This window comes from Centroberyx gerrardi, chromosome 23, assembly GCF_048128805.1.
Source record: "Centroberyx gerrardi isolate f3 chromosome 23, fCenGer3.hap1.cur.20231027, whole genome shotgun sequence".
Lineage (NCBI taxonomy): Eukaryota > Metazoa > Chordata > Actinopteri > Beryciformes > Berycidae > Centroberyx > Centroberyx gerrardi.
The window spans coordinates 2059178-2129761 of record NC_136019.1 but is presented as its reverse complement, the minus strand read 5'-3'; the positions used below and the strand labels follow the sequence as shown (position 1 = coordinate 2129761).

At 40.5% G+C, this 70584-nt stretch overlaps 5 protein-coding genes and 1 long non-coding RNA gene across 9 annotated transcripts; 3 read left to right on the top strand and 3 right to left on the bottom strand.

Moving 5' to 3' along the window:
• Positions 1-11470: 11470 nt before the first annotated feature.
• On the top strand, positions 11471-17822 carry LOC139922550 (Fc receptor-like protein 5). Its single transcript, XM_071913063.2, has 5 exons — positions 11471-11596; positions 13337-13600; positions 14669-14932; positions 16402-16545; positions 17449-17822. The coding sequence occupies exons 1-5, from the start codon at positions 11566-11568 to the stop codon at positions 17496-17498; spliced, it is 753 nt and encodes a 250-aa protein (XP_071769164.2). The 5' UTR covers positions 11471-11565; the 3' UTR covers positions 17499-17822.
• Positions 17823-24645: 6823 nt separating this feature from the next.
• LOC144543524 (uncharacterized) lies at positions 24646-26778 on the bottom strand. Its single transcript, XR_013507957.1, has 3 exons — positions 26660-26778; positions 25021-25285; positions 24646-24772 (listed from the first exon to the last, which is right to left on the bottom strand). It is a non-coding gene; the product is annotated as an uncharacterized LOC144543524 (long non-coding RNA).
• Positions 26779-27976: 1198 nt separating this feature from the next.
• Positions 27977-33540, bottom strand: LOC144537887 (low affinity immunoglobulin gamma Fc region receptor III-like). Its single transcript, XM_078281792.1, has 6 exons — positions 33474-33540; positions 32213-32342; positions 30630-30920; positions 29784-30029; positions 29404-29520; positions 27977-28032 (listed from the first exon to the last, which is right to left on the bottom strand). Exons 2-6 carry the CDS (start codon positions 32241-32243, stop codon positions 27977-27979), a joined length of 741 nt encoding a protein of 246 aa, XP_078137918.1. The 5' UTR covers positions 32244-32342; positions 33474-33540.
• Positions 33541-35412: 1872 nt separating this feature from the next.
• Positions 35413-40790, top strand: LOC144543522 (myelin-oligodendrocyte glycoprotein-like). 2 transcript variants are annotated; one of them, XM_078291585.1, is made up of 5 exons: positions 35413-35589; positions 36949-37308; positions 37715-37804; positions 38082-38209; positions 38810-40790. In XM_078291585.1, the coding sequence occupies exons 1-5, from the start codon at positions 35490-35492 to the stop codon at positions 38948-38950; spliced, it is 819 nt and encodes a 272-aa protein (XP_078147711.1). In that variant the 5' UTR covers positions 35413-35489; the 3' UTR covers positions 38951-40790. The 2 variants fall into 2 exon arrangements, with proteins under 2 accessions (XP_078147711.1, XP_078147712.1); XM_078291586.1 differs by having other exon boundaries at positions 38659-38947.
• Positions 40791-41782: 992 nt separating this feature from the next.
• On the bottom strand, positions 41783-45790 carry LOC139922548 (Fc receptor-like protein 5). 3 transcript variants are annotated; one of them, XM_078291588.1, is made up of 5 exons: positions 45754-45790; positions 45185-45442; positions 43767-44009; positions 42204-42353; positions 41783-41961 (listed from the first exon to the last, which is right to left on the bottom strand). In XM_078291588.1, the coding sequence occupies exons 1-5, from the start codon at positions 45782-45784 to the stop codon at positions 41903-41905; spliced, it is 741 nt and encodes a 246-aa protein (XP_078147714.1). In that variant the 5' UTR covers positions 45785-45790; the 3' UTR covers positions 41783-41902. The 3 variants fall into 3 exon arrangements, with proteins under 3 accessions (XP_078147714.1, XP_078147715.1, XP_078147716.1); XM_078291589.1 differs by having other exon boundaries at positions 42204-42335; XM_078291590.1 differs by lacking the exon at positions 41783-41961 and having other exon boundaries at positions 42137-42353.
• A 5605-nt stretch (positions 45791-51395) lies between these two features.
• LOC139922547 (butyrophilin-like protein 2) lies at positions 51396-55567 on the top strand. Its single transcript, XM_078281791.1, has 4 exons — positions 51396-51528; positions 51985-52335; positions 54423-54773; positions 55515-55567. Exons 1-4 carry the CDS (start codon positions 51396-51398, stop codon positions 55565-55567), a joined length of 888 nt encoding a protein of 295 aa, XP_078137917.1.
• Positions 55568-70584: the final 15017 nt, after the last annotated feature.

The following is a 70584-nucleotide window of genomic DNA, read 5'->3' as shown; positions in this document are numbered from 1 at the left end:
TTTTATAGTGTAACATGTAAGCAAAATAAGCACAGAATTTAAAAATGCCAATGCCAAAGATGTTACTCATTATTATTCTGAAATGTCTATTGTTTTCTGGACCCACCTGCATCTGTGAAGCAGGGAGATACACTATTTTGACTTTATCTATTCACAATAAAGACATACAAAATCAACATATTATATGATCTCTTTACGTCACCAAAATTACATTAGGGAGGCTTGTTATGTCTCTCCAACATGCTGCTTTCTGTCCTATGCTCTGGTTTGTTTCCTTGTGTTTTATTTTGCTGCATAGTACCATCAAATTGTTTGGTGATTAAATATTGATCAGTTAGATCTAGGTAGGCTTCATCTCTGTAAAGTCCTCTGAGACATGCTTGTGATAAAAGGCTATATTGATAAGCCTGACTTGATTTAAGAGGCCTTTATTAAATGGCTGGTCGACCTTGAAACAATAAACTCCAACATGTTTCAGCAGGGCGTGAAAGATACTGCCATAACATTCAACGATCTAAACAGACTCTGGTAACTAGGAAGTGGCAATATAGTGATGGACCAGTTAGGGAGAAACTTCAGTCCATCAAACAAAACATGCAACACAGAAAATCCATAGAGGAAAAAAAACAAAACAATCTGGATTATTTAGTATCAAATAAAACTCTCAAATAAAACCCAAAGTGAGACAAAAAACATTTCACATTATAAGAATGGTTTCACATCAAAGTCCCCATTAACAGCTGGGTATTGAGAGGGCTTCAGTTAAAAAAAAAAGAAACATACATTTATTTGATGTTATTTTCAGTTATTTCAATATTCTACTAGGTAAATACTACTAAATAACTAATAAAATCAGCTTAGTCTGCGATATTTTGACTTATGGTTAGTGTTTGTCCGTATCCATCACTTAAATTTGAAGAGGAATCTTTTTCTAACTGCCAAAATAACAATTTTGCATTATGTTTGTTACTAAAGTTTTTATTAATAATAAAATTTAAATTTAATTTTTGACTTACACCAAACTCAGGACTCAACTTAAAGGACTTTGATACATTATGCTAGTGCTTCTCAATCTTTTTCATGTCAAGGACTCTAATTTAGTCCACATTAGAGCCACAGACCCCCATTTGATGAGATTTTGTCTCTCAGACCCAAATCTGAAAATATTTTTATTGTCAGATTTGATTTTGTCCAGAATCCCATGACTGTCTGTATTGCAGGTAGAGAGATAACAGAGAAACTATGATCAAAATAATCAGTCTTCTACATTCTCTAGTTGTGTTAACTTCTTGTAAATGAAATAATGCTGAAGTTTAACAATTCATCAATTTGCTGGGGACCCCCTGGAACCCCCTCAAGGACCCCTGGTGGTCCCGGGACCCCACGTTGAGAACCACTGCATTATAAGACTATAAACGAGCTTGACTGAATAAACAATTTAGTCGGCATTAACTGATGAACTTGATGAAGTGCATTGATAAGAAGGAAAATGGTCATAACTCAATGACCATAAATCCAATCATCATAAAGTCTGCCATATATGTAAAATACACCATAGGAAACATATTTCATAACCAACCCATAGGTGGTGCCACAAATCCCCAAAAGCTGTACCTCCTAATCCAGCCAACACATTTCTATACAATTTGGTACACATGATCTGTGGTCAGCTAATATTCAAAATGTCAATGATATGGGATTTTAAACCATTTGAATAATCTGAAAAACAGTTTTCCTAAGGCTTTGTCAATTATCAACCCACTGACACCAAAAATGATACACATTTACACAAAGACATACAGTATAATATCAATTAATCTTTATTTATATAGCACGTTTTGTGCTACCAAATAGTATGCACTTCACATTAAATTCAATAAAATTACAATAAAATACAATTAAGAGTGCATAAAAATAAAGATTAAAACAATTAAAAATACATTTAAAACAAAATACACAAAACTTTAGTGCAAGCAATAAAATAAAGTGCAAGAAAGTTACAGGAGGAAATAAGATAAAAAGAATCCTTTGCTGCATGTCATCCCCCTCTCTAACCTGTCTTTCCTGTCAATTCAATTCAATTCAATTCAATTCAATTCAATTCAATTCAATTCAATTCAAGGTGCTTTATTGGCATGACAGTTCACAAACAAACAATATTGCCAAAGCATGTAACAATCCTGTCTCTCTCTACTGTGCCTGTTCAAATAATAATAAAAATAATAATATCAGTTCTAAGAAAAAGCAAGGCTAAACAAGCACGTCTTAAACTTGCGTTTAAAGATGTCTAGTGTTTGAGCTTCCCTGAGACCCAAAGGGAGGCCGATCCAGAGCCAGAGGAGCTGGAAGCTGCCTCCCAGAAGTGTTTGTCCTGCAGAAAGGTAAAAACTAAAACTAAAAAGAGAGGAACCAGTGGATCTGAAGGTTCTACTAGGGACAGATTTAGTCAGCAGATTCTAACCAGGAGCGAGTCGGATAAGGAGCTGGATTTAACATACCTTTGTACATTTTAGGGGAGCAGTAGAGTCAATGGTAGCCTTCAGCTTCGAGTATAAGTTAGTAGTAATTTTTCAGCAACTTCAGAGTCAAGATAACGTTTTTAACGTTTTAAATTTAAAAAGTGCATTGCAATTACAGCAAAAAATACAAAAAATGGCGATGAAAAGATCAAGAGTATGTCCATGTTTATCGGCGGACTGTTTATAGAAAACATGTTTTATAAAATCCATAGAGTTTAAAAGATTAATAAAAATCAGCTGCTTTGGAGTCTGTACTGTTATCCAGGTGCAGGTTAAAATCCCCTGTGGTAATAATCCTATCGTAGTTCCAGTGAATAACTGAAAGCACATCTATCATTTAAAAATGAAGGGGCTGTATATTAGATAAATAACAGGCAACACTCAAAAACCTTCATTATGTACATGAATTACCTTGTATTGCATACAAGGACCAGGGCATGTTCAAGAGACATAAAAAAAAAAAGAACAGGAGAGGGTTGACTGGCACATACCTTTAAAACAGCCCCAGACATAGAAATTAATTAGATTAGATAGACTTTCCTGTCCCAAAGGAAATTTGTCTTAGACACAACAGCTGTATAAAATACACATAAATACACATCATCTTCTGCAATTGCACTTTCCAGCACATATAAAAACATAACTACTTCATACATACATGCCTATACGCATACTTCATACATTCATAAATTGGCATTTCTTGGGACTGGTTGTTGTTTAGAGCTTTGATGGACAGGGGGACAGGAGGAGGGCTTTTACCTGAGTCTACATTGAGGGACCCTGAACCGTCTGCCTGAGGGGAGGAGCTGTACTCAGACTGGAGGATATGGGCAGGGTCTGAGATGATTTTCTGTGCCTGGCTGATTATGGTGTTTTCACAGATAGCCTGAAGGTTGGGATGCTGTATTCTCTCTACTACCGCATCGTAAAAGATCGGCAGCACGCTCTGATTCACACCAAAGACCCTGAGCCTGCGCAGCAAACGTAGTTGCTGTTGGACCCTGGTTTAGACTCTGTCCAACTGTCCTCCAGTTACGTTAGAACTCCACTACCAGCGATTTTTTTTTTAGCTTGGACGCAGCCATCGGACGCAATGCGAGCAGTGGAGCATCTTTCAGTGCTGGTAAAGGAATCATTCCGTTAGGCTATTGTCTATGTGAACGCCCAGGTACCTGTATGAGCTTACCTGAGCTATAGTCATGGATAACAACTGGTGAGTGGTCGCCTATGGATCAAACACCATCTCCTCTGTTTTCTTGGCGGGTTGGCGTTGAGGAGGAGATGGTGGTCATCACACCACTGTACAAAGCTTTGGATTGTGGATTTATACCGAGGGACATCTGAGTCGTTGGATATGACACCTAGGATGGCTGTATCATCTGGGAATTTCACTATATAGTTGTTCTTAGTGCTAGTGAATAACGGTGAATAATACGGGTGAGCTGACACATCACTGGAGGGTGCCAGTGCTTAAGATAAAATAAGATAGAACTTTATTGATCCCCTTGGAGAAATTCAGGTGCCGCAGCAGCAACTGACAGACAATGCCGAAGAAGTAAAGTATGTCAATTGTGATGGGCTCGGACAGGGTCCTGTTCACTCTGACCTGTTGGGTGCGGTTAGTGAGGAAGGAGTGCTACCACTTGATGGTGAAGGGGTAGACCTATGGTGACCGGTGTTACTTGGAGTGGAAGTGCTCCGCTCCTCGCCCCCCTCTGTTGCTCCGGTCCTCAGACTGTCCAGCTCATAGCTGTTCGCCCCAATCTCCTCTTCTTGCCGCCTGTTGCTCCTAACTGTTGAAAAAAAGTGGTGTACTAGTGAGGAGGTGGGTATAGCACAAACACGTCTCAGTATATTTTGTTAATACAGTAAATGGGATGATATGGGGTTAAATGTCAATAAAAAGTTGAGGAGCAGAAATTTGTGACTTACTATATCTGTACACCACAATGCCAATGCCAATGACAATGCCAACGCCAATGGCAATGCCAACGGCAATGCCAATGACAATGCCAATGCCAAAGGCAATGCCAATGCCAGTGATAACATGTATGCCAATGCCACTGTTTTTACCACCTGAAAGCAAATAAGCAAGATGTTTAGGTTGGGCTCAAGGTGCTGCTCTGTAGGTTTGTTTCCAAGATAACATGTTTAATAAATGTTGCGAGTGTGCAATGAAATAAAATGACATGAAATGGGTCGGTAAAGAATCTGTACTTACCAGGTTCATCCTTCCTGTTGCCTTGGTCGTCTTTTACATTTGCAGGGTCTGTTTAAAATGACAGAGAAAAGTGTTCAAGTACTCAGGTTCCTACACATGCAGAAATAATGCTGCTGTTGACTCTGGAAAATGTGGAAATGCAGCATCTGAACCACAAATTATGAGCTTCACTGTGCTTACCAACAGTCAGGTTAATGTAACCATTCTTGACCCCACCGGGCAGTCCTCGAACAGAGCATCTGTATCTTCCTGCATCAGACTGATTTACGTTTGACAGTTTCAGCGAAAGGTGTCCTCTGCTCAGTTGTTCATGGCAGACAGATGTTCTTCCTCTGTACTGCTTTATCTGAGCATCAAGATAGTCCTTTCCATATCGACAAACGTGGACAATGCTTTTTATGCTACCTCTGCTCCACTCCACTCTCTCATTACTCGCGTTGAACGGGGAATTCAAGTGACACTGCAGAGTGACGTTATCACCGACTACTGCCACTTCTGTCAGAGGTGAACAAATCACCTGTAGCTCTCCTGCAGAAACAAATATTACATTTAGACCAGATTTTCACAGCCTCCATCTAGTCATCTGTAAGATGCTTTTTAAACATTTAAATACTTTCTCAGTTTCCTGGTTTGTGTTTTTATGTTTAGATGTTTATGTTTATCGGTTTACCAGGAGACAACAGCTAAGCCTTTGCTGGTTCAAGTCCCCAAAGAGACTCAATTAAGGGAAAATTATACTTCTGCATCAAATTGCTGTTATAGCAACAGTAGGTGCTTATGGCAGTTTTCACTATCGGCAGAAGGTGTCTTTGCTATCTGCGGACATCAACTGGATCTTGCATTGCCCTATGTGTAGTTACATTTTTGGAGAGGTGCACATAAGCTACGGCGGCAGGCTCTGCGGGGTACGCTGTTGCTATGGCAGCAATTTGACGCAGAAGCATAATTTGGCCTTTATTCTCTAATGACAAGGAAAAATATTGCTACTCATTTTAGATGCAGCCTGTGAAGTTAGGCATATTAAATGATTTGCTCACAAAATGTACCACATAACTTACATACAGCGCAAGGGTCTAACCACACTATTGCCTGCAGTTTGCAATTATATAAGGTTGGTTCACCTTTCTGGTTGAGAAAAATATTACTTACTATCACAGTATTACTGTTTACTCCCCACATGTTAATACACAGGTTAAAAGCTAGAATGGCCAGGCACCATGAATTAATTTTTAAGAAATATTTCAGTTTACAAAATGTCCCTTCATTACTTTTCAGTGAGTTTCTGTATAAATCAGTGTTGCTAGACTTTCGAAATAAACAGAGGAAACAGATAAAAGTAGTTTTAATTATATTTACCCCTCCACCTGACAGCTTGTTGGTCTTCTTTTACAGAGCCACAAAACCCACTGGCCTTTCTAATACACTGTAATAAAGCCCGAGTAGTTTTACCTTACGGCTTTTAAGTTTCTTATCTGGCAGTTTTCTGTGGTTTCTAAAATAATATGATCATATCAAACTAATTCGAAAGACTACCTGGACTACGAGTATTTACATGTTAAAAGTGACGGCTCACAAATTAAAATCACCTTCTAATCTATTCGCCATGTTCCTTGTTCCACTGAACTGAAACACTTCCGCAAACTGTGTAAGGTTCTAGAAACGTCCATCAAGCATGAAACGACGCCATACGTCGACAAGGCATAAACCAACAGTTAACAAACGGTTTCAATCGTGTCAATGTATAAGTAAGCCCTTTATGATACTAATAATTTTTACATAATATAGCCTAGTGTAGGCCTACCTCTGTCGTCCATTGCAGTGTGAACAGGCAGCAAAACGAACAGTCCCACGACCAGGATCATTGTCAAGTCAGTTCACTGTATATCCTAAATTATGCTTAAGTTTTCGCCAACCTACTGCGTAGGCGGTGATTTGCTTTTTAAAATGATTAAAAAAAGACCAGAGATGCCTGGGCGTACTAGGTTTTCATGTTATCCGTGCGAAAAAAAGAAACACGTGTTTTCCCGTAAGGAGGTTCAGGTCGGCATACTATGAAGCGAAGTAACTTCAGGGTCCACGGCGCTCCTCGTACGTTGTTTAATGAATCCAGGCTAATGTTTATAATATCAATTAGCCATTATTTTGCTAACCCGGACCATCCGGCTACTTCGGCTACTCTGACGCAATGTCAGACTTCATGAACCCATCTCGCGCTTCCGTTTTCAAACGGAACGCTGAAGCCAGGATCAGCGATCATATGATTGGCTGGTTTGGTTTAAAGAGACAGTACCTTTTGGCTGAAAATCGATTTACCAAGCCCTTCATTCTGTGTCCAGTCTCCAAACGGATGCTCCGTGGTCGCTCAAACTTGCACCCTTCCTCCCAGACCTTAGTATCCTGTACGTGGTACCATCAAATTTGCATCAAAGTGCAAGTCCCCCCCCCCCCCCCCCCCCCCCCCACACACACACACACACACACGTGCAGCCCTTCAGAATTAAAGTCCCTCAGCGATATAAATACGAAAACCCACCAGCAGATGGGGCGTTTCTCACCAAGGCTGGGATGCAGGAAAGTCACCTACAGCCTGACATGGATATAGTTAAGATATCCAAGCCACTTATCTAGTATGGAGTCATTAAATGTTTTTCTTAAATAAAGGAGGAATCTGCCAATGGGGAGAAATATCTTCATGTTTTTCTCTGTTGGAGTTACTAGGTTTTTCACACAACAACAGTGATATAGCCTAGTGTTTTGAAAAGTAACACAAATGTTTGTTGTCCTAAACTAGACATTATGGATTTGTTGAAAATGACACATCCGTTTTAAGAGGATATCAGACACTCCATTTTGTTTGAATGCTGACTGACTGGAATAAAGATGGAGTCGATCCACAGCATGTAATTTTCATTAATTCATTCAGTGTCTTTACCTGCTTATTCCTGTATATATAGTCAGGGTCACAGGGAACTAAAGTTCAAGTTTAAGTTTGTTTATTTACATAGCCCTTTATCACAAGCATGTCTCAGAGGACTTTACAGAGAAAGTGTCTAGCTAGATCTAACTAATCAACAATCTAACAATCAATGGTGAACAAAATTATATAGGGCAAGCATAGCGAAAAACACAAGGTAGGCAAGAGCAGATTTTAGCAAGACAAACAATCTACCTATTCTACATAGCCTAACCTACCCGGCACCCCCAGCCTTAGACCCTAATGCACACGAGGAAAAACTCCCAAGAGAAACCTTAGTAGGAAAACTTAGAAGAAACCTTGGGCAGGCTGAGGCAAATAGGGATCCCCCCCCCCCGGGACGGCTTAGCATGCAATAGATGCCGGGCAAAACATTGACAGAGTCATGGGCAACAATAATGACAGGAGAAAACAGAGAGAGACAAAAAGAAAGAGGCAGCATGCGGCGATGAGAAGGGGCTGAGGTCAGCGCTAAAAATTCAGTGAAGCGAGGGCAGCAGTCGTAATTGAGCGTCCAGGTGGGAACAGCAGGAGGGAAGAGCAAGGCCAGCACTGACGACGAAGAGCCAGGGCAGCACCCGTCACTGCCAGGTAGAACAGCACCCGTCACTGTCAGGTAGAACAGCACCCGTCACTGTCAGGTAGAACAGCACCCGTCACTGCCAGGTAGAACAGCACCCGTCACTGTCAGGTAGAACAGCACCCGTCACTGTCAGGTAGAACAGCACCCGTCACTGTCAGGTAGAACAGCACCCGTCACTGTCAGGTAGAACAGCACCCGTCACTGCCAGGTAGAACAGCACCCGTCACTGTCAGGTAGAACAGCACCCGTCACTGTCAGGTAGAACGCTGCATTGGAGTCAGAGAAGAGGAGAGAGAGGAAGCCGCGTACACACACACAGCACACCCAGACACACACACACACACACACACACACACACACACACACAGAGGAAGGGCAGAAAACAGCTGCACACAGAACACACAGGGTCAGAGACACGAAAGGTGGGAGCAGCATCAGGGACGGGACCGAGGCCGGCGCCGACGACCACCGCACTGCACCGGAGTCTGAAAAGGGGAGAGAGGAAGGGGAGAAAACAGCAGCAACAGAACAAACAGGAGACATGTTGGGTGGGAGCAGGACCAAGGCCCGGCGCCGACGACCGCCAGGCCGGAGCAACACCTGTCCACTGGCAGGTGGAGCACTGGACCGGAGTCTGGGGAAGGGGGAGAGAAGACAGCTGCACACAGAAGACACGGAGTCAGAGCACGTCGGGTGGGAGCGGCAGCAGGGATGGGACTAAGGGGGCGATCACACCGAGAAGCGTCGCTACAGGCGCAGCCGCGTCAAAAACGCCTCGGCAGACTGCGTTGGGCAAAACAGCTTGGTGCGCCTGTGGAGCAGGGCTGTGTGTGCGACCGTGTTAAAGACCGTTAATATCAGCTCTTCATCTGTGTTTTCCTCTGTCCCACCGTTCCTACCACATCAAACCGCATCAAAACAGGAAGGAAAGCCCGCCTTCTGCTTGATTTGATTGGCTGCCTGGCACAAATGTGACATTGACGAGCGGTGCGACTCCGCACCATGCGCTGAAAAGTTGAGAATATTGTAACTTTTATGCGCGCCTAAAAACCGCCAGAAAAACGAGACGCGCGGCGCAAGAGAGGAGCGCACGCCAGGCGCGCCGTACCATAGGAAAACAATGGTTTTGCTGGCGACGCGTTTCTAGCGACGCGTCTCGGTGTGATCGCCCCCTAAGGCATGCACTGGCGACCATTGCACTGCACCGGAGTCTGAGAAAGGGGGAGAGAGAGACAGGTGCGCACAAAGACAACGAACACACGGAGAGAGAGAGATCCAGGTGGGAGCAGCGTCAGGGACGGGACGAAGGCCAGCACTGACGACCATCAGAGCCGGGGCAGTACCCGTCTGCTGACAGCTAGAAGACTGCACGGGAATCTGAGAAAGGGTGGAGAAAACCAGCCGCACACACACACACACACACACACACAAACACACAAAGCTGTGCAGAAGCAGCACAAAACCCAGACATATTTGGGCACAGATACGCTCATACAGACAGCAGATAGAAAGTGAGTAGACACAGTGTAGCCAGAGGGCAGCCCTATGCTTATGTTCCCAACGGCAAATTCCTATATAAATACTGTTTAGGCTAGGGTAAGAGAAAAGACTGTGTCGAACCCAAGCCAACGGTGCTAAGGTAAGTCGTATGATTGAGAGAATAAATAGGTTTCGAGTCTAGATTTGAAGATTTCGACAGAATTAGCTTCCCTGACTGTAAGAGGTAGCTGGTTCCAGAGATAGGGAGGCTCTACAGCCTGCTGATTTTTTCTTGATTCTAGGGACAGTAAGGTAGCCAGCGTCCTGCGATCGGAGGGCACGAGGGGGAATATAAGGGATGATGAGGTCGGATAGATATGATGGTGCAAGCCCATGTAACGATTTATATGCTGAACAGAAGCATCTTAAAGTCAGATCTGGCTTGAATTGGGAGCCAGTGAAGGGAGGTTAGGATAGGAGTAATGTGGTCAAATTTTCTAGTTCTGGTTAGTTTTCTGGCGGCAGCATTTTGCACGAGTTGTAGTTTTTTTAATACTGCAGTTAGGTAGACCAGAGAGTAAGACATTACAATAATCGAGTCTTGATGAAACAAAAGCGTGTATTAAGGTTTCAGCATCCGCCGTATTTAGCAGGGAGCGAATTTTCGAGATATTGCGAAGGTGGAAAAATGCTATCTTAGTGATTTCCTTAATGTGAGCATCGAATGAGAGAGCTGAGTCGAAAGTAACGCCAAGGTTTTTAACTGTAATTAATCTGTATAGCCCCAAATTTACATTTACATTTACATTTTCCCTGCTCTCTCTTTACCTTGCTTGAATGCACTTTGTGGCTGGATTGTGTTCAGACTATATGCAGAATTCAGGTCACAAAGTAAAACTGACCACTTCCGCATCTGGTTTTGGAGATCTGATGGCAATGTGAGCAAAAGCTGATATGTGTGCATCCAGATCTGTCGCTAAATGGCCCCATATATTACTCAGTCTTCATGATTTTGTTTTCAAATCTTCTCCAGCTCAGGATCAGAATAATGTTCTTTGTGATGTTCTGCAGATAAATATAGTTAAAAGTTGACTTGAATGAGTTAAACTGAATGAATGTGAAGACTAAGTCGTCACAATACTCTCTGATTGGCTTAATTCAAATGAGGTAAACCTGCTGAGTGGACGCTTTCCAGTTCAATTGCTGCAAAAGTGCAGCTGTGATGCGTTTCCTGGAGTTTTGAAAATGGAATAACTTTAAATTTAGCTCCAGGATTGTTTTATGGACTAACAAACTTCACCTGTGGTTCAACTGGCATGAGGGTGAGTAGGTGATGACAGCATTTTCATTTTTGGATGAACTATTCCTTTAAAGAAAACTAAGATTTTTACATATCGGTACTACAAAGATGGGTATCTTCTAGAATGTGCTCACTGCTGTTTAGAAGACACTTTGGATTTCACTCTTCAGTTTGGATCGGTCAGGAGGAGATTTCCCACCAGTGATCAAACCGACACCAGAATTTAATTTGGACCAATAGGGTGAATCTACGCCTTCCCAATTAGTGGGCATGCGAGCTTGAGGTAATGAGTTTTTTTCTCCAAACAGATAGAGAGAGCTACTTTTAGAAACAAAGCCTCGCTGGGCCGTCACATACCATCAGTGGTGCACTGTTCAGCCTACTGACAATAGCTGTCATGATTTCCTTTCTGAGATCAGGATGTGGGTGAGGGTAAGAGGTTTTACCAGAATTGCTGCTGGTCAAAGCAGACTTCAGCACTGAGAGAAGATGGAGGTCACTTCGCTCTGCCTCATACTCGGTGAGAAACTCAACTTTTTACCAATTTTGCCTCAAGCTCTCTCTTCATCCCCGCTCTCACCCTCTTCCCTCCTCTTTTCATTGTTACACTGCACCTGAATTTCCCCAAGGGGATCAATAAAGTGTTGTTTTATCTTATCTAATTTGATCTTAAGTTGCAGGTTCTATTATAAATATCAAATTGGCTACTGAAATAGAGAAATATACTGTGTGAAGCTCTCTCTGTCTCATTGTTTTCTTTGATTTACCCAAATTGCAATGTTGTAATATTGTGACAGTCGTGAGAAACCACTTCTTGCTGCTTCTCTTTCAAATCCTCTTTCTGTTTCCTCACTGCAGATTAGTTGTCTCCTGTTTTATTATTTTTATTATTAATATTATCGTCCTTCAATGCACTTTGTGGGTTTTGTGGTGGTTCAGACTATATGCAGAATTCAGGTCACAATGTGAGCCTGACTTCCGCATCTGGTTTTGGAGATCTGACAGCAACGTGAACAAAATCTGATATGTGTGCATCCAGACCTGTCGCTAAATGGTCTCATATACTCAGTCTTCATGATTTTGTTTTTCAAATCTCCTCCAGCTCAGGATCAGAATAATGTTCTTCATGATGTTCTGCAGATAAATATAGTTAAAAGTTTAATTGAATGAGTTAAACTTAATGAATGTGAAGCCTAAGTCGTCACAATACTCTCTGATTGGCTTAATTCAAATGAGGTAAACCTGCTGAGTGGATGCTTTCCAGTTCAATTGCTGCAAAAGTGCAGCTGTGATGCGTTTCCTGGAGTTACTCTGAAACTGCCTGGAAAAAAGGATGGAGGTTTGAAAATGGAAATTGAACCCCTCAAACAAAATCAAACTTTAACAATGTCTGCATGAAACATCTTTGATCAAATATGTATATAAATAGAGAAAAATCAAATCCCTAATGGGCCCCTATAATGTGATCAGGGAAAAGCTGCACAGAAAAACCTGCAACCACAGCAGTAGGCGTATAGTGGCACAGATCACATATCCTCCCCAAATGTTTTAAAGTCGCGTGTTTCATTTCCTGTGTGAACACACAGAAACATCAAACCACACGCTCTGACCTGGTGCAGATCTTTTGCACGACTGGTGAAGGGTATAGGCAGGTAGGTCGCACACAGGAGAACAAAGAGACACAAAACACACAAAACATCGTCTTCTTCAGTGTGTCAGCAGATCGTCATTATTGATCCAATGACAGCCAAATGATGAAGACTATAAACAAGAAAAAGAATCAGAAAAGATGCTTAATCCCCTAAAAAACATCAGACTGGCAGGTCGCTCATAAAGTTTGGAGAAGAAGACAATTTACATAATGTGTAATGGCAGAACCTCAAGGGTGGCCAAATATTCTGAGGGAAAAATTAAAAATGTAGTTCCGCATTAGAGCCATTTGGCGAAACTGAATTGAATTGATAAATCCAAAATGATTAAGATTCCAAATTCCAAACTTTTTCATTTTAGCTCTTTTATAGAAGGATAGCTTCAGTAAAATCCCACTGGAGAGGTTCTGTCATTACATACGTACGTTGTCTTCATCTCCAAACCTTATGAGCTTTGTCTTGCCTTCAGAAGAAGAAGAAGAAGAAGACGACAGTCGGCCGAAAACATGTCTCTTTGTTCTCCTGCCCCAAAAAATGAAGACGATAAGCATCATTTATGGTTTCGTGTGCGACCTATACCAGCCTGTGTGACGTCACTCTGTCTCCTGCAGCCACTCTGAGCGTCCGGCCCGACAGATCTCAGTTCTTCGGGTACGACTCCATCACTCTGGTCTGCGAGGTGCCGGCGAACTCCACCGGCTGGACGGTGAGGAGGAACACGAAATCTGGGACTTCAGTGCCGTGCGAGTCCGGCTGGGGAATGCCGCGGAAGACCTCCTGCGTCATCGAGGATGCCTACCCATCAGACAGTGGGGTGTACTGGTGCGAGTCCAGAGAGGGCGGATGCAGCAAACCCGTCAACATCACCATAACCGGTAAGCCCATAACGCGAAATGTACTAGAGACGGGACAATCTGCTTATCTCACCATACGATTCAATACGTGATATGGGGTTCACGATTCGATACAACCAGGATACGATGTAATAAGTTCAATGACAACAAAGTCTGACTGTGCAGAATTGTGTTTCTGAGACATAAATCTTTGTAGTGATGCCATCGGCTGCTAGAATGTAAACAATTTAAAAATGTCATTACAAAGTGACAATAATATAATTTGGATGGAGAGCTTGTGAAACTGTGATGGTCAAGCGTCTCATTTGTGAGCAGAATAACATGGAGCTAATATCGCGATTCATTTTTCTGACCCACGATACATATTGTGACATTTTTGTATTGCGATTATATTGAATTTCGATGTATCGTCCCGTCCCTAAAATGTACACGTTGTATTTATGCTGCGTTCATGTTCTAATGCTCCGCTGGTTGGAAGTTATTCATTCCAGTGGAGGATGTTTTGACGGACAGGGATGAATTAGGATGGATGACGGATATTTTTATTTGTCAAAATAGGCAGAAGTGATAAAAAATAACTCAGAGCACTGGTTTATGGGATAGGACTTTGTAAACAAAAAATAGGGATAATGTTTTTGTCTTTTTTTTGTTCGACGGCTTAATGTTTATTTGCACAAATGTGATCTCCTCACGGTGGTCTGAATGGTGAGAAACCACAAGGAATCAGAGTTAAAGAGTTAAAATTTTACGACATGGCTGTCTAAAATTTTGGTTCAGGACCCAAAATGTGTCACAGGCCTGTTTCTGGCGGGTCTGCACCTGATAAGAGTGTGTTTTCAAGATGTGTGAGTCAAGATTTCAGGGTATTTGTGTTTTTCTGGAAAAGATCCCCTGAACGACACTAGTGCGTTTCTGTTATCCAAGGCAGTTTTGTCTTTTTATTTATATTTCTTTGTTTGTTTCTTTTGAGGTGAGATGTTTTTATAAGCTCTTAATTGTTAAATTATCAGTTATATATCTGCAACTAGTTCGTCTCTGAACTCTGAAGTATATGAACAATGACACAAGTGTTTGCTCTTGTGTGTCCAGCTGATGTTGTGATCCTGGAGAGTCCTGCTCTTCCCGTGACGGAGGGAGAGGAGGTGACGCTTGTCTGTTCCTACAAGGAAGAAGAGCAGGTTCAATCCACCTCTGCCTTCACCGCTGATTTCTACAAAAATGGCGCCTTCATCGGGTCTGGGTCTGGGTCTGGCGGAAGTATGACCCTCCGAGTGTCCAAGTCAGATGAAGGCCTCTACAAGTGTCAGCACCCCAAGAAAGGAAAGTCACCGGAAAGCTGGCTGGCTGTGAGAGGTGAGACAAATGTTCTGCTCTCTTCTTATGTAAGTGATGGCAGGTCAGCTCTCCTTTCCCTGCAACAACCAAACCAAACCATGACTTGACCCAGCCTCAACAAGACTGGAGTTTCAGTTCTACAAACATGAATCAGAGGCAGAGCTATTCTCGAAGCAGAGATAGTCTCATTGGTTGAGTACCTCAACAGGCAGAGCCAAAGAACCACAATTTTCGGGTCAGCTTGTTTCTGTTCCGTCCGTTTGTGTCGAAGAGTTTGGATCATATGCAGCCATTTACTTCAATTCAGCTGCTGCACTGAAACTCTGGAGATACGCATGGCAATTCTCTTTTTAATGGGACTACACATCAGTGTGTTCCGTATTCAAGCCATATAAATGTATATAAATACCACGATTTATCACCATGTCACTAAACAAAATACAGGATACATAAACTAATGTCACTTAAATAAATGTTGGAGATGAGGTTATCTGTGGAGCTGCTGAGAAGCTTCTGTTTGGGGACAGTAGCCTACACACTCTCAAAAAAAGAGACTACATTATTGTACCCTATATGGTACATTAATGAACTTTAGTTGTTTATGGCACAATAAGCAAAACTAGGTAATTGTGTTCACTTACCCATAGGTAAAGGCTCAACACAACCGGCAGACCGCGGGCAGAACAAGAACAGATCTGGTGTAGCAGCTTAATGCCTTAAGTTCTGCAGCTGGGCCGCAACAAGTTTAGATACACAAATGTTTAACTAACATTTGACTGAAACCCAGTGAGAAAGACAAGAGAGGAGAGGAAGAAGCTAATTTTATGGTGCATTAACGCTCTTGCTAGTAACTGAAAATCCATACTAAGTAATCTACTGTAGGTTAGCTAGTTAGCCTAGCTGACCTTCCAAGTTCAAACTATACTAGCCTATAGCTATCTAGGTAAGCTAATTAGCTAGCTGCTGATCTGCCAACACCATTAAAGCCAATGTAAAGAATAAATGAAACTTTTTCATTTATTCTTTACATTGGCTTTAATGGTTCACTGCTATTTATTTTTTTCTGATATTTCAATGAGAGTTCCTTCTTTGCTATTCATGTTTGCCAGTTAGCTAACTTTTCGCTCTGAAATACTGTGGATCTTTGGCTCCACCCACTGAGTTTTATCTTAACCAATAATGTTATTTTATCTCAGTCAGATTATTTCTGCCTCCAGAGCAGCTCTGCCTCAGAGAAATGTTTGTAAAAACACAACTCCAATCTGCTGTTCCCTATCTCCCTAGGCCCAAGGATTTGTCTCTCAACATTATATTCATTTTTTATATATTCATTCATTTTCTCATTCACATATTTACTTAATATATTCTAGTGTTGAAATTGTCAGTTATGTTTCGTTTAGTATCCCCCTTTTGCTCTATCCCTATTTATATCATCACCAATCAGAGTTGACCAATCAGAGTTTGAAACAGTTGCTTTTCCCTTCCAGCCGCTCCAACCCAGAGTCCGTCTCCAAGCCCCGCCCCTCCTCCAGTCCTGCCTTGGCCCCGGCTGGTGTGTATTGTGCTGCTGTTGATCCTGTACGCAGTGCTCCTCGTAGTGTGCGTGTATGTACACGTACGCTGGGCTCGAGGTAAGAACAGCTCCGGAAACTAAAGCCTAATAATAATGACACTTTATTGATTAGCAATACGAAGGGTACGTTGTCCCCCTGGTGGTCAATTAACTTATGGAATCATATCAAAAATCGTACTGGGAAATTTAGATATCATTTGTGATGCGCATGTCGAACCAGCATCATTTTTAATATTCTAGTTTTTCATTATAGGGTAATAGGTCAACAATTAAATTTTACCCACTTTGTAAAAATGGTTTGGTCTGTTAAACTTGCCGTATCAAAGGGTTCACTCGAGGTGTGCTGGTGCGCCGCTCGTTACGTAGCGGCAAAGGTGGAGAAAACCGCTTAAAAATGGAGTACAATCTGTCAGCTGGCGGCAACAGACATGCATGTCTTTGTCGGCAGACTGAACCACATTAATCAATTAATTGTTTTACCCAGCTCCTTTGCTCGCGACGCTCGTGTGATTGTGTTTGGTTGCTTCGTGTCCTCGCCGTTCTTGTCCTCGCCTTTAGAGAGGCACAACCGGCATGGACCCCGGCATGTGCCATTGGAGGTGGGAGTGCAGCATTAGTTTTTGTTGGATTACTTTCTTCTTCTCCAGTTGTGTAATTTACTTAAGAATCGCTCCAGATGGTTCTTATGAAATACACTTCAGATTTGACAGGTGTGGTTCAGTGTTTGCTGGTGTGTTTGGTGATAGGATTCCAGGTGAAAGCTAAGATCCCCTTTTTTTAATTCATCTGTTAAATTCACTGCGTTCCTGAAGGGGAGATGGAGATGGATGGGAGGAAAGGGTGCGAAAGGCAATAATGTGAAGGTGTTTTGTATTGCACTGTATATGTTTCTTATGTGGATTCGAATTCTAGTGGAAATAACGACGATGATAAAACTCTATCCTCTCTGTTCTTCCAACAGCTCGAGCTGAAAAAAAACGAGGACTTTCTGATGACATCGCACTGGAATGACTAATCCTGTTTTCCCCCTCTTCCTCCTGGGATGATGATAAATTCAATTCAATTGTGAGGAAGAAGAGGAGCTGTAAGTTGTGACAGCGAGTACGTTTACATGCACACAGATGCTCTGATTACTGGGAGTAACCAACTTAAAGCAACTTTCAAACTACAATGTTTACATGGTTCAAAATAACGCAATTTCTGTAATAACCCGGTTTACATGGATTAATTTAATGATCTATATGCACTGCACTGGGTTGTTTGTTTTGTAAATTTAACATCCAGGTTACTGCATGTGGTGACCTTTGACCTGTTTGAGAAAAAAAAGAAAAGAAATCTGAGGCGTTTACTTGCCCCAATACATGGAAGGATTGAGCAGAAATCCAGTTATGTCAACCGGGTTTTGTTTCTTCTGATTATCACCGTATTCCGATTAAGATAATCAGATAAAAGTGATTACATGACAATTTCAGTAGTTGGAGTATTGCCTTAATCAGCTTAACATCACATCAGTTATTAGTGTGCATGTAAACAAACACATTGTCACACACACTCCGGTACATCAGCGTCTTTCTCCCCTTTAAGCAATTTTTGCACATCGGGTCTCGGTTACAAAAATGTTCTTTGACTTCATCGTTGATTCCATTGGATGATCATTTCAGAGAATATGATTAATAAAAAACAAACTAAAATGATATATGTAGCAGTTATACCTTGATTAAATAAATTGTGTAACATACTGATTTTTGTATCAAGATCAATTGTTCATAGATTTTTATAGTCTTGCTTATATGTGATGTCGTCTTATCTTAATTTTTTTTTCTTAATTTTTTTTATTTTATTTTATCCTTATTTATTTTGGTTCTGTCTTAATTCTGTAAATTTAATTCCTGTTTACCACTGTCCCATTGCTTTTTTAAAATTCAAACTAAACTTAAACTCTGTTTTTAAAGGTACTATATAAATAAAGATATTATTATCAGTAGTAGTATTAGTATGAGTATTAGTATTAGTATCAGTATTAGTATCATCATCATTATTATCATTATTATTATTGTCTGGGCACCAATGTTGTTTTGTTTGTGAATATTTTTTGCGTTACATCTTCAAAATTTCACTTTCACAAGAAATACGTGTTTGATCCATTTGATTTTGAGGTTGTGCCGTGCCTTAGTGTTGCAGAAGAAAGTATTTACAGTACAGGAACATTTCAGTCAGTGTGACATGTGAAATATCAGGTAATATTGTGTAAATACTTTGATAAAATGATATAGAAACAATAAATATTTTCAATCCAATATTTTTCTGTAAATTTCCTGAACATGCAGCGCAGCAGGAGTGAGGAATGGTTTTGGGAGGAAAGATGGCGTGTGTGTGTGTCTGAGACCCGCTCTGAACAGCTCTGCGACCCACTTACGGTTTGCGTCCCGCTGGTTGAGAACCAGTAACCTACACAATGGTACAAGTGGCTGACAGCCAGCCAACACACACACTGTTGTACCACCCCACCTAGTGGGGAAATTATGTATGACTATTTGAAACCAAACAATTTTGGTCTTGAATTGAAATAGTTCCCTTTTTGATATCCAGATGTTGAATTTTGGAACTTTTCATTTGATTATTATGTAAACGAATGCAGGACCATATAGTCAGTGTTACAAAACAAAATCATCTAAAGATTTCAAACTAGAAGGCGTTGGAAGAGCACAAACCTCCACCGACACTGAACAAGTCTCCAACTTGCTGTTACACCCAAACGCAGCATTCCTATCACTTAGATTTTCAGTTGAATTGATTTCTTGACCTAGTATTTGTATTTGTATACTTTATTGTATACTTTATTATCCCCGTGAGCCACCATGCCGTCCTAGGATGTGGAATCAACTCTCTATCTGTGTTACTTTCATAATTATAGCTAAAATCTGGATTTGGATTCCTAATGGTGGAAATCCAGATCACCACCAAAACCAAATCAGTTGTTCCTTGGCCCAAAGCCGATTTGTTCACCAAATTTCATAGAAATCTGCTCATAATTTTTTTGAGATATCCACCTCTGCTACGCATTGAAAGTGAATGGGAAACTCTCTCCCCTCCCTCCCTCCCTTTCTACTGTTTAGCTGCCCATTGAGCAAGGCACTTCACAACAAACCCCAACTCCTCCAGTGTTGCTGCTCGGTGCTTTGACTCCCATTGTGAAGGTGTGTAAACTGGTATGACTGTGAAGAAGGGCGGGGCTAACCAAGAGAGCGAGTGCAGTCAAGAAAAGAAAAAAAAAATACTCCCACAAGCGACGAGCAGGAAGTGGGAAAGCCCTTCAGAAAGAGAAATGAAGTAGTTCCTGTTGAAATCAGGAAGCGCTCAACAGTAAATGATGCTTCTGTGTGGTAAAAAAATAGATTTCGGAGAGTCCTGTAGGGTTAGGTTAGTTGTTTTGGAGAATGCTGCATTGTACTTCTTGGATCTCCGGGACTGTTTTATGGACTAACAAACTTTACCTGATTTTCTACTGGCATGGGGGTGAGTAGATAATGACTGAATTTTTATTTATGGGTGAACTATTCCTTTAAACTGATTTCTTGGCCCTGTAAACATCGCCTTAGAGTGTGGAATCAAGTCTCTATCTGTGTTACTTTCATAGTTATGGCCAAAAAAAAAAAAAGATTATCGTCTAATGGTGGAAATCCAGATCCAGATCACCACCAAAGTCGAATCAATTGTTCCTTGGCCCAAAGCCGATTTGTTCACCAAATTTCATGAAAATCTCCCCAAAATCTTTTGAGATATCCTGCTGACAGACAGACAAACTAACAAGGATGAGAACTTACCTCAAAGGGAATTTTCAGTGGGGCTTTTCTCTGCCATTGAAATGCAGCATGGCAGAATTGGACTTTTTCTATAGATTTTTCCCCGCAGCGATGCCGTGGAAATCACACACACACCGTAGAGGAAGAGATCTCTAATAATACTGGTAGAAACTTGTAGAAGGAAGTTTGACATCTTTACTTCCTAAAGTTCATACATTTTCAGCCCCAGCAGTGTTAGTGCAGCTCAGTCTGCTTTGACTAAACTGATTCAGTCTCTCTGAACCTCATTAATCTACTCACATCAAACATAGCAGCACATTTACAATAAACATGAAAATATAACTATTAATGGGTAACACTTTACAATGAGGGTCGCTAAGTTAAGGGTTAGTTAATGCTTGATAAGGGTTAGTTAATGGTTAATATGGGGTAGTTAATGGTTAATATGGGGTAGTTAATGGTTAATAAGGGTTAGTTAATGCTTAATAAGCATTAACTAACCCTTAATTAACAGTTAACTAATGTGTAATTTACAATGGTGTTCATGTTAACTAAGGTATTAATTTATACATTATTTAAGTTTATAAAGATGACTATTAAATAATGTATAAATTAATACCTTAGTTAGCATGAACACCATTAGTAAATGTTTACCAGACACATTAGTTAACTGTTAATTAACTTAACTTAGTGACTCTTATTGTAAAGTGTTACCTATTAATGTTTAGTCTGAGCCGTCCAAAATACGAAAATCTACGAAAAAATATAGCCTACTTCCCAAAATTTAAAAGTGCATTTCCTAATTTCTAAACTTTCACTTTTAAACCCTATGGAGCCTCATTTTAGCCTATAGGTATCTATAACCATTTAGTCACAGCTAATCATCTCAGTGGGTTCATTTATTTGATGCATATTATTGATCTATATGGGGCAGCAGAAGCCAAACAGGTTAATGAATTATGACTGGAGAGTTGTTGGTTCATTTCCCTGGACTGAGGAAGTCTAGGCATCAGGGGCAGAGCGGTGATCTCTGTCTAACCAATCAGGTGACAGAACCCAAAAGGCAAAAATATGTGATCAGCATACTGAAATTACAGGTAAAATAAATGCAGCACTGATTCCCAATGAGCTGCCAAAACAACATGAGTGTTTAGCTGAAATTTGGTGTATTTGTTTACCAATCCATGTAAATAAATACACCAAATTTGTGCATGTAAGAGCCTCATAATCACAGCAACAACATCATTTTTTTTTTTTCCAAAACCTGCCATATTGCACCAACCCTATAAAATGCATTTTCCTAGATTTCATCTTTGTAAATGTGTCAATATCTGTGTTGATAAAGGTTATAAGAACTATAGCAACAGAAAATAGTCAACGATTGTTCATAATACGCTGATTTATGACTAAATTTTACCAATAATACTACGTCCCAAGGGATTCTCTACATTGTTGGCCATGGGTGCCAGGCAGCCACAGCACCCGTTCAAATTCCACCTCTGCTACGCATTGAAAGTGAATGGGAAACTGTTGAGCTGCCCATTGAGCAAGGCACTTCACAACAAACCCCAACTCCTCGGTGCTTTGACTCCCATTGTGAAGGTGTGTAAACTGGTATGACTGTGAAGAAGGGCGGGGCTAACCAAGAGAGCGAGTGCGGTCAAGAAAAGAAAAAAAAAAAATACTCTCACAAGCGACAAGACGAGCAGCTTCTTTGTTTACAAATAAAGGAAGCGGGGAAGCCCTTCAGAAAGAGAAATTAACTCGATCCTGCTGAAATCAGGAAGCGCTAAATAGTAAATGATACTTCTGTGTGGTTAAAAACAGATTTCGGAGAGTCCTGTAGATTTACATTTAGTCATAGTTTCATTAGTGCAAAGTCACGGGAGCTGTGATGAGAGAGCAGAAGCTGAAAAAGAAAAACAAAGAAGAAACTCCACGTGGATTTCCCCTAAAGAGGCGGCGAGTTTTTGCTGCATCACATGGGCGGAAATTACGGTGGCTGACCTCCAGTAAGTAGCTACTTTGCAAAGGTTAACTTAAAACAAAGGATGTGTCAGACAGTTTTCTTTACTTCTACCACTCAATAGAATAAAACACATTTACAATTGTAACCAGACTACATTTTGTTCGCTCCATTACCTCGCGGTTGAATCTTGTGCGTCAACGCGGCCGCCATATTGGTACGGGGCAGCCGCGTCTCCTAATGCATGTATGTGTATGGAGGCAGGAGGTCTATCCACAATTAAAATCATCATAACTCGCTGAATTTTCGACCGATTTTCAAGCGGTTTGGTTTGTTACAAATGCCAGACGTGTATTTATGATACAGGATACTTGGTTAAATTAAAATGCGGGTTTTCATACCTTTATCTTTATCTTTTGTAGATGACAATAATATTTCTATAGGCTAATATAATATTTAAGATTAACTTACCCTACGTAATTAGGTTCTAAGTATATTCTTTTTTTCTTACTGCATGTAAAATGGCTGCCACTATGTCATTTGGTTTATAATTTTGGAAATAAATGAAGACATAAGGGTTTCCTCTATATACATTTAATGCAACAGTACTTTTGGCGGGACCTTTGGTGTCCCATTCAGGAATTGTTCTTAGGACATTTTTCTGTTTATTGTCCCCCCCAACAGTGAAATGAGATATCCGCCCTTGCTGCATCATTGTACAGAAATGACCTGCAGGGGGTTTATGTGGTTGTCGATCAATACCGATGACCTAATGATTACTTGGCCAAATGCTGAGATTTCTTTTGCTTTCAAAACTCACTTATTGCCCTGGTGTTTCTCCTAAAAGATGCGTTTCCCATTCTCCTTGATGTGTGTTGTTGTTGTTTCAGATAAGATAAGATTGCACTTTATTGATCGCCTAGGGGAAACTCGGGTGTCACAGCAGCAGTCAGCAGAACAATGTACAGGAAAGGTAATAAGGTAATAACAATTAAAATAGTGCAGGAAAGATATAAGGCAAGATAAATAAATATAAAGCTATAGAACAATGAAGATACAAAAAATATCAAACTATAAAAGTGTTTCAAGTGTCTAAAGTGGTGATGAGCAAAGTAATGTGTAATAAAAACTCTCTAAATACTCTAATACTGTGTAAGTTTGGTTGCTTATCGTTGGAGAAATGTGTTTAATAAATGACAAGTAGGCGAATGTGGAGCCTGACAACTTCCTTACAGAATCAATGGACGCCTGTGATTTCAAATAAAAAGATCACAAACAATCTGATGATCTCCGTTCATTATGAAGAGACTAGGCTTTTTACTTTCAGCAGACTGCTCTCTATTCATTTGTGTCTATTTTTTCCAATCATAACAGAAAAAAGCACATTCTCCAAGAAGAAGAAGAAGAAGGAAGAAGTAAAAGAAAAATGAAATGTTTTTTAAATGCTGTTCTATCTCTTGAAAAGACAGGAAAACAATCCACAAAAATCTAAATATTATTTTGCTGAAATTATTTTTCAGGGGTGAAATCAAGAACAGGGGAAACACATTTTTTAGGGTTAAGAAGTTTTGACACATCACTGTATTTGTTTTGCTCCAAAACAGAGACCTTTGTCGTGTCATTCCCCTATCTTCCTATCTTTCCCGTTGGTCTCTACTCTCAACTATCTCTCTTAACTATCTAAATAAAGGCACAAATGTTTTAACATGGGTGTGATCACTCCAAAAGGTCCTCAGGAGTCGTGAGAGATGCGTGTCTGTGTAACTTCAATCCAGTTCCCTTTATTTAACCCTTCATGGTTATCTAAATGAGAAAAATCTGACGTGTGATGTGTTTTGTCCTTCAAAACATCAGACTTGTGACACAAAGAGGTCAAAGTCCGACTCCATGTGGTTTCACGTGAGTCAGACAAGAAGATGGTGACATAATGACGTAATGCAATGTAATGTAATGCAATGTAATGGTGACTAAGCACATCTGAAAAACAGAGACATTGCTCCATGATTCATCAACTTTGATTGTGAATGTGTGTGTGTGTGTGTGTGTGTGTGTGTGTGTGTGTGTGTGTGTGTGGGCGTTTGCTCCACAGACATGACTCACTGCAAAACATGACAAGCAGTCCAGTGATTTTATCTTGTTTCCAGACCTATCAAATTCTCTCACTGCACTGGCAGATAATCTGCTGGTTTCAATACATTTCACAATATGACTTTCAAGAAATCATCATAAAACAATGAAGAAAATTTGGAAACAAGAAACTTTCTCCAAGGCAATTTCACTTTTACTAAGTAAATGTCCTGAAACAAGTTACTTTCTCCTGAAAGAAGTGTAAAGTTAGTTTAAATCGGTAAAATGATCTGCCAGTGCATTAAGATGATTTCACAAAAAAAGATCCTAAAATAAGCTTGATAAGTCTGGAGACAAGATTAAATAACAAGTCTGTCAGTTTTTGCAGTGCTCTGAAGTGTCTGTCAGTTTGTTCATGTGTAAGTTCATACATTTGTGTACATGCTTGCCTGTGTGTGTCTGTTTTTTCAAGAATACAGTCTCGTTCCCCCCGTTGGTCCGGAGGTTTTAGTTTAGTTTATTTGTGCAATTGATAAAAAAAAAAAAAAAACGTGAGAAGAACCCAACCTCAATCTCAAACCCTTCAGAAAAATAAAAAAAATAAAAATGAAGATGATGAGTAAGTGTGCAAGTGAGTCTCTTTGTTAAACTTTTCTTTTTCCATCCAGCTGGAAAAAAAACCCCATCAAAAATAAACCATCATATTTTCTATAAAAGGAGACTGCGACGGTTTCTTATTAATCACGTTTAAATCTAAGCAATGTAAAGTAATCACAAATGAAAATGTAATACATGAGAATGTAACTGTAATCAGATTACACAATTTAAGAAAAGTACCACAGGCTGAACACACTGCATTTTTATAAAGTGTAGTTTGCTGTTGCCAGGCAACACTGGTTCTGTTGTTGTATTTCAGGGAGTTGGTAGTTTTAATGTTGAGTAGACTGAAGTAGCGGCGGTATCTAGGGAAGACACACACACACACACACACACACACACATACACACACACATACACACACACACACACACAATTACACAATTCCATAATTACACAACATACCGTACTATTAATAGCAATCAGCTGAAACTGGGAACTAGGTCAAAGTGTCTAATGATAGTGTGGTGACTCAGAATTTCTGTGCCGTGCCGGAGGATTCCCCAGGTGGGCGGGGCTTAGCTTTTGCTCAAATCACAGCTAACGGCGGTGTTTTGTTTACTATAACCATGACGACGCTTGTCATGTGACCAGGCAGGACCAATAAGGCCTGTAGGAAACTTGTGTGAGAAGACCCGGCTCTCTGGTTTCCAAGCGGAGCGTGACGTAACAGACCGGCAAGTGATGGGTGTTTCCCAAAACAGCCTGAGGATATTTCCATTGACTTACAAAAGATAAACTGCATGTTTGTCAGTATTTACATACAGAGAGTCTGACATCATTCTGCAGGCTGTGAAGCTGCATTTCTGCTTTTCATTTGGTTTAGAGGCCGAAACTACCTGTGGGAAATATGAATGGGATTTGCAAGAAAGACCAAAACTAAAGTCTGTTCTGCACAGAGGCTTACTATGAAATAAAATACATCAACTAACATCAATTATCATAATTAGACCCTTTATCGAGCCCGTATACATTAGCTTGGTGAATTTTCGTCCTTCACTAACTATTTCTATCGATTATTGCTAGTGAAAAGCGAATCGTTTTTGGAAAGAGGACTGCAGGAATCGTTTGCAACAACTGGAAAACACAACAGTTGGAATTGAATTGAAAGTAACTAATCGATCAAAAGTCAAAAAGCTGATGCTGCGGGATTTATTTTAACCACTGGAACTAAACGTAGTAAATCTTGTGTGTGTCTGTTCCACACAATCCTTATTTTGACATTTTTCGAGAAGCCCATTCATAGTGGAAATGCTTCTCCATGGCGTACAAGATGATGCAAAATCACAAGTTCAACTAGCCAACACCTCGACTAATTATGAATTTTTTCACTCATGTGACACCGATCTGGGGTCAGATGTGTAAAACTCTGCGTAGACTCGAGACTAAAAATCTGCATATGCACAAAATTGGAAACATGCATACACGCTCTTTTCTTAAGATTTATAAAACCTTACTGTTTGTTTTATAAATCTCAATTATGGTGAAACTTTAAACTGGTTTGCATTTAAATACCACTCAGAGATTAGAATTAAATTTAGGTTACGGTTAAAATTAAAGTTAGTTTAGAGTTAAGGCTTGGGTTTAGGGTTAAAATTAGAATTAGGATTAGGTTTAAATTGTGTGTGTGTGTGTGTGTGTGTGTGTGTGTGTGTGTGTGTGTGTGTGTGTGTGTGTACCTCTCTCACTCCTCGGCTGTGCCTCCTGTGTGATGACGACATCAGTGTACGGCACGTCAGCGGCGGCTCCACCTGCAGCACAACACGGCCCTCTGTTAGACACCAGCTGTGGGGATTTCCATGTGAATCGAATCAGAAAAGCTGAATGGAAACAAAAACGTTGCTGACGCTCACTTGAGGCAGAAAAGGTTTTGGTCAGTGAGCTCCAGGGTCACGGTTTTCTCTCAACATATAAATGAACATGCTGACTTTCAATTCAATTCACCAAAATCACAGCGATGTGTTGAATCAAACCTATGATTTAAAGCTCACATATTCTCCAGTTCCCAGAGTTTTATTTTGTGTCTTGAGGTCCATTCAAAGCTGTGTGTGTGGTGTCATGAACCAAAAACACTCTCAATCCATTTCTCCACGTTCATTTTCCAGCATCTCTCTGAGCCTTACCAAGAACAGGCTGTTTCTGTCGCCGTGTCTTTAAGGCTCATTAATATTAACGACCCCTCTGTTCTGATTGGCTAACCGTTTCAAGAGTGAAACGTGAGACGCCGCGGCCCGGCGGCTACAGGTAGGGAAAACTCTCCGGTAATAAACAACGACGACCGCTCAACCGCTTTGAAAAAAACACTTTGTTAGTTAGTGTTATTATTTCTTACAGAAATGATAATGAGCGAACCTTTGTGACGCCACAAAGTTACGGAAGTCCAAACGGCTCGTTTAGAGGCTCGCTTTTCTAATATGGATTGTGTGGATTTAGTTGGCGACCGTGCGTTTTGATACTTTCACCATGTTTAGATAGACCATCCAACTCCAATAATCACAGAGGAGAGGGAGTCCTGCTTTACACCATATGGGACCTTTAAGACATTTCAGTCAATATGTGCGAACAAGAATAACTCTTCCATGATGACAGAAACCAGACAGACGAGACTCTAACCTGCGATGTCACTGAAAACACAAAACCTAGATCTGCTTAACTGGAGATGAATTGCAGAGAGACTTAATTGACGTCATTGTTATGTTATAGTACCATTCCTTACATCAGTGGATGCACACCCAGTTCTGTCTTTGTTTTGGATCGTAATTAGTGGAGACGGAGACACTCTGTTGTCAGCGGAGCTTGGAAAGTTCAATGCGGTCGTGATTCCTAGAAGTTTTTAGTAAAAAGGTGTCCAAAAAAAAACAAAAACAAAAAATCCACTGGACTTACAATTGAAGAGGTGAAGACGTTTCAGGAGAGGCTTCATCAGTGGGCGGGCGGAGGCATTTAACCAGTGTGTGTGGTTTACATCAGGAAGTCACGTGAGCGTCGTTACAGCGTCACATGACCTGGAGGTGTGAATTGTTGCCAGAGTGTCGGGGTGAGGTGTTGAAACCTGTCACAGTGCGGATCGCCCACAGAGGTTAAATGCTGGTTCCTACCACTCAGTAAAACTGATGAAGCGGAAACGTCTTCACCTCTTCATTTTTAAGTCCAGTTGAATTTGTTTTGTTTTTTTTGGACACCTTTTTAGTAATAACAAACAAATACAAACGACATCTTTCAAGGCTTCTTCTTGAGATATTCACGACCCGACTGAACTTCCCACGCTCCGCTGAGAACAGAGCGTCTGTAATATCTCCACTGAACACAATCCAGAACAAAGAGAGAACTGGGTGTGCATCCATTGATGTCATGAATGGTACTAAAACATAACAATGAGGTCAATGGAGTCGCACTGCAATTCATCTGCAGTGAAGCAGCTCCAGGTTTTGTGCTTTGATGACATCACATACCTGGATGGCTGAAATGTATCTCCACAGACATATTTTTAGTAAAGGGTTAATCCCGTTGTTAGGGCAACAAGTCTCTGACATCGTTACCATCGTTAGTTTGTCTGTCTGTCTGTCAGCAGGATTTCTCAAACTTTTATGAACGGATTTCGATGAAATTTGGTGGACAGATCGGCTTTGGGCCAAGGAACAACTGATTAGATGTTGGTGACGATCCAGATCTGGGATTTCCGCCATTAGATGATTATCGTATTTTAGCCATAACTGTGAAACGAACAGAGATGGAGACTCAAGTCCAAATGCTAAGGGTTTGTTTGCAGGGTCAAGAAATCAATTTAACTTAAAATCTAAGTGATAGGAATGATGTGTTTGGGTGTAACAGCAAGTTGGAGAATGGTTTGCGCTCTCCAAGTGCCTTCTAGTTGCTGCGACCTGCTTAAGTAGCCAAGTTATGCAAGTGCAATCAGGTAAGATCAAGCTCATTTTTGTTTGATGCCACCCAGACATCAGAGTCTGATCAAGATTTTTGGATGAGATTTGGTTCAGACAGTGCATCTGACTGCTGTAAAGAGTAGAGTGTTTTTATTTTTAACCTTTATTTAGAAGGTTGACTTGACTCAGAGTCATATGCTCTTTCTCGTTACCACCGTGCTTCACATACTTCCTTCCTCAAGGGCAGCGTGACAGTAGTTATACCTATATATAGAGATCTATTCTGTAAAATTGTTAGAATTTTGTCAACCAAGGACTTCAGTTGCCTGTTACCTGTTATGTTATTAAAAAGTACCATAATCTGCTTAAATTTAGCATCCGTAGTCATCGTTTTTGCAGTTTTTTTAAATGGTGGATCTCTCCTTTTGAAACAAAACTCTTTCAATTTCAGCTCCAACTTCAATTTCAATCGCTTTATTGCCGTGCGTGTTTGACAGAAATAACATTGCTAAAGCAGTGCATTTACATCATAACAATCTGACCTTTGCACCTCCTCCAGAAGAACACCAGCAGCAGCAGAAAGGCCATCATGAGGCAGACGCCCGCCACAGGAAGCACAATGTGTGCGGTGGTGTCATGAGACGGCCCAGGATGCAACACTTCAAAACAACAAGAAAAAACACAGTTTGGCCTCAATACAAAAATACAGCGGCTCCGTACCAGGTGAGCTAGCCTGACAGAGGTCGACCACCATGGCCTCAATTTAAATCAAAGTTCAAAAAAACAAGTGCAGGGGGAAACCAAACTACAGTCTGAAATAAGGAGGCAGGTACAGATACGCTACTGATATTTTTTGTTTTAAAGCTTGACACCCCGATCAAACCAAGCACTTAAAAAAAAAGATGGTTGAGGTTTGTCTCACCTCTCACAGCCAGCCAGCTCTCTGGTGATTCTCCAACACCAGAGATGTTACACTTGTAGAGTCCTTCATCAGACTTGGAAACACTGCGGATGGTCATCTCTCCTGTAGAGCCGGTCCTGATGAGGAAGCCATCTTTATAGAAACCAGCTGTGAGGTTGGAGGGAGTCGTCTTGTTTCTACAGTTCAGAGTCACAGCAGCTCCCTCCATCACAGGAAGGACAGGACTCTCCAGGATCACAGACCCAGCTGGACAACAGTCACAAAACTTTCCTCACAATCATCCTGATTCACACTGGCAGAAAGACTAGAAAATTGTTTCAAGCACTAATATCATAAACTGATGAAGAAGTTCCAGTCACCGTTTCATATTCATGCATGCATTTGGGAACAAACACAGGAGGAAGCTTTTTTTTTGCGTCTCTGATTTCCATGTTTTCCTCTCCAAAGTAAAGCTGTTGACCAATAGCTAACGTTCTCTGCAGTTACATTAGGCCCCGCCTCCTGTCAGTCACAACCATTAAGGCCAGCAGACAAACCTAAGCATGACGCTTCCGTCAGCTATACTGGAATGGAAAATAAAGCTAGATTATACATGATTATGACTTAAAGTTCTTCTTTACTCGGAGTAACTTGTAATATTTAGACAGTTTGTTTCAAAATATTGACTTTGAAAAGCAATCAAGAAGTGCCCTTGAGCAAAGAACAAAACCCCCTGTTGCTCCAACAGAGCTGCTCAACAGCCTGTGGTTATACTGGGCAGATCCCAGGTGTGAGTGTGTACAATTTCTACTGGTTACCAATGGAGGTTGATAAAAGTCAAACAACCCATAATCTGGCTAAATTTACCAGTCACGGTGATGTTGACGGCGTTGCTGCACTCTCCCGATCCAGACTCACACCAGTACACTCCAATGTCTTCTGGATATAGGTCAAAGATGTTGCAGTGGGATTTGCTTCTTCTTCCCCAGTGGGATTCGTTTCTTCTTCCCCAGTGTGTGGGACACTCATTGTTTATTCTTGTGAGGGATGTGTTCCTCCAAACTCTCCACCCAGAAGAGTTTCCCGGCCCCTCACAGCTTAGAGAGACAGAGTCGTATTTAAAGAACTGAGATTTTTCTGGACTGACTCTCAGAGAGGCTGGAAGAGAGAAAGAGAGAGAGAAAGAGAGAGAGAGAGAGAGAGAGAGAGATGAACAAGAGCACAATGACAAATTAAGATTCTTATCACTACTGTGTGTTCACACTTTGAGCATCAAGACTAACAAGTCACCAGTAGTTCATTCATTTCCTGTAGAGTTCAGCGATCAGGGAAACTCGGCGGACGTGCCGACGCTCAACAAGCTTGTCAGCCGAGAAAAGTTGGACCCTGCTGAACATTTTGCACATCGGCCTTCAACAGCCAATCAGATTTCTGTGCTTCCTTGCTTCCCTACTGATGTGATTCAGTTTTCATGAGCAACAGTTCAAAATGGAGGAGAAGTTGATTCCAGCCTTTCAAAGCTTCTCAGTTCGCTACGATTTGAAAGAATACAGGAAGAAACGACTCTTGGAGAACTGAAGTCATTTTATTGAGTTTTTTCTGCTTATTTTCAATTAATTTAGTGCTTCCCATCTAGCTACAATGTAACACTTAGGCAATACCAACACAACAAAATCTGCATGATTTGCTTAAACCTTTGTTTAAACCTTAAAACATCTATGCAGCTGCAGCCCGCTGCAGAGCTGCAGTCTGAGCCTCTGGCCCCGCCCACAATCTGTCAGAATAGAGCGACACATCGACCAAGTCGCCCAAAGTGTGAAAACACAACAAGGGAAATGAACAGTAATTTTTAAAGATATGGTTGCATTTCGTAGATTATCTCCCTGCAGAAGTAACAAGGTTTCATTTGAAGAAGTGGAAACTCCCGTCAAGTAAACCTGCGTGTGATCCTGTTCAGAACTTCACAAATTATATTTTCAAAATTATTTAATATCTGTTGTTAAAGTCTGGCTGTGAGACTTGGGAAACTGGTAGCTGCTTTGTAATTTTTTGTTTGTTTTTGCAGGTTGTTGGGGGTTGGGAGATTAAAGGCCTTGTCTGCGTTTGTAATTCTGTTGACGCCATATTAAACCCTTTATTCTCTTAAACTAATACATTTATGCAAAAAACAACAATCAGCAAAGACCAGGCATCATTTCTAATCGAGTGCATGATCATGAAAACAACAAATAGATTCAACACAGAGACTCAAGCTGTGGAAATGCAACTATGTGTAAACAATGATGCACACACACACACACACGCATGCACACAAAGATCAACTGTTGTGATAGCTGACTGGAATATGAGAATATTTTTTGAAGCACAGGTTAATGTTTCATGATTAAATCGACGTGCGCGCACACACACACACACACCCACACACACACACACACACACACAGTACTCACCGACAACAATGCAGAATGCTGTTATCTCCATGCTGCGTTGCTGCTGATTGACTGACTGACTCGCCTGCAGGCTGCTTCACTTCAGGTCTGATAGCATGAAAGACCACAGCTTCCTGGAACAGAGGCCGAACTGTCTGACAAGAGCTAATTTAGCACAGGATATTTGTCAGCATTTTGAATTTTTGTGGTTTTACCTTGCATAGCAGAGTTTGCCCACCACAACTACTTTTAGTTTCTATATATTATAATATAATATTAAAAAAACAATAAGATTATGTAACTCTTACTCTAAGTTGTACTAATCTGCATAGATCTACATACATCAGAGAGAGAGCATAACAGTGTATGTATAACGCTTTTTGGGGCTCAGGGATTTCTATTTTGTGTATCTATTTTGCCATAATGGATTCATTATGGATCTGACAGCAATCACATAACATCGCAGACATAGCAGTGCACATACACATACATATACACTTTATATTCACATCTTAGGCATTTAGGTTGATCAGAGCCACTGACTTGTTTCCTAGATCTCAAACATTACAAGCAACCAATAATGAAGAGGTCAAGGGTCGGTAGGATTTTGGGGATAAATCCAAGACAGACTATACCCAGCAGACTAGCCCCTGTGGGGCCACTGTGGGGTTTTTATGGGCAGTGTGGGTTGGGGCCCACACTGCCCATAAAAACCCCTAAAAACCCAAGTGTCGGGCAAGCCCACAGAATGCCCATGCGGGCCCACTGTGGATTTGCCCAAGCGTTGCCCACAGTCTTTTCCCACCTATGGGCCCTAGTGGGCAGCCCACACCAAGCCGTGCAGCTTTGGGCCTGGTGTGGGCTGACCACTGGGGCCCCAAACGTTGGGACCCACACTTGGCCACCATTTCACGGCTGATTTTCAGCCCACAGTTGCCCCACATGGGCCCCAAAAGGTCTTGTGCAGTCAAGAAATGACACCCACTTTCTATTTTTCCATAAATAAATGTCTATAAAAAAAATAGGCAGGATGTTTTGCCAGGATCGGGCTAGATACTCATGGAGGAGCTAAGACACCTGAGTGAAATAATGGCTTCTCTCTTTGATCTACCTGCATAATACAGACACAATTTTCTCAGCCAAGCTTTGTTCAAACCCACAGAACTTTATTTTAAATTCTAGTCAAGATCCCAAGGTTTCCAAAGATACCAAACATGTCAGGCTGAATTTCAGGGAAATGATGCATAAGACATCTTTATTTTTGAGAAATTATACATCTCACCTTTTTATTTGTGAAAAAATATTTTAGACTTCAGGCAAGGAATCTGCACACTACCTAAAATCAAGAACACTAAAAGAAGGAAGGAGGCCGAAAAAGTCGTTCCAAGGCGTTTGCTCCGCTCACCAAAATGTGCAAAAAGTGTAAATACTAGCAGACAAAGGATTCAATACTACATCTTCATCAGTGTCTTTCTTACCTGTTCCAATATCAGAACCCCTTATACAGGTAAAACACGGTCACATGATAGGATAACGCAGTCACATGATCCATAGCCACACCTTGTGAGTCCTTATCCAGGTTCTGTCCATCTATTTACAAAGAGGATATATACAAAACAATGGACAACTACATGAGAAGTGTCTTCTTTAGGCTATAACACAATATCTTTACTATTCGTGATTACACAGTAACACATTAAAACAAAGCTATATAGTAATCCATAAATGTACAAGTAGAGATGATCAATTCCAAGAAACACTGAAGGGACAATTCTTCATTCAGGCCCTGAGGTTGTTTTGAAAAAATAGTTGACCCATATTCCACATAAATCTCAAGATCAATTCATGTACACCTACAATGAGAATCAGCTTATTGGCCAAGGAAATTGGTGCAAAAACAGTGTATGAAAAACTGATTTAGGAGTAAGCCTAGTATATAAAAGAAAATAGTACATGAAAACGTTTTAGTAGTCCTAATATATAAACAATTTAAAAACATACATTTTTGAAAAATGAAGCTTTGAGTGTTGGTAATAAAATAAACAAACATATATATGTTGAGAATGTTGCACTCTGTTTTGAAAGCTGAAGAAAAATAGCTGTAGGCTACACAGGAGTGGGAATGGTATAAACACAGTAGGGATTAATATCTAACTATACAGCCAGAACAGAGCTGGGTTTATACATTTTAATAGGAAATGAGTAAGATTAAAAAAATGAAAGTCTCTGGTTACAGTAAGTCCCGTGAAGAGAGGGGCTTCCTGGGGAAATCATGACTTACTCATGCTTTTCTGAAAACATAACTGATGTTTGTATTGGTTTGTTTATGACGATCAGATGTCAGAGTTTATTTCCCATGATGGAGAGAGGCAGTCCTGTCAGAGAAGTAAAAAAGATTAATTAAGACTAATTAAGATGTACGAAATGTTATAAAATGTATATTTAATAAGTGCAATACTTCAGCAAAAGTTACGTAAAAGCCACTGTAAAAGTACAAGTACATGAAAAAGCTGCTCAACTACAGTAACGGGAGTAAATGTAATTAGTAGGCTATATACTTCCACCCTTGCTAGTAAAGTGATTTATTAACACAACAAAAGAGAAAGAGTCGTCTAGGTGATCTTCAGAATGGACAATAAACAAATATAAGATCCATCCGAAGATCCAAGATCCGAAGATAGAGGCTGACTTTACCTTTTTAATCATTAATCTTTGTTCAGCCATGTAGTCAATAGAGGCTTTTTAATTTTTTTTTTACCTAATCAAAGCCTGTAAACTTTATGATATTCCGAGCGATCACCTAGGTTACAGCGACATCAACATCAGACCCTGCTCTACTACAGAGAGCGAGACAGGACAACTCTCGCGAGAGACAAACAAAATGCGGAAACCTTCTAAACAGGACCAAGTTTCACTTCACGCGCTCCTCGTAATCGCCGAATTCGAATATCTAAAGGCACGTGCGACATACGACATTTTGGTGCATTTGATTGCTTTGGGTTGGAAATAATCACAAAAAACGACCTTAAAAAAAAAAAATCGGATCGGTCTGAGCAGAGCCATAGAAAATTCTCGTACTTGCCAGCAATTTGCCTGTTCTCATGTGAGCTGACTTTCCATTACCGATACACGAGGACAGTTACGTCATGTGGGCGGAGTCACACTGCAATAGTAGTACCCCCTCTGTTAAGACGTGTTCAGACTTGTTTCGGGGTGACTACTGCTCATTAAGAGACAACCGACCAACGCGTTATCTTCTATTTTTCTGTCTTTATTTGAACAAATCTATATTAACAAAATGCACTTCGAGGAGTTCGGCAGGAGCTTTTCTCACAGGATTTTCACAGCGCGCTTCACTTTTGTTGTAGCATTTTTCCTGTTGAACACGCCGGCTGAAGGTAAGACATGTGGGTCGCTGGATCAATAGAGATCATCCATTGATTGACTGATTGATAGACATTTATGAAGTAGAAAAGTGCGTGAAAGAATACAATGTATCTGTGGTTTTCTATAGTGAGTTTATAGACCTTACCCTAGCCTACTTTGTGTTTTTTTTTCTAAGGTATCACTATAATATTTCTATATCATGACAGTGGCTTAGTGTGTCTGGGGTATTGTATAGTGAGTTTATGTCATTTAGGGTGTTTTTAATTTTAATTTAATTTAATTTTTTAAAGTGAAAGAAAATGAATGGATAGACCTTTCCTAATGCGTCATGGGGGATTTCATTGATATACAGCTGCTTCATTGGCAGGACAGAGCAATAGCCTATGTGTTGCCAAAGTATTTGGAAGTCCTCCATAGAGTTTAGGTAATGTCGTCATATAAAGGAACATTATTGTTTCACGTGAAGACAGAGCAGGAGACTCAGACAGTTAGAATGTTCATCACAACCGGCGTCATTGCCATGGTAACAAATCAGCTTCCATGACAGCATCATAAAACATTCTGTGGCAGTCGCTGCTTAGTGAAGCAGGCAGATGACCAATCAAGAGTGAAGATTTGAATGGGAATAACCGTTCTGTCACTTCAAATTCAACGTGTATATCGCTATAATGTTCCAGTAAGTGTTTATAGTCTTGGCCAGGACAATCTCAATGAGGCTTTTCCTGGTTAAATAAGATTAAATCAAATATGATAGTAGAAAATTGTACAAAAACTATACATCTTTTTTGGGAGGGAGCAGGGAGGATTAGATGAACATGTCTGTGATGCAAATAAAATTGACACTTCTGCAGTTCTTATAGATGTACAGACTTCACCAATAATCCAGACTGATACAGATTTACAGATGCTCACTGGTTTACAGTAAATTAGATCGTCATGGTGACACGAAAACTCTGGAGTGATTTCTCTGGTCAGCCATTTGACATGAAATAATAACATTACAAAACATTTACACAAGCCGTGGTCAGGGAGGCACGGAAGAGGACTAGAGCCACAAGAAAAATTCAGTTATGGGATTAATCTCAGAATTCTGTGAATGAAGTCAGAACTCAGAATTCTCAGAATACATTCAGAACGCAGAATTCTAAGTGTTAAAGTCAGAATTCTGACTTTGATCTCAGAATTCTGAGATTAATCTCAGAGCTCCAATACATTTGTCACATGACTCTAATCGTCTTCCGCAGGGAGGAGCCTCCATATCAGAGAGAATGTTTTTTAAAGGCCAAAGTTGGCCTGATATATCGGTCTAACCCTACTACAACTAGGCTAACTGTACAGTGAAGTTGATTCCCCGTCTCTTTTGATCCCAGTTTTCCCAGGTCAGTCTGAAGTGATTGGTTCACCCCAGCCAATAGTGGCCGTCGTTGGCGATGACGTCATCCTGCCGTGTCACGTTGAACCTCGGCTCAACGTGGAGGATCTGACGGTGGAGTGGACGAGGCCCGACCTGCGGGCCGAATACGTGCACCTGTACCGAGACGGCCGCGAGATGCTGGCCATGAAGAACCCGCTGTACTCTGGACGGACCGTCCTGTTCAGAGACGGCCTGAAACACGGCGACATATCGCTCAAGCTAACGAACGTGACGCTCGCCGACGAAGGGAAATACAGGTGTTTCATCCCGAAGTTAAACGGCCGAAAGAAGGTGTCTGTTGTTCAGCTGGTGGTCGGTGAGTCCTCAGGAGGTTTCATTTGTTTTGATGTTGTTACGGTCCAGGTGTTTTTCTGTTTGTGAAGGATCACAGTGTCAATGGCGAAGCAGGGCTGTGCACAAATGATTTAAGGGGCGAGGGCGAAAAAAGGAAGAGAGGGCCCCCGGCACCTCATATTATTTTTATTACATTTCAAATGATATTGAAAATTAGCTAAAATGCTCTGATAAAACATAACCTGTTCTTGTTCTATTCCAAAATGCTATATCTCCAAAACTGTTACCTGAAGTTCATCATGCAACATCTCTAAATCACTGAGGATCGTTTTGTCAGCTACTTGTGTTACCTCTGCTCTTTAAGAAAGTACCATAAAATATGTTTACTATGGCGCTTTTAATAATTAAAAAATCCTCTCTTTTTCTAGAGCGATTACCACAAAACACTAACAACGGGACGACAGAGAAGCCGCAGCAGCCAGGAGATCCACATCAAAAGGAAGAGGAGGAGGTTGAAGGTGAGAAAATGGTTTTAACTCCTTCAGTTTGTACTGGATGCAGCATAATATTGAGAACAGCCAATGGATTCACAGGAATGTATTTGTTGCTGTGAGATGAAAAACTCTTGTTTGAAAAACTGTTTTTAAAATTCCTGTATTCCTGTTTGGTGACGCGGCTTCATGTTGTTCTTTCGTGTGACGTCAGCACTTTGGATTGAATCAGCGTCGACAGTGACATGTGATCATGTTCATTACAATTACCACAAATATTTCATGTGTTTGATTTTCCCGTCAGGTGAGCCGTCCAAACGGAGCCCTCTGATACCGACTGTCATCGGTCTATCAGTGATATCGCTGACACTGATCTGTGGAGGATTTACTTATTTACTGATAAGATTCTTCAAACAGAAACGACAAGGAGACGTAAGTCAGATGCTATTAATAAACACTACTATTTGTCTTAAAGAAAGTGCTGTAAAATAGGGGAACAACGATATTATTTACACTGTAAAGAACCAAAAAATCTTTTAATTATCATTAATTAATTTGTGTATAATTTAACTATTGAAGTATTCATTGACATATTAACAGCTTTTGATACTGTTCATCATTCAAAATCATTATTATTATTATATTATTATTATTATGTTGCCGATGTCGGATCATAAAACCTCGTAACTCCAATTTTGTTGATTTTCATGTTTTAATTTTAAAAAATGTCTGTTTGTCAAGCCAAAAACGAGGCTGTTTTTCGTAGTTATTGAAAAGTAGATATTTTAAGTTCTCACCCGACAACAATTTTTCATCTTCAATTAATTGTTCTACCAATTAGAATCCATTTTTTAAATAATTTTGGGCTTCTGTTCCACCAGACTTACAACATGATTGGAGCACACCCGAAACAGAACGGCGATGAAGTCGGAGTACTGGCGGCTTAGGTGCCTTGCTCAAAGGCGCCTTGACAGTAGTCGTTAATGGAGATGAGAGTGTTGCACACTAACCCTTTGCCCCGGATCTTCCCAGCCACTTTTGGGACTTGAAGCAGCGACCCTCCAGCCACAAGAGAAGCATTGGATCAGCAGCAATGGGACGGAGCTTCAGAGTGACGGGAACGGACTCCCAGCAACAAACCCGTCCAGAAAATGCTCTCATTTGAACTTGTGACTTCAGCCCCGAACCCTGAGGAGCCTCTTTACACCTGGAACTGACATGCATCGTATTGATGTGAGGAGTCACATCTAGAGCTAGCGGCTGTGGGAATCTGGATCTGGATTCGCGAGGAAAAGGAGGCCGGCGTGGAAAGCGACGCCCGCCTGGAAAACCGATCGACAGACATTTCCTTTTGGACACATCGTCTCTCGTTTTCAAAAATAATAAGACTGGTTAAAAACCGTACAAGCACCCTAAATCATCTTCCCATGAATTTCAATACTCAGGGAATGTTTCGACATTTTGACGTTTTTGTCAGTAACCTCAGGCTCTTATGTGACTTAGTGAGTGCACATGTAGAATAAGCGTCAATTCATTACAAGTAGGGATCTAGTGGAGGATAATCGCACTTAAGTTTTCACACATTTTTTGTTTGTGGAATAGAGTTTACCACCTTTTTAGACTGATATAAATGTTAGTGACTTGTATTCATAGGAAGCATCGCTGTATCAAAGTGATGTGAGTTAGATGAGGATAGCGTCTTTTGTTTGAAAGTATTATTTATTTTTGGAGGTTTGCCCTGTGATGACCACTTTTTTTTATTTTCCTATGTCACTGATTACAAGCAACCAAAAGTAAGGAGGTCAAAGGTCAGGGGGGGAGGGGGGTCAACATCCCCATGAACCTAGATTGGTTAATAATAATAATCATTTTATTTGTATAGCACTTTTCTAAAAACAGTGTTTTCAAAGTGCTTTACATACAATAAAACCCAAAAGCAGCAATAATAGAAAATAGGAATAAAAGGTAATATATGAGGTAAACCGATACAACTAAAAACACACAAACAAACAGAGATACAATTAAAAACAGATCGAACTTTAAATAAAAGTGTGTGCCAAAACACAAGAAAGGAATAAAATGGAGATACAGGTACATACAGGTGCCTCCGAAAGAGACCGACACCCCAATCCACGTAAGAGAGAAGAGTAACAGAAGGAAATAAAAATCAGAGTTAAGGACAGATTGTTACTGTTACGTCGCTGGTTCAAATCTTCTGACCAGCAGGGAAATGTTCAGCAGGTGAAACTAAACAGGAAGTGCTCTCCGCTCCTCTAACAACTACTGTGAACGTGCCCTTGAGCAGGGCACTGGTCCCTTATTACAGCTGTGAGTCTGTAGGAAATAAGTGACAAAGAGATTTACCTCAAAGAGCTGCTGCGTTGAAAACCTAAAGCTAAAAAATATCTGAATGTATTTCATTTTTCTGAGTATGTGTTCTCTTCTGAGTTAAGTGTTCTTTTACATATGGAATATATATATAAATAAGGTTCTCATACTGTATATAAGCTACCTCTTGTCACTTTATAAATCATCTGTTTGTTATATCTTAAATGAAGGTTATCCCTGGTTTATGGGAATTTCACAGTTGTAACATGTTCCACCAATATGATGCCCTGTTTAAAGCTGCTTGCTATATAATACTGTGTATTTAATGAAAATCTTCCTAATGTGTTTAAATGAGTGTAACGACACAATGGAAGTACAAACGTGTGTGTGCTCTGTACACAGGTTACATTGTTACACTCTTAATAAATACTGTATGAGGGACTAGGCACTTAATACCTTTCCATAGGTCAGTACTTTGTCAAATGTATGTCAAATGATTTATTTTTCATTATTTTTATTTTTATATAATTTCTTTTTTATATTACAGGGTTAGGGTTAGGTTATTATATTTGTTCTTTATTGAATAACACATTCGGTGAAGTTATTCATTTTAAAGTAGCTTGCTGTTCTTGCTCTACAAAGTGCAAATAAAACACGGGTAAATCATTAAAGTTTCCTTCATGTGTGGTTTGAATCTCAAGTGAAATTTCTGCAATCTCCAAATGGAATCACAACCTCCGAACAGAGGAGTTTCAAAAATGTGATATCAGTCTTTTTAAACATGTGACCCTTCCTCACAACGTCAACAACTACAGCTCAGGGCCTCGTTTCCCAAAACTTCATTATAACTCAATTTCACCACACCCATCCATTCAACAGCCTACAGCAGTGATTCTCAACCTGTTTTGTATCAAGGACCCTAATCTAGTCCACATTAGAGCCACAGACCCCCATCTGATCAGATTTTGTCTCTCGAACCCAAATCTGAGAATATCTTTGTTTGATTTGATTTTGTCCAGATTTCCATGACTATCTGTATTGCAGGTAGAGAGATAACAGAGAAACTATGATCTGTGTTCACTTCTTGTAAATGAAGTAATGCTGAAGCTGCCGGGGACCCCCTGGAACCCCTTCAAGGACCCCTGGTGGTTCCCGGAACCCACGTTGAAAACCACCGGCCTACAGGGATCATTGGTGAGAAAAATATAGGCCTAATAAAGGAATAAAATATATAAGATGAAAATAAATTAGGTGAATAATGACTTTCAACTCACAATTATTATTCGAGTTGGATGTTTTGCATTTTTGGAAATAAATCCTTTACAGGCAGAAGTCTAAGCGTAAAAATAAAATGTTTTTTTTAAGAGAGACTCCATGTGTTGCTCTTGTTATCCTGGTGTGTGGCGCCATCTAGTGGAGTCAAAGTTACACTGTCCAGGTTTACTCTGGTTTTCCTAGTAAGTCTCTCTCTAAGTGGTCTATAAGTGTTTTTTTACCCAACATCCTTGTAGGCTTGACCTCTGACCCTGCCCTCTCAGTTTGGAATGAAACTCCTCAGTTCATCTAGAAACTGTCTGCAGTTCCCCAACCTAATCAATAATGATTTTTAATATATCAAAAGTAAATTACATTCATTTACATCAGTTAAATAAAAGGTACACAAATAATAATAAAAAAATGACATATGGAATACAAGACGAGCATATTCTTGGCAATTGAGTGCTATTTGTGTGTGTGTGTGTGTGTGTGTGTGTGTGTGTGTGTGTGTGTGTGTGTGTGTGTGTGTGGTTTTGTCATCTATTCCACCTCCATGATGACAGCATGGCTTCTGTCCTGTTCTTCATCAGGCTGAGTTGCTAGAACACAAATAGAATAGAATAAGACTAAACACAACAGAGAGGGCTCACCCCCAGACTTTTATTTTGAAGGTAGAACGACCTCACTTCCGGTGTTATTCTGATTTTCTCTGGCTGGTTTGAGTCAGAAAAGTATTTTATTGCACCGAGGCCCAGCTCGATCTGAGCAGGAGCGCCGGGAGCCGGACCGGCACCGATCCAGATACTCCAGATCAGGGTTCAGTGTTCCCTCTGGTTCTCACCTCTCTTCCTGTCTCTGTATATGAGTCCCAGTACGATGGTGGACAGCAGGTAAGGAGTTCCCACAACTAGATGACACATCAGCCTGGAGACAGACAGGAGGGCAGCTGGAGGCGGAGCTGCTGGAGGCGGAGCTGAGGAGAGAGACGCAGCTGGTGATGAATACTGGTTGTACAGATTTACACACAATGCTGCTGTCCTATCAAAAACCTCCAAAGAATTCACCCAACGATTTCTCTTGAAAGAGGATGCGACCACAGAACTTGAATGGATAGAACGGTCCTTCCACTGTTTGCTATAGTAATTTGGCTGGTACAGCCTAAAATGGCAATTATGGAATTTAAAGTGTTAGTTGCTATGGTGACAACACAAGTCTGGACATTCTAAGACTGTCACACTGCATGAGAAATTAGCAGATGAGTCTCAACTGAAACTCAACTGAAAGCTAACGTTAGCGATGAGGCTAACGTAGCTTTATCACAGACCTACTTCTCAACAAAATCAGCATGTTAGCAAACCAGCTGGTAAGCATCACCAAACAGGTTCCTTTAACTTAATATAGCCGCTTAAATGATATAAACTAACGTAGTTTAACGTACATTTAGTGGAGAAGAAAAGTTATCATTCGCTAACAGACATCGGCTGAAACAGATTAACTCAACTATAAATCCACTTCCACTGCACAGATGTCAAAACTTCTGAGCTACTAACACGACAGCAGCAGCTGGTAAAAGAGCTCCACCTAGTGGAGGCAGAGTGACTCAATTCAGCTGCAAAGCCAGTTTTCTGCTTTGGTTCTTCCTGCAAAACCTCTCAACTCACTGACTTGCTGCAAGTCGGTTTATGGGGAACCTAGCCCAACAGTTCACATAAAAATGGCCGCCGTTCCCACCATCCAGGAACGTTGATTTGAATGGGAATGTTCTGTGGATGTGACATTATGCTTTGTGTCAGGCAGCAAACTTGTAGCAGAGGAGATAGGCCTAAATAGAAGAAGCTACCATGGTTTCAATAAACTAGCCTACACTTTGTGAGCAACCTCACATCAATCTGTATTCACTGTTTAGTAGCTGGTTAAGCAGCTATCGATGGACTCTGATTCTATTCTATGTGGTTAGCAAGCTAACATTAACTGCACGTTGCAGCAGGAAAACCATGAATGTACCATCTGTATTATAGCTATAATTCATCCATGTTGGATATTTTTCCTCAGAGGTCAACACAACCAAACAAGTGTTTCTACTGGCCAGCTGCAGGTCAAAGTTCACAAAATTTGAACTCTGCATGAAGGCAAAATGCGAAATTGGCTACCGGAAGCGATTGTTTTTATTTGTCATTTGCGTGGTTTTCAATTTACATCAATGGGAAGCAAAGCAAATTTCCACGTAGGTTTGTGCTAATGTGACCGCACCTTAACTCCAAATTTGCCGATTGGGGTTTTAATTTCACAAACATTTCTTGGAGACAGAAGTAATCTCATTAGTTGAGTTAAACCTCAGTGGGCGGAGCCAAAGAACCACATCAGTCTGAAAATTTGGGCCAGTAGATGAATATATGAGTCTCACCTCTCACAGCCAGCCAGCTCTCTGGTGATTCTCCAACACCAGAGATGCTGCACTTGTAGAAGCCTTCATCAGACTTGGAAACACTGTGGATGGTCATCTCTCCTGTAGAGCCGGTCCTGATGAGGAAGCCATCTTTATAGAAACCAGCTGGGAGGTTGGAGGGAGTCTGGGTTGTACAGTTCAGAGTCACATTATCTCCCTCCATCACAGGAAGGACCGGACTCTCCAGGATCACAGACCCAGCTGGACGGCAAAAGCAGTTGAATCAGAGGAGTCGTGTTTGCATTTTGAGATGAGAACACTCAACTCAGCTCAATGAAATAAGGAGAAAACAGAAAGTTTGGTTTCATGTTTTCTGTGATGAATTCTCTCACTCTGTGGAAGTTTGTTTTTCATACTGGACAAGAATGAACGGCAGCAAACGGCTTCTTCTGAAGGAGGAAAATGATGATATGCAACTATGCTGACTGTGCAGAAACAGAGAGGAACACGGACAGCTGGGACTAACTTACAAAAAAAACACTGGTATTCACTGGTTAATACGCCGAAGGAAGCAAATTTTGACTTTTTGGGCTTTCCATACTTTTCCATCAGGGCGAGCCATGCTAAAGATTTGATAAAACCATCTAAAGTCACAATGAAACTGCATTTTGAAAGTGTCTTGCTTCCATAATTTGAGGGGGTTTACGGGCAGATTTACAGTTGGGATTTTGCCAGGAAGTAAAAGTAATGGGATTTCAAAGTAGAAATACAACAAAATAAAAATTGTGTACACTTTTGGTATTTATTGTTAAAGGTCCCATATTCTCCACTCTCCAGAGTTTTATTTTGTGTCTTGAGGTCCATTCAAAGCTGTGTGTGTGGTGTCATGAACCAAAAACACTCTCAATCCATTTCTCCACGTTCATTTTCCAGCATCTCTCTGAGCCTTACCAAGAACAGGCTGTTTCTGTCGCCGTGTCTTTAAGGCTCATTAATATTAACGACCCCTCTGTTCCGATTGGCTAACCGCTTCAAGAGTGAAACGTGAGACGCCGCAGCCCGGCGGCTACAGGTAGGGAAAACTCTCCGGTAATAAACAATGACGACCGCTCGACCGCTTTGAAAAAAACACTTTGTTAGTCTATTATTTCTTACAGAAATGATAATGAGCGAACGGAAGTCCAAACGGCTCGTTTAGAGGCTCGCTTTTCTAATATGGATTGTGTGGATTTAGTTGGCGACCGTGCGTTTTGATACTTTCACCATGTTTAGATAGACCATCCAACTCCTTTATCATCACAGAGGGAAGGGGAGTCCTGCTTTACACCATATGGGACCTTTAAATGAGTGTATATTATGACACCTAACAAGGTGAGAAAAAAAATAATTTTACATTTCATTATGACTTTAAATGTCACATGATAAACAGCCCATACCAGTAACAGTGATGTTGACAGCATGGCTGCGCTCTCCTGACTCAGTCTCACACCAGTACAGTCCGCTGTCTAGTGGGTATAGGTCGCATATGATGCAGAAAGATCCGTTAAATCTTCCCCAACCGTACGGACAAGAGTCCTGCCTTCTGAAGGACGTGTTCCTCTTCACGGTGTTTCCTCCTGCAGAGCTCTCACAGCCGAGAGAGACAAGATCGTATTTAAAGAACTGAGATCTGCTGGGGATGACTCGAATAGAAACTGGTGGAGAAAGACAGAAGAAACAGTCTGAGAGAGATTTAAACCAGAATAACCACCACAACCCATAGAAATCTAAGTGAATGTCTATCTCTACACATATAGAGCTCACCGCCTTCTTCTTCTTCTTTGGTTCCGGAGGAGGAAAGTGTATTCAGGCCTGAGAAACACACAGAGGAGAGAGAAAAAGATAAGTAAATATCGCTGTTTGGAATGTTAATTGATTTCTGTTGAGTTTCAGGAGCCACTGGAGATCGGAAGCACTGAGAAATAAGAAATGTAAGAGAGAGAGAGAGAGAGAAAGGTTTACTCACAGAATATGAGACATAGCATTGTGATCTTCATCTTGTCTCGCTGCTCTTTGGCTGACTCGCACACCGTCTGCTCACCACTTCCTCTACTTTCACATCCTGACAGTCAGGAGGTGAAACCAAACCACCCTAATATGCGATGCACAGGGTGACCGGCAACAAAGACAGACAATAAAGAAAGCCACATAAAAAACAAGATGCTCCTATGGGATGAAAGAGACGATGTTGAGGCAACTCCTGAGGCAACGTTGCCCATTCGAGTTGCTCACAATATTGCACTGTCCTGACTTTATCTTCCAGCCTCTCAGGGTGAAACTGTAGAGAAAAAAATTATAAAACTTTCCACAGAAGAAGAAAAAAAAAAAAAAAAAAGCCAATGAAACTAATTAAAAATGCCAAGGTACTCCTTTGTTGTAATAAAGGCAGGGAAAGGTGATGATATAGAAAAGCCAGAAATCTCACTGAGTCTCATTGAGAATCATTGAGTCATTGATATTAATCAATAAGCCGATCAACCCTGCAGATATATTATGTTCTTTTTCTGCTCTGTGGGGAGTAAAAATCAGATTTAATACTTCGACCAGCAGCACTTCAGCTTATTGGCAATTGAAAAAAACAACCACAATTTAGTCAATCAGTCCACTAGTAGGGGCCCTTGAGTGAATGTGTGTGTGTGTGTGTGTGTGTGTGTGTGTGTGTGTGTGTGTGTGTGTGTGTGTATGTGTGTGTGTGTGTGTGTGTGTGAGAGAGAGAGAGAGAGAGTGAGAGAGAGCTAGCAAGATAGAAGGAAAAGATGGAGAAACGAGTGAGAGATTGTATGAAAAAGAAAAAAGAGTGAGAAAGTGTGCATAACTCATGTTTGTGAGTGTGTGTGTGTGTGTGTGTGTGTGTGTGTGTGTGTGTGTGTGTGTGTGTATTTTGTGGTGGTGAGCATCAAAAAATGTCAGATGCCATAACACATTCCTAGATAAATGTGATCCTCCAGACCTGGGCTTTAACTTGATAACTTGTTTTTATTTTCTTCCTTGTTCATTTTAAGAGTCTGTTCGGGGGTTAGTCTGTTTTTTTCTTCTTCACTTTCTTTATTCCTGTCATGACTTCGTTTTGCCACTGGGAGGCGACAGACAGAAATAATCTGCTGTGAACCCCCAGTTCTACCTCCTGCTCTGTCCATGCTGCTGACACTTTAAACCCAAAGTCTGACACCATTTCCCAGAATTCCTGTACTTCCTGTACATTCCCATAGCATGTGCATAAACGTCCCAACCTCTTTTGTTTTATTTTTTTTTTATTTAGAATCTGTTTTGTTTGTAAAAGATGTTTCATCTTTTATCTTTATTTTATTGCTGTCATAACTTACACACTTAATCTGCTGTGAATAGAATAGAATAGGACAAAACAGAATAGAATAGAATAGAATACAATAGAATAGGACAAAACAGAATAGAGAAGAATAGGACAAAACGGAATAGAATACAATACAATACAATACAATAGGACAAAACAGAATAGAATACAATACAATAGAATAGAATAGGACAAAACAGAATAGAATAGAATAGTACAAAACAGAATAGAATGGAATAGAATAGAATAGGACAAAACAGAATAGAACAGAATAGAATAGAATAGAATACAATAGGACAAAACAGAATAGAATAGAATACAATAGGACAAAACAGAATAGAATAGAATACAATAGGACAAAACAGAATAGAATAGAATACAATAGGACAAAACAGAATAGAATAGAATACAATAGGACAAAACAGAATAGAATAGAATAGAAAATAATAGAATAGAATAGGACAAAACAGAATAGAATAGAATAGGACAAAACAGAATACAATACAATACAATACAATACAATAGGACAAAACAGAATAGAATAAAATAGAATAGAATAGAATACAATAGGACAAAACAGAATAGAATGGAATAGAATAGAATAGGACAAAACAGAATAGAATAGAATAGAATACAATACAATAGGACAAAACAGAATAGAATACAATAGGACAAAACATAATAGAATAGAACAGAATAGAATAGAATACAATAGGACAAAACAGAATAGAATAGAATAGGACAAAACAGAATAGAATAGAATAGAATAGAAAAGAATAGAATAGAATAGGACAAAACAGAATAGAATAGAATAGGACAAAACAGAATAGAATACAATACAATACAATACAATACAATAGGACAAAACAGAATAGAATAAAATAGAATACAATACAATACAATAGGACAAAACAGAATAGAATGGAATAGAATAGAATAGGACAAAACAGAATAGAATAGAATAGGACAAAACAGAATAGAATAGAATAGGACAAAACAGAATAGAATAGAATAGAATAGAATACAATAGGACAAAACGGAATAGAATAGAATAGAATAGAATAGAATAGAATAGAATAGGTCAAATACAGAATAAAATAGAATAGGACAAAACAGAATAGAATAGAACAGAATAGAGTAGGACAGAACAGAAGAGAAAAGAAAATAACCTATTACTGTACTATACTGTACTATAGTTTAACAATATGCAGATTTTCTAAAAAAAAAAAAAAACAACAACAACAACAAAACTCCCCAACAGTAGCCTATATGGAGTTAGACCGACAACATTAAACTACTTCTTAAAGGTTAAATCATCAATAATTTTAACACTCTGAAAAAGACCAACTTTTATGTACATTTTACTGCTATTTTTACATTTTAATACTAATACTATACTTTTACTTAAGTAAAACTTTGAATGCAGGACTTTTACTTTTAATGTTGTGTTTTTCCATTATGGTGTTGCTGCTTTCTCTTAAGGAAAGGATTCAAATACTTTTTCCACCTCTCCACCTCTCTGTGGGACGTATTTTGTTCTTTGGTGCCCAATTTTTTTTTATTGCAGATTGATTATTTTTATACATTGATTTTATACGATCGTAGGTTTTCCCCATATGTCACTTTCAATTAATTGTATAGTAGTCCCTCGTGCCAAATAGAGTCAAACATGTACATTTTGACATTTATTTTGGTTAATATGGATGCCAATTAAAGTTGTAAGAGTGTGGACAATTTGGCATAAACCCAATTTGACTTTCATGGGTTATGTTATGTTCATTTAAGAAATTCACTATTCTTGAGTTGATTAAAAAACTTTTCCTAGATTACTACTTCCTAGACCTACTAATTTTGGGGGTCTCATTTATCTCCATTTATAGGAGTAATGATTCCTCTATTCCAAGTTTCTGTTAGAATTATTATGTCTGATCTATTTACACTATTTACAAGTTCAAGGTCTTTGCTGTTCAAACCAAAGATTGAAGAGCTTAACTGGAATGAGCACATTCAATGATTTCAACTTATGATACAGAGAGTAAGACAGCTATACATAAACAATTCAAGGGTAACCTATTCACAGAGATTTGATATATACGCACAATCTTTTCAATATCGCTGTCAGTTCATATTGGTATCAGATATGTGTTGCATCCTAAAATAGATATGAACAGTCATCCAAACATATCAGATATGAGCAGCAATACAGAATTGAGGGTGAAGGCCTGTAGTGTGAACGCAGCTTCAAGAATAAAGCCATATCTTCAATTTCGACTCTGCTTTTAGCTTTGATGTGATCTCGCTTATATCTTTCTGCTTTTCTGCATTTCTATGTTGCTTGTCTGCAATTCTGTTTTGTTGTTAATGCAGATTTCTTGTTTTTGTTCATCTGAACAGGCGTGCTTAGCCAAAGAAAGGTTAAAAAATGTGAAAACCTGCTCGACAGTACGATTGTGAACAAAACAGTGCATTTTATTTGCATTGACCATTGCAAAGACAGTCAGTGAATTTTACTGTAAGTTTCAAAAGCTCTTTATTGAACACAATTATATTTACAGTCACCAGGATGAGGGGAGGGAAGATTACGTGAAATGAATAAAATGAAATGAATACTGTCTTTTTTTCTTAATAATATACTCTGTCCTTTTCTCCTTTGTCCTGCATAATGGAGTGCCCTTTGTCCTACATACCATAGTGATGTAATCAGTGCATGTGCGTGTGCATGTCCACTATATTTGGTCATGAGTGGTTTTGAGCGTTCTTATCGGTGGACAATAGTATATGCTACCCATACGTGTTTCCGTGTGTGTCCCATGTTAGGTGAGGTTTTTGGCTTTAAGTCAAGAAACCCGAACTGTGGGTTGTCTTTGAGCAAAGTGGGTTTGGCTCTGTGCCGAGATTTACGGTTTTGTTTACTCTAATCTATATAAGTGAATCCTCTCCGCTCCTTTCTTTGTCACTTCTTTGCTGCTTGTCTGGAACACTGAACTGAACCGTGCATGTCTGAATAAAAGAATCCACGGAAGACTCTTGAACCTTTGCTTATTCATTTTGACCCACAAGGGTGAAGTTTATTTTTCCCCTAGAGGAAGTGGTGAGCAGACAGACAGAGAGCAGCGAGGCAAGATGGAGATCAGCATGTTATGTCTGATATTCTGTGAGTAAACCTCTCTCTCTCTATCTCTCTCTCTCCCTCTCTCTCTCTCCCTCTCACATTTCAGTAAGAGGCTTTTGGAGCTCAACAGAAATCGATTAACATCCCAAACAGCAATATTTATTTATTTGTCTTTTTTTCTCTCCTCTCTCCTGTTTGTCAGACCTGAATACACTTACATCCTCTGGAACCAAAGCAGAAGGTGAGTACTATATAATAATGATAACAATAATGATAATAATAACTTTATAAAGTGCTTTACAGAGGAAATGATAGAACAGGTACAATGATTAAGAAGGGACGTAAAAGAGTAAAATAAATAAAAACAGACATGTAAGGCATAGAAGCCAAATGATAAACAGAGAAGAATAAAAGAAAGCTGTAACAAAGATATTAGTTAAGAGAAGGGTTAATGTGTTTAATGTGTGATGCACAGGGTGATCGGCAACAGGGGGATGGGGATTTCAACTTATGATGGAGAGACCTATAACCTATTCACAGAGATTATATTTCAGTTGAGGGACAACATTGTGTTTGTGGTGTGTGTGAAAATTTTCTCTCTCTCTCTCTCTCTCTCTCTCTCAAATTCGCTTTATTGGCTTGGAAAGTATTCTCACATTGCTTAAACTACACCAGCCTTTAAACCCGTGGGTCGCTGGATCAATAGATGATGATGATGATGATGATGATGATGATGATGATGATGATGATATGATAATGATAATACTTTATTGTCAGATCAAGTCTGAAGTTTTTCTTGCATCACAGCAGCTCCATTTGCAACATCACAGAAAAGACAAAAATTAAGACAGGACACAAAGATATATAACGTTACGTTCAACATAACATTACAATCACAGAAGACAATATTCAAGGCCCTTCAATGTACATTTGATCTGGGATTAAGTAGGGATGGGTCATGATTTTTTAATTTTCGAATAGTCATTAAATTATAAAAAATAATAGTTTATGCGACTTACGTCTTGTCTTAAAAAGTATATTTTCCCTTGTTTTTACCGGCGCCTCTATCGGGGCTAATCGGACTAACGTTAGGTAGCTGGCTTAGCTAGCTAGCTCTATGCTAACGTCCACCTAGCTTGCTAGTTAGCCTGGCTAGCTAACGTGAATATTCAGAAATAGTTACAAAATGAACGTTGTGCTGACGTCCGGGACGTTACCTGGTCATCAGCTGGACGTCCTTCCTGGGCATCCCAGCAACGTCGAAATATTTCGTTACGCGCCCACGCATGTGGAATCGGTACCCAGGAAGACTATAGGACGTCAGACTCACTTGCTGTTTTGAAATCGAAACTTAAGAAGCTTAGGTCAGCCATTATTATGGATTCACCCCACCCGCCGCCGCGTCCGCCGCAGATCCTTCGTGTGAACGCAATAACTTTAACAGTTTTTATAAGAATCTTTTCAAATTTGGTATGGACATTGATGACCCCTAGAGGAAGAACTCTATTGATTTTGATGTGTTTATGATTATAATCGGCCTGATGGTGGCGCTATAATTAAAGGTCAAAAATTGCACAAAAGTCGCTACACATGCCCTAATCCATCATGCCCTAATCCTCTTCCGCAGAGAGGAACCTCCGTATCAGAGAGAATTTTATTTAAAGGCCAAAGTTGGCCTGATATATCAGTCTAACCCTAGATACTACAACTAACTGTAATTTCAACATACAGTGAAGTAGATTCCAGCCTGTCTCCTTTGATCCCAGTTTCTACAGGTCAGCCTCAGGTGATTGGTTCACCCCAGCCAATAGTGGCCGTCGTTGGCGACGACGTAATCCTACCGTGTCACGTGGAACCTCGGCTCGACGTGGAGGATCTGACGGTGGAGTGGACGAGGCCCGACCTGCAGGCCGAATACGTGCACCTGTACCGACACGGCCATGAGATGCTGGACATGAAGAACCCGTCCTACTCTGGACGGACCGTCCTGTTCAGAGACGGCCTGAAACACGGCGACATATCGCTCAAGCTAACAAGCGTGACGCTCGCCGACGAAGGGAAATACAGGTGTTTCATCCCGAAATTAAAGAGCCGAAAGAAGGAGTCTGTTGTTCAGCTGGTGGTCGGTGAGTCCTCAGGAGGTTTCATTTGTTTTGATGTTGTTACGGTCCAGATGTTTTTCCGTTTATCAAGGATTACAGTGTCAACCATAGACTATAAAAAAAAGATGGACGTAGTCAGTGTGATGTCACCCATAGGTTTCTGAAGGGCCATTTTGAAGCCAAAAACTGGGGTTTAGTCAAAATCTGAAGTTTGGTCATCATTAGTGAAAGTGGGCGTGGCCTATGACATTTTGGCTTATAACTCAAACAGAATTTCACCTATCGCTATGAAACTAATCATGTTCCAACCTTTATGTGGAACATGTGCACCAATTTCCATACAGATCCGACCGGATTTTGCCCAACAGCAGCATTTTGAGTGTACAGCTAGACACAGTAAAGCCAATACGAAGTTGGATATTGACACCTTTTAACTTACTATTACATTGTTCAGTATCACAACTTGATAGCTTGGGGCCTGATGGCTCAACAGCCTAATATGACAAAACTGACAGTAATCTTAATGCAAACTTCCACGTTTCAGCTCTGGCTGCTGCTGGCATGAACCAGCCATTGCCGCTAGCAGCTATATTTAGTTAAATTTATTATTGAGTGTTAAAAAAAAATAGTTAAGGTACATACCCTTTATTATTGGGGAGACAATCCCTAGAGGATTATATCCATACATTATGGAGTGTTTAGGAGTAATAATTAACTGGTTAACTATAAATTTGTGATATAAAAATAGTTACGGCATGCAAGCTTTATTATTATTAAGATTAGCCCAGAAGTAAAAATTGTATTATTTGGCGAAATAAAAATAGTTGGGACATACAACCAATATAATTGTGAAATTTCGGGGATATACCCTTGCACTTGTGTTGAGAGCCATTCGACCACATGGTGGCCCATGTTTTTATAAATTTCATATATTTTGTTATGTTTGAAAATTTAATACGTTTCCTCTTTATCTATGATTAATTAAAGTAGGTGTTGATGACAGGGTCGATGAGTTTAGCTAAACAACCCTAGCCATAAAGAAGAAAACAATTGGAATGCTGAGAGAGATTATCTTTCATTCCACCATCTCCTAGGAGATCCAAGTGATGTAACTTCCTGTGAATCATCTCATTTGATGAGTGTTAGGATATTTTAAAGAGACAGAACGGGAGATTAAATGAAAAAAACAATCATACATTTTTCAATCAGAAGTTGCATAAATGGACCTGGGGACATGTGAAAGTCAGTGTTCAAAGTAAATCTCTTAAGGCATCTGTAGAATAATATTTTTGTTGTTTTTGACCCCAAATTATGAAAGATTATACCTTAATCATTTAAAACATGTTATTGATTAAAAAAATATGTAATGTTTTTACTGCAATTCTGTTGTCTTTCTGTAAGGGACGCACATTTTCTTCCATTTGTGGAATGACTCATCTAGCGTCGCCTTCCAGACTTCTGCTCCTTGGGGGCTCAAACTTACACTGAGTGTCCTGGGGCGTAGTGCCATGTTCACGCCCCCATAAAGTTTTGACTCTACGCTGACGCAGGCACAGGTCGCGTCAGCGTGGAGCATTGGCTGTGGCTCCCAGCTCCAAAAAGCTGCGATTTGTGAAAACGGAAGACTTTATCAAAACTTTTATGGTGACTTTATGGAATTATAGTCATGGTGACTATACTTCAAATACATTTTTCCTAATCATGCCCTAATCCTCTTCCGCAGGGAGGAACCTCCGTATCAGAGAGAATTTTATTTAAAGGCTTTAAATAACTTTAACAGTTTTTATAAGAATCTTTTCAAATTTGGTATGGACATTGATGACCCCTAGAGGAAGAACTCTATTGATTTTGATGTGTTTATGATTATAATCGGCCTGAGGGTGGCGCTATAATTAAAGGTCAAAAATTGCACAAAAGTCGCTACACATGCCCTAATCCATCATGCCCTAATCCTCTTCCGCAGAGAGGAACCTCCGTATCAGAGAGAATTTTATTTAAAGGCCAAAGTTGGCCTGATATATCAATCTAACCCTAGATGCTACAACTAACTGTAATTTCAACATACAGTGAAGTAGAGTCCAGCCTGTCTCCTTTGATCCCAGTTTCCACAGGTCAGCCTCAGGTGATTGGTTCACTCCAGCCAATAGTGGCCGTCGTTGGCGACGACATCATCCTACCGTGTCACGTGGAACCTCGGCTCGACGTGGAGGATCTGACGGTGGAGTGGACGAGGCCCGACCTGCGGGCCGAATACGTGCACCTGTACCGACACGGCCATGAGATGCTGGACATGAAGAACCCGTCCTACTCTGGACGGACCGTCCTGTTCAGAGACGGCCTGAAACACGGCGACATATCGCTCAAGCTAACAAGCGTGACGCTCGCCGACAAAGGGAAATACAGGTGTTTCATCCCGAAATTAAAGAGCCGAAAGAAGGAGTCTGTTGTTCAGCTGGTGGTCGGTGAGTCCTCAGGAGGTTTCATTTGTTTTGATGTTGTTACGGTCCAGGTGTTTTTCCGTTTATCAAGGATTACAGTGTCAACCATAGACTATAAAAAAAAATGGACGTAGTCAGTGTGATGTCACCCATAGGTTTGTGAAGGGCCGTTTTGAAGGCAAAAGTTGGGATGTACAAGCGCCGCCATGAGCAGGTAGCGCGAGACTGAGCGCGCGCCGCCTGCTATAGAGCTCAACAGTGACCGCCCACTTTTGAACGGCTCCGGTTCCAGGAAGTGAATTTCCCATTCATTCCTCCATTGACGTTTCAGAAAATCCTTATATAAAGAGTTTTAAGCCTGGAACCAAGCCAACCAACTACGAGATGAATCGTGACCATAAAACATTTGATTCAGAGCAAAAAAAAATGGAAAACAGAAAAAGAGGCAAAGTTTCTTTTTTGCTTTTTTTTCCCCATTTTCCAATTTTTTTTTTTTTGCTCCAAATGTTTTATGGTCACGATTCATCTCAAAAAATAACCATTACGTTTAACATTAATTAACACAACAATTCCATTGTGTATAGGTCAGAGTGTGTGTGTGTGTGTGTGTGTGTGTGTGTGTGTGTGTGTTTGTGCACGTGCAATTTCTATTTTGTTCTGTCCTCCTCTGTTGTGTTCAGTCTTACTCTATTCTATTAGTTTCTATTGTTATTTTATTCCGTTTTTATTATTTATTTTTATTCTGTTCTATTCGTGTTCCGGCAGCTCAGCCTGATGAAGAGGAGGACAGACGCCATGCTGACATCGTGGAGAAATAGATGACAAAACCACACACACACACACACACACACACACACACACACACACATGCACACACACACACGCACACACACACACATCATCATCATCATCATCATCATCATCATCATCACTAAATTGCCTGTCTCGTACATTTACTTTACATTTTACACTGTGGAAATGTATCTGACGCTCTTATCCAGTTTCATAATTAAAGAAATGTCATTTTACTGTTATTCCATATTTTCATGTTGGATATTTCTATATTTCATTTTTTAATTATTTGTACCTTTTATCTAACTGATTGTGTCATATCTGTAAATGAATGTAATTTACTTTAGATATATTAAAAAATATCTAAAAGTCCCTGTGTTCCCTGCTCTTATTGAACAATATGCACATTTTCTATTAAAAAACAACAACAAAAAACATTTTCAATAGTTTCATCAAGGAAAGAAAACAATATGACAATCTACTGTCATTTGTTAAGAGTCTATTTGGTTTTCTTCTTCTGTCTTTCTTTATTCATGTCATGACTTCAATTCGCCACTTGAGGGCGACAGAAACAAATAACCTGCTGTGAACCAGTTCCTGTTCATGCTCTGTCCATGGTGCTGAACCAGTTAAACCCAATGTCTCTCTCTCTCTCTCTCTCTCTTTCTCTCTCTTTCTCTCTCTCTTTCTCTCTATCTCCCCCTCTGTGCTTTTAGTACAATTTTGAACGCAGAGCTTTTACTTATTATTATTATAGTATTTTTCTAGAATACATAAGGAAAGGATTTGAGTACTTTTTCAACCACTGACCATTAATGTTTCATTTTATATCTTTATTGTATTCTTGTCATAACTTCATTTCGTCACTAGGGGGCGACAGAGACACGTGATCTGCTGTTACATCCGCTGTGCTCTGTCCATGGTGCTGAACCACTGAACCCCAATCTCTCTCTCTCTCTCTCTCTCTCTCTCTTTCTCACTCGTTCTCTCTCTCTCTCTCTCTCTCTCTCTCTGTCTCTCTCTCTCTCACACTCGTTCTCTATCTCTCTCTCTCTCTCTCTCTCCCTCTCTCACTCGTTCTCTATCTCTCTCTCTCTCTCTCTCTCTCTCTCTCTCTCTCTCTCTCTCTCTCTCTCTCTCTCTCGCTCTCTCTCCCCCACGCGGAGCTGTGCGGACAGCAACACAGCCCCGAGTCTCGTGCTCCGGGGCTGTGGGCGGCGCGGCTACGTCACAGAAAACGTGGCAGCGTGTCAGGCGCTCCCTCCCTCTCTGTCACCAAAGATCGTCTATGCTTGAGATGCGCCACCAGTCTAGTGGCCCGCCGTTTTTTGCGGTCTGCAAGAAAGTGGGCGTTACCGTCCACGCATGCGCCCTGCTCCTCCTGTTTAGAGTCGAGCAGAGGTAAGCGTAGCCGTTGCCGTAGCAACACATCTGAAGCAGGCCTGAATCCAAGCTGTTTTTCCTCAAAAGGGGAACTATACTCATCCCAAAAATGAAAACTGTAGTGCTGGACTGTGACAATTTGGTTTGGCTTTATTTTAAAATTTGGTCCAAATAAAGCTTGGATGTTTTTAACAGAAGGCGTGAAGTTTGAGTTTCCCTGAGAGTGAGGAAAAAGCAAAGAGGTCTCACTCAGCCTTTATTTCGAAGCACTGAAACGTCATAAGGAAGCACAGTGGACCAGAATCTGTATTGGCGTTAATGGAAATTACATATCTATATCTGTAAAAAAAAAAAAAAAAAAAAAAAGGTTGAAAGTGTTGTTAACCTCCAGAGCTATAAATTTGTGTTTTGTTTTTTTTTGTAGTTTTTGAGTAAAACGACTTCATTTTCGGCCTCCATCTTTGTCCCTCAGCCTCACTGTGGTGTTTCTGCACTGCTCTTCCCACAGATCACCTGTCAATCAAACAGTGTGGGCGGAGCTTGGATTTTCTGTTGATGCAGTTTGAGTTTCTCTTTTCTTTGTCTGTTCAGCCATGGCGGCTATCGCTGCTCATGCTGACTACCCAGTTCTTCTTCTTCTGTTTATTCCAAACAAACCGGAAACATAAAACGCATCACTTCCTGTGCAGCAGAGGATTTTTCCCAGGAAAGAGCTACCAGACACCGGCTGTTTAGAGCAGACAGTGGAGAAGCTTTATGAACTGAATATAGGTTGGATCACTCCTACAGAGTTATTTAGATGAAAATGCTGCTCATTATTAGCCTACAACTCCCACAATCCTCCTCTTGTTTCCAGAAACTACAACTGTACACCTCTTCACTACAAAAGCACAGTGGGACTGAACAGAATCTGGACTTGTTTACCATGGAGTGATTCATCCTCTCAATAGACGATCTTCGTTCCCTCTCTCCCTCTCTCTCTCTCTCTCTCTCTCTCTCTCTCTCTCTCTCTCTCTCTCTCGCTCTCAGACTGAAAATAGATAGATCTGGTCTGGTCGGTCTCATCTTTGCATATTTCCCATCGGTTTAAAAAAAAAAAAAAAAAAAAAGAAAACACCCAAATTCATCAAAGAACAAAACGGACAATATCAACGTTTTTCAAAGCCGTTCTCCTTGGAGGATTTACCGCCGTTTTTTCACGAGCTTGGACGCATTTATTTGTAATATTTTGTTTTTTTTGTTTTTTCCAAACGCAGGAATGTCTGTCGCGGGGTTGAAAAAGCAGTTTCATAAAGCCACCCAGGTAAGAAGAGACCGTCCTGTTTTCTATGCTGATCGGAGAAAATAGAGATTATTTTCTATTATTCTGACAATATTCCAGTTATTCCAGTTATGTCCGTTTGGTTTGGAGTAAAACACAAGCGGGGAATGCCGTTATATTGCTGTAAATTGAGCTTCTGTGAAACAATTCAGCACTTCAGCAGTTATATTTTCAAAATAAAGCATGAATTGATGCTTTTCCCTCCTCAAAACACCCCACAGTCACACAACTTACATCATTCTCACACTACTTACCATGATAAACACTGTAAATTTCCATCATAAAGCTTGATGTGAGGCTAGAAAAACGTGGATAAACTCAATTTCTCCATTCAAAAAGGCGTCTAAACTGAATTCAGGCGGGTTTTTTCCTTCCACTACATCTCTGATGTAGTGTCTAATTTTAATTCTGACTCTCACTGTTTTTATGGCTCTGTCTTCAGCTACAGCCCGCTGGGAATCGGGTCTGCCTTGTTTTTGTTCCGATATAAGACGTTTTAGACGTGAAAACACTTATTTCCTTTCTGGTTTTAGCTTAATTAAAGACTCACCCCGCTCTTTTTTATCAGGTTGAAACCGGTAATATTGTATATATCGTATCGTTACATCGGCTAGTGTTGAAAATCAGCTAGTAATCATCTGTGTTTTAATATTGTGTGTTAATATTACGCAACGAGCCGGAGGTTTGGGGTTTTTCTTCTGTGGTTTAATAGGAATGTAATGGTTTAATAGAAATGTAATGGTTTAATAGAAATGTAATGGTTTAATAGAAATGTAATGGTTTAATAGGAATATAATGGTTTAATAGGAATGTAATGGTTTAATAGAAATGTAATGGTTTAATAGAAATGTAATGGTTTAATAGGAATATATAGGAATATAATGGTTTAATAGGAATGTAATGGTTTAATAGAAATGTAATGGTTTAATAGGAATATATAGGAATATAATGGTTTAATAGGAATGTAATGGTTTAATAGAAATGTAATGGTTTAATAGAAATGTAATGGTTTAATAGGAATGTAATGGTTTAATAGAAATGTAATGGTTTAATAGAAATGTAATGGTTTAATAGGAATATATAGGGATATAATGGTTTAATATAATGGAAGTGAGTTGAGTGTTTATATGAAGAAGCTGCTGCTGGACTGTAGTGATGATGAGGAGGAAAACCTGCTGCACGCAACAGGGAATTCCCTCCATCCCTCCTTCATCCCTCCTTCCTCCGTCATCCCTCCATCTGTCTATCCATCCCTCTATTTCTCCACACATCCCTCCCTCTTTTCATCCCTTCTACCTCTCTATACACGCCTCCGTCATCTATCCATTTCCGTATAAATCTTTCTGTCCTTCTATACATCTGTCTATTCATTCCTCCATCTCTCTATTCATCCCTCTGTCATTCTTCCATCCCTCTTTCATCCTTCCGTCATCCCTCCATCTCTCTACACATCTCTCTATCTCTATTCATCCCTCCATCACTCCTTCATCCTTCCATCATCCCTCATCTCTCTATACATCCGTATATATCTCTATTCATCCCTCTGTCATTCTTCCATCCCTCCTTCATCCTTCCATCATCCCTGCATCTCTTTATACATCTCTCTATCACTTCATCCCTCCGTCATCCTTCCATCCCTCCTTCGTCCTTCTATCATCCCTCCATCTCTTTATACATCTCTCTATCTCTATTCATCCCTCCATCATCCTTCCATCCCTCCTTCATCCTTCCATCATTCCTCCATTTCTTTATACATCTCTCTATCTCTATTCATCCTTCCATCCCTCCTTCATCCTTCCATCATCCCTCATCTCTTTATACATCTCTCTATCACTATTCATCCCTCCATCATCCTTCTATCCCTCCTTCATCATTCCATCATCCCTCCATCTCTCTACACATCTCTCTATCTCTATTCATCCCTCCATCCCTCCTTCATCCTTCCATCATCCCTCTATCTCTTTATACATCTCTCTATCACTATTCATCCCTCCATCCCTCCTTCATCCTTCCATCATCCCTCCATCTCTTTATACATCTCTCTAACACTATTCATCCCTCCGTCATCCTTCTATCCCTCCTTCATCCTTCCATCATCCCTTCATCTCTTTATACATCTCTCTATCACTATTCATCCCTCTGTCATCCTTCCATCCCTCTTTCATCCTTCCATCATCCCTCCATCTCTCTACACATCTCTCTATCTCTATTCATCCCTCCATCCCTCCTTCATCCTTCCATCATCCCTCATCTCTTTATACATCTCTCTATCACTATTCATCCCTCCATCATCCTTCTATCCCTCCTTCGTCCTTCCATCATCCCTCCATCTCTTTATACATCTCTCTAACACTATTCATCCCTCCGTCATCCTTCCATCCCTTCTTCATCCTTCCATCATCCCTTCATCTCTTTATACATCTGTCTATCACTATTCATCCCTCCGTCATCCTTCCATTCCTCCATTCTTCCATCATCCCCCATCTGTCTATACATGCCTCTATTCATCCTTCCACCTCTATTCATCCCTCATCCTTCTGTGCATCCCTCCATCTCTCTCTCCACCTCTCTCTCCATCCCTCCATCTCTCTATACATCTCTATTCATCCCTCCATCATCCCTCCATCTGCCTATACATCTCTTTATTTCTCTATACATCCCTCTATCCCTCCATACATCCCTCTTTCCATCCCTCCACCATCTCTATACATCCTTTCATTTATTTTCATCCCTCCGTCATCCCTCCATCTTTCTATATATCCTGTATATTTGGAGAGAGAGTTCGAGGGATGAATAGAGAGATGGAAGGGTGATTCATCTCTCTATTCATCCCTCCATCTCTCTCTCTCCATCTGTCTATTCATCCCTCCATCCATCTATACATCTCTCCATTCATCCTTTTATCTCTCTACACATCTCTATTCATCTCTTTATCTCTTTCCATCCCTCCATCATCCCTTCATCATTCCTCCGCCCCTCTATTCATCCCTCCATCTCTATTTATCCATCCATCCCTCCTTCACCCCTACATGTCTACACATCTCGCCATCTTTCTATTCATCCCTCCATCTCTCTCTATATGTCTATTCATCCCTCCATCCCTATTCATGTGGCTATACATGCCTTTATTCATCCATCTATCCCTCCATCTGTCTATACATCCCATCATCCCTTCATCTCTCTATTCATCCCTCTGTCATCTCCATCATCTCTCCATTTCTGTATACATCATTCCATCCCTCCATCTCTCTCTCATCTGTCTTTTCATCCCTCCATCCCTCTGTTCATCCCTCCTTCATCTCTTCTTCTGTCTATACATCTCTCTATTTCTCTATACATCCCTCCATCTCTCTCTCCATTCCTCTATACATCCCTCCATCATCTCTCCACATCTCTATCCATCCCTTCATCTCTCTATACATATTTCATCCCTATACATCCGTCCATCCATCATACCTCCATCTTTCTATCCATTCCTTCATCTCTATACATTCCTCCATCTGTGTATTCATCCCTCCATCTCTTTATTCATCCCTCCATCATCTCTCTATCGATGGAGAAAGGAGGTTTGTTTCCTCAGGAAAGATGGAGGGAGTCACAACAGATGGTGGAAGAGTTTAATGGGGTTTTCTATTCAGATTTACTGCAAGTATGACACAGAATAGAATACAGTACAGTACAATACAATGCAGTACAATAGGGCAGAAGTCAATAGAATAGAATAGAATAGAACACAAAAGAACAGGACAAAACATAATGGAATAGAGCAGAACTGAACTGAAGAGGACAACACAGAATAGAATAGAATAAAAACTGACACACACACACACACACACATCCATCCATCCTTTCGTCCTCTGACCTTTGACCTCCTCACGACTGGTTGCTTGTGTTGTTGTTGATCTAGGAACTGATTTATTATTCTACTGTTGACGTCAGTGGAAGACTCTGGCTAACAGCATCAGGATAAATGTAGATTTAAAATGTAAGGAGGTGGAGATAGGTGTGTGTGAGTGTGTGTGTGTGTGTGTGTGTGTGTGTGTGAAAGAAAGAGAGAGAGAGAGCGAGAGAGAGAGAGAGAGAGAGAGAGAGACGGTCCTCTCAGTAACTGAATCAGATGGACGACACTCCAGCCTGTCTGAGTGGAAACATATTAAATCAATGCTGTCTGTTTACTCAACCTGGACCGAAAGAGGAGAAGAAGAAGAACCATGTCCCACCTCCTCCTCCTCTTCCTCTTCCTCCTCCTCTTCTTCTTCCTCCTCCTCTTCTTCTTCCTCTCTCACCTGATCTCACTGCTGTCTGATTTAAATGATAAGAAATATAGTTTGAGAACCATTTAAACTGTAGCCTAGAAAAATCAATCAATCAATTACTACTACAACTACTACTGCTACTACTACTGCTACTTATACTACTACTGCTACTTCTACTGCTACTTCTACTGCTACTACTACTTCTACTGCTACTACTGCTACTATTACTATTACTTCTACTGCTGCTACTACTACTGCTACTTCTACTGCTACTTCTACTGCTACTACTATTACTACTGCTACTACTACTACTACTACTTCTACTGCTGCTACTACTACTACTACTACTACTGCTACTACTACTTCTACTACTGCTACTACTACTGCTACTACTTCTACTACTACTTCTACTGCTGCTACTACTACTACTGCTACTACTACTGCTACTTCTACTACTATTATTATTACTTCTACTGCTGCTACTACTACTACTGCTACTACTACTACTACTGCTACTACTACTACTACTACTACTTCTACTACTGCTACTACTACTGCTACTACTTCTACTACTACTTCTACTGCTGCTACTACTACTACTACTACTGCTACTACTACTACTACTACTACTTCTACTACTGCTACTACTACTGCTACTTCTACTAGTATTATTACTACTTCTACTGCTGCTACTACTACTACTGCTACTACTACTACTACTACTTCTACTACTGCTACTACTACTGCTACTTCTACTACTATTACTACTACTTCTACTGCTGCTACTACTACTACTACTACTACTGCTACTACTACTACTACTACTTCTACTACTGCTACTACTACTACTACTGCTACTACTACTACTACTACTTCTACTGCTGCTACTACTGCTACTACTACTCAGGAACTACTTTTTCTCTTGAAGACAAAGAACTTTTGGATAGTTCGCCTCTCTGAAGTGAAATACTGAACTGCATCAGGACCTTTGTCCACCTTTATGGTTTCACCAGAATACAGGCGGGTTGTGAATAAGACAAAACGGGTTCTGTAGACGTCATGAACCGACAGATCGGGGAGTTTATGTGCAGACTGTAGCGGTGTCGGCCATGTTGGAGCCAGAGAGGAAGAGCCTCTTCCTCCAAGGACTTCGGCCTGTTTTAAATATCTTTCCTTTTCTTCCCGAGTCAGCTGAGATGTTTGCTTGTTGTTCAGTCTGTGGGTAGAACTGAGCGCTGCTGTGGGAGTCAATATGGCGGCGTCAACAAAACGCTGACGTCACCGCAAGTCATGGACAGATGCATGATGGGGAACTTCTTTGACGGCTTCTCACTGTATGAGAGGTGCTGTTGTCCTGTAAGGCGTCAAACTCAAATCAAATTTTATTCATATAGCACATTTCATATCTCAGTGTACCCCAAAGTGCTTTACTAACATGAGTAAAAACAGTTCAGGGTTGTGAAAAAAACAACATCCATCATAAAGGGGCTTAAGAATAAGAGAAGTAATGTTTAAAAACTAAAAATGATCTGAAGCTATGGTCAAAAACCAACTTATTCATGTCCCTCCACCGCTGCCATCAAGACAAATTCCTGAGCATTCATTGCATTTGCCGATTCAAGTGATCCTGATGATAAAAACAGATGATTTGTATTGATCCCTGAGGGGAAACTGGGTCATTGCAGCAGCAAAGAACAGGAAATAAATTTTAAAAAATAGACAAACAGAATAGAGCGTCCTGAAGGCTTAGCTGGCTGAGGAGATATTCATGTTCCTGCAACGTCCTGCGTCTTTCCTTTCTCTCTGCTGTAATCGAATAAAGCAAAAACGCCCCAAAAAATATATAATTTTAAATATGATGATTTGGATGTTTCTGTTTTTTGTAGGGGGAAACAAATCATGTTAGACTTTAGCGTTTCGTATAATGCCACGTTCACACCGCAGGTCTTCATGATCAATTCTCAATTTCTGCTCGTATCTGATTTTTTGAATGACAGTGTATATTTATTCTAGGATGTAACACATCTCTGACACCAATATGAACTGACGGTGATGATGAAAAGACAGTAGTGTGCAGAGTAATAATAACAAAGGCATTACATCTGATTTTGTTGCTGCTTGTTTTCGAGTTTGTATTCCTGGTACTTCCAAAACACATTTCATTTGAGTTTTGACTGAGTTGAGGCGTCAAATACCAAATCCCAATCAACTCATCTATTTGTTTTTTTTTCCATCGTTGTTTCTCATTGTTCTCCATGCCAATGCTGCCGATATTAAGACAACTGTCTCAGGTGAACGACAAGGTTTACTTGTTGCCATGGCGACGCTGACACTTTCCAATTTGAGGCGTTCAAATGCAAGTCGCGTGTCGGTCTCATGGCTCAGGATCTGATTTCGTACACAGCAAAATCGTCAGACTTAAAAAAAAAAAAAACATCACTATGCCAGTTTTTGATATAAATCCAACCCGACATTTTATCTTCATGTGAAAATTTTTGTTCACATGTGAATAGAGACAATCACATGTGAAAATGTGGAATTCACATGTGACTTCATGACACATAATATTTTCACAAATTTCAGTTCACATGTGAATAAACACGTGCCGTTTGGGATTTGGGAGATTTCATGTGACTTCTTTGTAAGGGGAACTTTGATTGATTATAAAACATCACTTCTCAAAAATCAGAATCGGGACAGTGTTCGTCCGCAGTGTGAACGCAGCCTGGGTGCTGAAGCGGTTTGAACTCGTGGCGTTTCTGTGACGGAGCGAGGGCGAGCGAGGCGGCGGGCGGGCGAGAGAGAGAGCGAGGCTGAAAATAGAGCTGTGAATCAACAGCAGACGTTAACGGAGGAGAGGGAGACAGAAACACCAGCAACCGGTAGCTTTAGAGAAACCTGCAGAGAGAGAGAGAGGGAGAGAGAGGGAGGGGGGAGAGAGAGAGAGAGAGAGAGAGAGAGGGGGGAGAGAGAGAGAGAGGGAGAGAGAGTGGGGGGGGGGGAGAGAGAGGGAGAGAGAGAGTGAGGGGGGAGAGAGAGAGAGAGGGAGGGGGGAGAGAGTGAGGGGGGGAGAGAGAGAGAGAGGGAGAGTGAGGGGGAGGGAGAGAGAGTGAGGGGGGAGAGAGAGAGAGAGAGAGAGAGGGGGGGAGGAGAGAGAGAGAGAGTGAGGGGGAGAGAGAGAGGGAGAGAGGAAATGATTTGTCATCAAGTCCCTTCCTCACATCTATCTATCTATCTATCTATCTATCTATCTATCTATCTATCTATCTATCTGTCTATCTATCTATCTATCTATCTATCTATCTATCTGTCTATCTATCTATCTATCTGTCTGTCTATCTATCTATCTATCTATCTATCTATCTATCTATCTGTCTATCTATCTATCTATCTATCTATCTATCTATCTGTCTATCTATCTATCTATCTATCTGTCTGTCTATCTATCTATCTATCTATCTATCTGTCTATCTATCTATCTATCTATCTATCTGTCTATCTATCTATCTATCTATCTATCTGTCTATCTATCTGTCTATCTATCTGTCTATCTATCTATCTATCTATCTGTCTGTCTATCTATCTATCTATCTATCTGTCTATCTATCTGTCTATCTATCTGTCTATCTATCTATCTATCTATCTATCTATCTGTCTATCTATCTGTCTATCTATCTATCTATCTGTCTATCTATCTGTCTATCTATCTATCTATCTATCTATCTATCTATCTGTCTATCTATCTGTCCATACGTCTCTTTCTCTGTCTTCCTCAACATGAATTGAAATTTGAATTTGATAAAATAAAATCTCTCTCTCTCCTTCTGTCTGATTCTCCCTTTCATTCTCCCTCTCTCTCTCTCTCTCTCTCTCTCTATATTTCTCAGAAAACTTTGAATTAGGCCTTTTGTTATATTATCTCTTTTGACATTTGGATGAGCGAGTGAGCATGTGTTGCTCTGTAAACCTCTCTCTCTCCCTCTCTCTCTCTCTCTCTCTCCCTCTCCCTCTCTCTCTCTCCCTCTCTCTGGATTAACCATTAGACAGCGGGTGGTGTGATCTAGTTCATCTACATGGTTTATTCATGGTGACGCCAGGCAGAGCGTGTCACACACACACACACACACACACACACACACACACACACAAACAGGAGCAAAGGGGCCAGTAACCGGGGCAACAAGATGGATGTTGTATAGCAGAGGTGAGAGATAATTACCGCTGGTCAGTGTGTACAAATGAGAAGGTGAGAAACCTGGCACATGAAAAACTCCAGCTCTTACAAAAAAATTGCAGGATAGAAAATATAATTTACTGTGGAATATCATTTCGGTTTTTAGTCATCTTAAAATGAAAAATTGATCAATGAACGTTTTGGAATGAAACCCTTCAAATTTAAAGGTGCCATGTGTATCATTTTTAAAAATCAATCTATCTTTGTTATATTAATTGTGATACCTTGGTCTAATGACTGTAAACAATCTCACTCCAGCAGTATTGTTAGTTCTAGTGTTTCTCCACATTAAGACTACATTTCCCATCAGCCCCGTTTGCTCTGGAGGAACAGAACCTCTTCCTGTTTTGTGCCGTAAAGCGATCCAGCAGATTTCCCTCCAGATCCGCCAGGTGGAGAAACTATGGACAACAGAGTAGAGGTCACTAGAGAGAGATACTTTGCTTGTAAATCAAGGTTTTCTTGGTTTTGTGATGACAATTATTTATTGTTTATTAAACGTTATAACTGGCTAAGTCAGTTAGCTAACAGTGAACAGTAGTCCACTCCCAGTAGTGAGCAGTAATGTCAGCTCTGCTAATGTAAGCTATCTATCATTTTAAGGATTTCACTTTTAAATTAACAATTTGCTCGCTAACATAACTTACTGACTTATCTGACTACAATATCTGGGGAATCAACAGTTTAAGTTTGTCAAACAAGCTAGTAAAAAAATGAAAAAAATGTCAAAAGATAGCAAACAAAAAGCCAAGCTTGCCAAATCGTAGTTTTAAAGGTCCCATATGGTGTAAAGCAGGACTCCCCTCTCCTCTGTGATGATAAAGGAGTTGGATGTGTATCTAAACATGGTGAAAGTATCAAAACTAAATCCACACAATCCACATTAGAAAAGCGAGCCTCTAAACGAGCCGTTTGGACTTCCGTAACTTTGTGGCGTCACAAAGGTTCGCTCATTATCATTTCTGTAAGAAATAATAGACTAACAAAGTGTTTTTTTCAAAGCGGTCGAGCGGTCGTCATCGTTTATTAACCGGAGAGTTTTCCCTACCTGTAGCCGCCGGGCCGCGGCGTCTCACGTTTCACTCTCGAAACGGTTAGCCAATCGGAACAGAGGGGTCGTGAATATTAATGAGCCTTAAAGACACGGCGACAGAAACGGCCTGTTCTTGGTAAGGCTCAGAGAGATGCTGGAAAATGAACGTGGAGAAATGGATTGAGAGTGTTTTTGGTTCATGACACCACACACACAGCTTTGAATGGACAGAAAGACACAAAATAAAACACTGAAAGTAGAGAATATGGAGCTTTAGCCATTCACTAATTAACATGCTTGGTAGACTAGTTTGGGAGTCAGTGATTTACTGCTTAGTACTGCTGCTGTTGGGGCAGCAGTACTGTACTTTATACATATATCATGCCACCTTAGTCTTACTCTAGTGTACAGTGAGTTATGCTGCTCTTGGGGCAGCAGTAGTGAACTTTATGCATTTATCATGCTACACTTGTCTCAGTCTGTTTACAGGTTATAAAACGCTGCTCTTGGGGCAGAAACTGTGTTTAGTCTGGTCCAGTTTAACTATAAAGCCTTTTACCACAGTCCAGTTTCAAAGGGCTTTACATACCATCATATACATGTCATATACCAGACTACATCATATATATATATATACATACATACATATACACACCGTATACATCCTATACTAGATCATATACATACTTCATATAGATCGTTTACTACGTCATATACACACTATACATCATATACTAGATCATATCCTAGCACTAAAACTTTATTTTTTGCTTTCTTTCTTTCTTTCTTTCTGTCTTCCTTTCTTCCTTTCTTTCCTTTATAAATCACCGTTGTAATCACTGTAATAACAAAAGAACACATGTTCAATAAATGTTTAATTAAATAATTATTCTAACATAGGTTCTTGAACAGTATAGCGATAAAAACATGGCTGCTCATTAATATTTACATGAGCAAGTTTTTGCGATCTCAGGTGTGTGTGTGTGTGTGTGTGTATCAGGTATATTTTTACAGCGGTTTCAATCCGTGTCTCGGCCAATCAGATTCGAGCAGTGGAACTGTGTGTGTTGTGAGGAGACGAACCGGAGAGGAATTCTCTGTCCAAGAACATTAAAAGTTGATACCAGCCGAGACTGGAATCTAGGACACATCTCAGTGTGTGTGTGTGTGTGTGTGTGTGTGTGTGTGTGTGTGTACGTGGTTCTGTGTCGGTGTGTGTTCATACATCCATCGTTACCTTAGCTTTATCTGTGTTTGCATGTTTGAATGCGACCAAGTGTGTGTGTGTGTGTGTGTCGGAGTATGTGTGTGTGTTTGCATGCTGGCCCTGATGTGTGTGTGTGTGTGTGTGTGTGTGTGTGAGAGAGAGAGAGAGTGAGAGAGAGCTAGCAAGATAGAAGGAAAAGATGGAGAAACGAGTGAGAGATTGTATGAAAAAGAAAAAAGTGAGAAAGTGTGCATAACTCATGTTTGTGTGTGTGTGTGTGTGTGTGTGTGTGTGTGTGAGTGAGTGAGTGTTACAGGTGTGTTATCCTCTCTATCAGTATATGAATGGATGGTGTAACGCTGGGTAATGACAGGCTGAGCGGTGGCAGGGTGAAGCCGTTTGCCGAGTCACTGTGCCCTCGACCAAGATGGCCGCTGCAGGAAATGGGACACCTCAGTCCACCTGGATGAATAAAACATGAGTGTACCATCCTGATGGAGAGAGAGAGAGAAAGAGGGAGAGAGAGAGAGAGAGAAGGAGAAATAAATACAGGGAGAGAGTAACAGGAGGTGTGAATAGAGAGAGAGGGCGAGAGACAACAAGAAACAGTGGGAGGAGAGACAGTATAGCTAGACAAGGAGAGCGAGGGAGAGAGAGAGATAAAAAGAGAGTGGGATGAGAGAGGAAAAAGGAAGACAGATAGGGAAAAGAGAGAGAGAGCGACAGATAGAGGGGGAGAGAGATAAAGAGAGAGTGGGGGAGAGAGAGAGACAAGAAGAGGGAGGGAGAGAGAGCAAGAGATTAAGGGAGGAAAGGAGAGAGAGATGGAGAGGGAGGGTGAGAGAGAGAAAGAGAAAGATACTTGACAGACTAAGATGGACAGGAGAAGAAAGAGGGAGAGAAGAAAGGAGGAGAAGATGGAGAGAGGAAGAGGAGGAAGAGAGGAAAGGAAGCAAGGAGCTGAATTGAGGGAAGATAAGAGGAAAGGAAACTGACATGAGGGAGGATGAGGAGAGGAGGAGAGAGAGAGGAAAGATGAGAGTAAAGGAGACAGAATAGGAAAGAAAAGGTTCTCCTCTCTCTCTCTCTCTCTGTCTCTCTCTCTCTCTCTCTCTCTCTCTTGCTTCCTTCCTGATCAAACACGCCCCTATCCATTCGGGGGACCGCGTTGTCGTGGCAACCACACACGTGCGAAAAGAAAAGAGGCGTGCTGTGGAGGGCACGCACGCTGTCAGACACACACACACACACACACACACACACACACACACACACACACAGGGCTACGCTCTGGTTGGCTCATTCAATAATTGATTGTCCTTGAGGGCATCGCACGTGACGGGGATCCACGCAGTGTGTTTATGTGTATGTGTGTGTGTGTGTGTGTGTGTGTGTGTGTGTGTGTTTGTTTATGAGTGTGTGTGTGAGAGAGTGAGAGAGAGAGAGAGATCTACCTTTCATCCCTGGCTCTTATCTATCCATGATCATTGTCTTGGGTTTCAGGAATGTTTGTTCCATGTACAGTCAGGCTGCTGTGACCTCTGACCTCTGACCTCTGACCTCCTTACTGTTGGTTGCTTGTTGCTGATGTAGGACCTGAAGCTGACTG

What these genes read in the sequence shown, in the direction of transcription:
- LOC139922550 (XM_071913063.2), top strand. Translation starts at nt 11,566, where the DNA reads ATGGAGGTCACTTCGCTCTGCCTCATACTCG. An exon ending in AAGCTGGCTGGCTGTGAGAG is followed by an intron (nt 14,933 to 16,401) that starts GTGAGACAAATG and finishes TTTCCCTTCCAG; the next exon opens with CCGCTCCAACCCAGAGTCCG. An exon ending in ACACGTACGCTGGGCTCGAG is followed by an intron (nt 16,546 to 17,448) that starts GTAAGAACAGCT and finishes TTCTTCCAACAG; the next exon opens with CTCGAGCTGAAAAAAAACGA.
- LOC139922547 (XM_078281791.1), top strand. Translation starts at nt 51,396, where the DNA reads ATGAACGTTGTGCTGACGTCCGGGACGTTACCTGGTCATCAGCTGGAC. An exon ending in ACCCAGGAAGACTATAGGAC is followed by an intron (nt 51,529 to 51,984) that starts GTCAGACTCACT and finishes CAGTTTCTACAG; the next exon opens with GTCAGCCTCAGGTGATTGGT. An exon ending in TGTTGTTCAGCTGGTGGTCG is followed by an intron (nt 52,336 to 54,422) that starts GTGAGTCCTCAG and finishes CAGTTTCCACAG; the next exon opens with GTCAGCCTCAGGTGATTGGT.
- LOC144537887 (XM_078281792.1), bottom strand. Translation starts at nt 32,243, where the DNA reads ATGGAGATAACAGCATTCTGCATTGTTGTCG. An exon ending in AGCATTCTGCATTGTTGTCG is followed by an intron (nt 30,921 to 32,212) that starts GTGAGTACTGTG and finishes TCTCTCTTCCAG; the next exon opens with CCTCTCTGAGAGTCAGTCCA. An exon ending in CTTCTGGAGGAGGTGCAAAG is followed by an intron (nt 28,033 to 29,403) that starts GTCAGATTGTTA and finishes GCACTGTGACAG; the next exon opens with GTTTCAACACCTCACCCCGA.
- LOC144543522 (XM_078291585.1), top strand. Translation starts at nt 35,490, where the DNA reads ATGCACTTCGAGGAGTTCGGCAGGAGCTTTTCTCACAGGATTTTCACA. An exon ending in GTTGAACACGCCGGCTGAAG is followed by an intron (nt 35,590 to 36,948) that starts GTAAGACATGTG and finishes TTTTGATCCCAG; the next exon opens with TTTTCCCAGGTCAGTCTGAA. An exon ending in AACAGAAACGACAAGGAGAC is followed by an intron (nt 38,210 to 38,809) that starts GTAAGTCAGATG and finishes GGATCTTCCCAG; the next exon opens with CCACTTTTGGGACTTGAAGC.
- LOC139922548 (XM_078291588.1), bottom strand. Translation starts at nt 45,784, where the DNA reads ATGAAGATCACAATGCTATGTCTCATATTCT. An exon ending in AATGCTATGTCTCATATTCT is followed by an intron (nt 45,443 to 45,753) that starts GTGAGTAAACCT and finishes TTTCTCCACCAG; the next exon opens with TTTCTATTCGAGTCATCCCC. An exon ending in GAGCTGGCTGGCTGTGAGAG is followed by an intron (nt 42,354 to 43,766) that starts GTGAGACTCATA and finishes ATTCATCACCAG; the next exon opens with CTGCGTCTCTCTCCTCAGCT.